We start from the raw sequence: 72,089 nt of genomic DNA on the forward strand, positions 1-72,089 counted from the left end.
GAACAACTTTTGACAGGGTTAATCTGTCACCTACTAAAAGCAACTGAACTTTCCAAGTAGCAATCCATTTCTTAAACTTCAAAATAAAATTACCCCAACTATCAATTCTACCCATATTCACCCCAATAGGAAGACCCATATACGAGAAAGGAATGGAAGCAGAAGAACATCCCATACACGATTTCTACAGATTAATGCATAACCCATAAGCTAAATAATAATAGTTAAGAACCAAAATTAGGTTAGCAATATTTGTTTCCTCCCATTCACCTAAAAATAGAGCATCATCAACATAAAAAATATGAGATACAACCACATGATCATTTCCAATAGAGACACCATGAAACAAACCCTGATTCACCGCATCTTCCAAAGCCATGTGCAGACCTTCCATAACAATAATAAAAAGAAAAGGAGACAAAGTATCTACCAGCTTAAGATCCCTCTATAAAGTGGATTATTGAGTAGCTGGCCCATTAACCATAACTGAAGCACAAGAGGACTCTAATATAGATTTAATCCAGCTAATCAACTTCTGGTTAAACTCATAAACTCCATTAACTTCAAAAGATACTCTCAGCTCACAAATTCGTAAGCTTTATCAAAACTTTAAATATGAAAGCCTTCTTCTTTTTTTGCTTGTACCACTCAAACACTTCATTTACCAATAAAGGGCCACCAAAAATGTGTTTGCCCTTGATAAAAGCAGACTGCTCAGAACCGACAATAATATCAATAACCATCGTCGATCGCTTAGCTAAAAGCTTCGCCATAATATTATAGGCACCCTAATTAGGCTAATAGGCCTATACACTGTAATGCACGTATAATTATATTTCTTTGGGATTAAAGTTAGAAAAGAATAATTACATCCGTATGGGATATAACTAATCTCTGCGAACTACTGAACATACTTGCAAGCATCATTTTTAATAAGATCCCAAAAATGTTTAATGAAAAGAAAAGAAAACCGATCAGGACCTGGGGCACGATCACTCCCAAAAGACTGTACATCAGTCCTAATCTGTTACCCTACTCAATCTGAAAGCATGATCCGAAGAAAGTTTTTTTAATCGAGAGTTAGGGAAAATAACTGAAGCATCATTAAACCGCTTAAATTTATCTTTGAAAAACTTAAGAAATTCATCTTTCACTTGAATGGGATCAGTATCCATGAACCACCACCATTAGTCTCAGCCTTTTGAGAAAGATCATTCATTTTTATCCAAATCAACAAGCTTTTTTTTACAATATCAACTCTAACCATCACCAAATTAGGGTTATTCATGCCGCCGTCAACTTCCTTGTCTATCTCATCTAATTGCTCCAATAAATTCTTCCTGAGACCACAATTTTGATCAAACACGGCCTAGTTCCAAACTGTCAACATTTTTCTATTAAGCCTTTAAGTTTATTTTTAAAGATAATAAACCTATTGGCATTTTGTTCAACATCAAAACCAACAACTGATACTGAGTTAAATTACTTCCACATCTCTTGCCTAAGGAAAAAATGACAACGATTGATATTCTAAAGTTTTTAAAACGTGTTGATTGTTTTCCTATTACATCTATTGCATATAGAATTATGTTGACTATTTATGTTAGTGCGCATCTGTAGAACAGAGTTTTTTAAAATCAAAGAATTTGAAGTGCTATTTATTATCTACAATGACTCAATAACGACTTAATGGATTGACTTTGACGACGATTGGGTGTAATATGTTGGATAAAATTACCTAGGAAGATGTTATTGAAAAGTTTGTTTCAACGAATACTATGAGAATGACTGTTTTCAAGTAGAAACCAATTTCTTTTTTGTGTATTATTTTTAATGAAATTTATTTTTATATATTTGCAATAGAAAATCAAAATTTATCATTTTTTAATTTGCTTAAATTTAATATCTTTCTATTTTAGGGCTTATATATATATATATATATATATATATATATATATATATATATATATATATATATATATATATATATATATATATATATATGTTCAAGTTCATTTGAGACCATTCTAATTTTGTAAGTCCATGAGACCAAATCTAAAAATAATTTTAAAATGCAAAATAAATGGAAAAATCCAAAAATTCTTTTTTTAAATATTATTTTCGGAACTTGAATTAACTAAGAGTTAAAAAAAATAATAAAAAAAATCCAATTTTTTTTTAAAAAATACGTGAAATATTCTAGTAAAATATTACACTGACATATTCTAAAAAATAATTTTAAAATGCAAAATAAATGGAAAAATCTAAAAATTCTTTTTTTAAATATTATTTTCGAAATTTGAATTTACTAAAAAAATAAAAATAAAAATAAATTAAAAAAAATCCCGGTTTTTTTTGAAAAATACATGAAATATTCTAATAGAATATTACACTGTACATATTCTAAAAAATAATTTTAAAATGCAAAATAAATAGAAAAATCCAAAAATTCTTTTTTTAAATATTATTTTGGGAACTTGAATTAACTAAAAAAATAAAAAATAAATAAAAAAATGCGTTTCACTGTCTCACAAAATTAGACCGTTTCACATGAACCTAACTATATATATATATATATATATATATATATATATATATATATATATATATATATATATATATATATATATATATATATATATATATATATATATATATATATGGTCTTCAAAATCTCAAGCTGATCCTGTTCTAATTTTAAGCATGCAATCGACTTGTTGAAAATTAAATTTTATTGTTTTTTTTTTCCTATAAGCTAATTGTTTTTTATCATGAAATTAATGTAGCATACAAAGGTTTTTCTTTACATTTACATTTTAATAGTTAATCTGCCCAGCACCATTGTTCATTTCTTACAAACTCAAATGTTTTTCTATCAGATTCATAAAAACCAATTTTTTTAAAAACCTAATCACTCGATAAACCAATGATAATAAACTTTTCGCCTTTATTTTACAATCTTTAAAGAGATTTAGTATGTTAAAAAGGTAGGAAATAGTTTGACATTATGTTAAAATGAAGATAGCTAACATGTATACCTTGTGCATTGATTGCTTGTCGAATCAACACTCTTTCCATTTTAAACACATGGGAACATATGGTGCAAAATTTGGTACACTTAAAGAGCGAGTGGTTGGTATTACACTAAATGAACCCACAATACCCTAAAATAAAGAAACCAACAAAAAATGAATTGAAAAGGGAAAGAATGTGTGTACTAATTGTTAGGGTAGGTTATGCCTAATTCTATTAAATGAGAAAACCACTCTTGATTATATAACTTCGGATTAGATTTCAGTTAATTAGGGTCGATCAAAACAAATATTAAGTCGGTTTTGGAAAGGAAATATGCCTTACAAAAATATATAAATTATAATAATAATAATAATAAAAAAACCCTAAGAGTATACAGTCTATAAATAATTCTCTATTGCAAAAGGTTAGATTTGAAGTTTTGACACCGACCATTGGTGCGACTAACGATTGTGGCATTGGTAGGCAAGTTAGTAGTTGGATAATTTTATAGTCAGATTAACTTTGATTATACGTAACAATGCATTTTTGGTTTGTAAAAGAAAATTAAAAAAAACTAATTTATATATATTTTTATAATTTTTTTAGAATGACTAAATATAGAATAAAGAAACCCACTAGCAACAAGTTAGAACAAAACACAAACAATTACAATGAGAAATTTGTTGGATTAAGGTGTCTAAAGTCCTAATTAAATCGGTAAAATATTAAAGAATAAATGTAAAGTTCTTTTGTGGTTGTTCTTATAAATAGAAAATGAGAGGGAGATAAATGATTTGTTACTTTATTATTTAATTAATATATTATTTAGAAATAGTAATAATCAATGAAAAGCAAGTAAGAAGTTTAAGAAATCAAGCAATGTGTAATCCACTCTCAGCTGCAATATAAAATATTTAGTAAAGTAAGCCAAATGAAGAAAATATGTATTTCAGCCGATGAAAACCAAGAATTGTTCAAGTGGTTGTTGTAAATTAGTATGTATATATAATTAATTAAAAACAATTAATTTGAAATTAATATTAGGTTAACTATAACTAATTAAAAATGCAAGGGTTGAGTTGTAACTATTCAATAGTCGGACAAAAGAGAGGATCTAGAACCTTTTTATATGGTGGATGGTTTTGAGATCCCAATATATAGTTTTTGAAAGACTCTAACTGATAAAAGGAAACTAGATAATTGCTAGATTATACTATTATTATTTTAAATTCAAATAAAAGGTTTTTGGGACTATCAAACATTGGATTTTCGTCTATGTCATCATCACAAAGAGTTTTTAAAAAGTTTCAAAATTTACCCTTAAGTTTTGGAATTTAAATTATTGATTAAAAAGATTTTATTTGAAATAATTAAATTCTAAATACTAGAGTTTTAAAAGTTTAAAATTCAAACCTTATATTGTTATAATATTAAAATATTAATACTTATATTTATGTACAAGACAAGTCAGTTTTACCGTTAGTAGGCTTGATTCACGAAGCTAATCTATAAGAGGGTATAAGGAAACTGCCTATAAATAAGCAGTTGAATGGGTGTCCACTCTCACCCACGGCTTCCTTGAGTGGTGGAGGGTCGTTATCCGAACGGGTAAGATAGGATAACTAATTCCTCATTAATAAGTATAATGGCCTTATAAAGTAACTAAGTGTTTTCATAAATTCCCAATCTTAATTAGTTTAGGAGAAATGTGAAAATGATGTTATTCCATGAAATTGCACTTTGCAACTTGCCAACTTGTTAGTGAAGCGTGTGTGGCTAACCGTCACACTAATTTGGGACTAACAAGGGAGGAAAAGGGTAGCTTGATGTTTATCAAAGACAAATGGAGCGTGTGTGGCTAACCGGTACATTGATTAGGTGATAAATAACATTCAGAGTAGCAAGCATATCTGCATGGTTTTTCACATTGTAACGACCCAATTTTCAAAAGGAATTTTTCATTTTTGGACTAACCAAAATACTGTCCATAAACCATGAAATCCAAAATACAATTGTTTTCAAAACTCAAATTAAGTACAATTTTATTTCAAATCATCAGAGTGTCCTATAGAAAACACTTGAGAGAGTGCACGTTGCACCATCAAGCCTTACCCTTTCCCTTTGACCAAAAATACCTTGCGGTTAAGAAGTTTTATGCGGATGGATTCGGAGGGATGCATAAAATGAGCATTGTTCAAAAGAAGTGGGCGAGTGTTTATGAGGATTGCTAGTATTTAGAATTAGGGGGTCCTTAGGAAAAAATTTAGACACAAATGCATGTGTTGCGGTCTTGACATAATGGTTGGGTTTGATTGAGATTGTCTTATGTAATATTAGTGTGCTAAAATTCAGTTTTGCTTGGGGGCAAGCAAAAGTGAAGTGTGAGGTATTTTGATATGTGCCTATTTAGCAATATATTTAGTATAGATTTTATTATTTATTGGCTAATTATTTGCAATTTATGGACAAAAGGTACTTAACTGTGTTTAAATTATATTTTTCAGTCCAAAAGATGTGCTTGAGAGCAAAAGGAAGCAGGATATGAAATTGGAAGTTCGGGAGTTGAAATAAAGAAGAAAAATGTTGAAAACAAGAAGAACTCGGCGAGTCGGATCGAAGGTTCGCGAAGCTATAGAAGTCCTTGCCGTACACGGATTTTTAATGAGGGACTCGGCGAGTCGGTACCTTGACTCTACGAGTCAACTCTGTTTCCAGAAAACTATAAATAAAGACTTTAAGACCGAGACCAAAGACTTTTGGAGAACCCTAAGAGGCTAGGCTGCGATTGAGAACACGGTGGAAGCTCTGGGAAGTGAAGAATCAACGCTACGTTCGATTTTAGGGAGGATTAAGGCAATTCTTAGTTTATTCTCACTTAAACCTTTGATTGAATCATGTTTAGACTTATGAATTTCGTTTCTGTGTTTATTGTTACTGCAATTATGAAATAAAACGTTTGTCTTCTATTTAGGGTAGATGATTTTGTGAATATGGATTGGTTTTATGGTTAGGATTAATTTAATTTGGTGATTTTGTTTTGTTAAGCTTGTTAAAGAACCTTATGTGTTAATTACAACTATTTTCAGCTAATTGTCCAGCATATTAAGTTGCATGAACATCTCTTAATTGCTAAGTCGTATGATTTATGTGAAAACATAGTTATATGCCTAGGAATAGTGAACGTGAAACTAGGGTTAACTAGAAAATAGATAAATTAATGTGTGAGCTTGTGTGAAGAACAATCAACAAGAGGTTAATTGAACGACCAACTTAATTAACCATTACAAGTGTTACTTAACCTGAATTAATTAACTAGGGAACTTATTAATTTAGACAACTGGTCACTACTTGAATTAATCTATTTTCTTAGGACTAGTAATAGCGAACGTGAACCTAATCACCTTAATCGGTAGCTAAAGAAAATTAATTCGATACATTTACCATAAAATCAATCATAGGATCAAATGATTCGAACCTAAACAGAAGTCCTCTTTATTATTTGAATTTAGTTGCACTTTAATTGTTTAGCTGTTAACTGTTTTCTTTAAGTGTTAGTTGAGTATTTAAGTTTCTAGTCTTGCAAAACTAGAGAAAACCCTTCTTTTAATTACTTGCTTTTATTTAGATAACCCTAGTAATTAGTTTAATTTCCATTCCATGAGTTCGATACCCTACTTATTTAACTATACCACAATTGATAAGTTCACTGTCTTTGTGTGTTTAAATTTCATCTTAAAAGTAGGACTAAAACACGGTTTATATACACATCATACATCCATTTTGGTGACAAAAATGGTAGTTAGAAAGGTGGTTATAAGACACAACCGAATCTTACATCATAATAATGTCCCCACTTGTTTTGACGGGAAAATAAGTATCCATACTCTTTCATATATACAAATCTATTTAGGTTTCGGGGTGCTTCCCCAAGCTTCACAATGGTCTCTGCCCCCTTAGACCCCCGTCAGAGCGTTGCATCCGGACCCCCGTATTCCCCGGTTCATATTTATCACTTCAAGTATGCACCCGCACCTGTGGTCTCGATGAGTAAATATAATTCAGTCTATCTCAATATTAATAATAATTAAACTAAATATTTTAATAAAACTAAAGTTATCATTACAAAATAAATAAATAAAAGTTTTTATGGTTCCTGATCATTCTTATGTGTCGAATAATATTAACATTTTAACCGTTAGTAATGATTTATATTTATTAATGTGTTTTAAGTTGAACCAATTAAGATACTTTGTGTTAAAATTTAGATTTAGATAGCTTAATATAAGACCATTGAAAATTAATAACGGTAAGATTAGTAGTTTTTTAAACAACAAACAAAATGTATAGTTCAAACTCTTTCTGTATTCATGGGCAACTAGAATCATTTATTTATGCATTCATGAATTTGGTGTCCACAATTACGAAAGTTAGTACCTAGTAGCCCCAGCGTATGACACTACCAACCTTATTTATTTTGTAGGTAGTTCTGTTTTATCTTTATTCTATCAAAAGTAGTGGTTCATCACGTCTTCAAAATACGTTTTGGGTTAAACAGTTGTACGAATTAAAGGTGAGTACACTATATAATTATGGTGAGAGCCACCTAAGTTAAGTAGGTTGTGGATATCATGTACTTTGGTATTTTGTAGTGTTGTCTTCTTCTTTAGTCTTTAGACTTTACCTACCTCTTTTGCTTCTTGTTTCTTTCAGGTTTCCATGTGCAAAACTTTATCTCAAGAATTCCACTCTTATGCTTACTGGATCGTGATTATTTGGTGTTTTTATATCTTTGAAAAGATAACATTACCATATATATATATATATATATATATATATATATATATATATATATATATATATAAGGCTTAAGGAATATGTGGCTGTTATGTACCTAATATTAGGTATAGAATCATCAAAAACTACATAATTTTAACAAAATTTAATCAAATATCTCTATCATATTTCTTGTATCCTCTATTAGAGTTTATAATTGGCTTTGTATATTTTTTTCATGGAGTTTTATAAGTTTAATTTTTGCACCACAAACCCTATATAAAAATATTTTATCAACTACATGTGGCTCAGTATATTGAAATTTATTACAGAAAACTATAATGAAAGATTGCAATTGTTCATTAGAAAGTCGATAAACCGCTTCACATAATCCGTCAAAAGAAAAAAAAAACAAACAAACAAACAATGCAAGTATATACAAGGTAGGTGTCGAAGGAAGTTATTAAGTTTCTACTAGAGATTTAATAAAAAAAATACATTCGAAATACATAGATGTTGGAAATAAATTACAAAATAAACAATCATATGAGTTCAAAAGCAATAGGAAGAAGTTAACTGTGAAAGAAAATAATGTGAGACGGCCTAATTTTATGAGACCGTGAGACGCGATACTAGTCATTCTTTTGATAGGTAAAACAAAAAACATTTTTGAAGTGAAAAATAATTGAAAATTTTAAAAAAATATATTTTCAAATATTATTTTCGGAATTTATACTTTTCAAAAAAAATTAAAAAAAGAAAATAAAATACATTTTTTTACATATTCTAGTAGAATAAATAGAATATTCTAAATATCTGAGAAATCTAGTATAATATTCTAACATTCTAAAAATCACATTACAATATTTACAGTGTAATATTGTATATTAGAATATTTCACGTATTAAAAAAAAAAAAAAAAAACTCAATTTTGAAATCTTTTTGAACAATTCTTTTACTATTGTTCCTCCATCGCCAGCAAGCAAGCAAGCGTCTTTTCAGGCTATCTTGTTGCTTTTACCATATGTATAGCAACTTATTTGTTTCCATTACGATGAAAAATCCCATATCAATCATGTAATGTAAGCAGACACTTTTGTTCATCGACCCAAATACTTTTAAGAATCATGTGGCGTGGTTTATAAAGGTATTACGTTAGTAGTGAATAATAAGAGAATCTGGTTCAATGTCCTTTCTATTACAAGTTCTTTGATGTTACATGTAACAAGAAATAACCCACTCGCATACCCTAAAATTGTGGTGAATTTGACATGTTAGTAAATAATTATTTATAAGGAATAAATAAACGTGTGATTACATAACATTAATATAGCTTGTATTTTATTTTTTATTTGTTTAAAAAAAATAAGTAACAATAATAAGAAGTTCAATTATCGAGTTAGATCTAATTACATTTGTTAATTGAATCTGATCTGATTGGGTAAAACTAGTCTCTTACTACACGATAAGAAACTATAAAAGTGAATCAAAAACTTCTAATTATGATATCATATATATATTCACCTTTTAACAAATCCGAAGTTTGGAAAGTAATTATTTTTGGTGGGGGAAAAATACGAATAAGTGTGAGAAAAAGTTAGAAAAGGGAGTTGAATGTACCAAACACACAGTACCAAAAAAGGAAACGCCAATTGCATGAGTTTAGGAGGGTTAGGTAGATAATGTATAGAAGTTGGCAGATTCAATTATTTGCACATGTCCCAACACCACCGCAAAAATACCTAATCAATCCTACCCAAATCCCATACAACCCTCCAAAATGCATCAATTTTTATTATTTTCGTAACTTTATTATTGTAAACAACCCTTGTACGTTACGCACCCACCCTTGTACATTGTTCTTGATAGCTTACACTTTTTGCCAAATTAAATCAATGAATATTAGGCTGGTTTTTCTTTAAGTAAATCTTACTTAACTTCAAATGAACTAAAGGAGAAAAAAAAAAAGAACAGGAAAAGGATAAAGAAAAGTCGAGGTGGAGAAATAGAAAAACTTATAAATAAAATAAATCAACAAGCATGTGATGAGATCCGAAACTTAATTATTTTTTATTGATCCAAGTCCAACACAATGGAATTTAAGTTCGTATGTTGTGGAGGGCTCCATTATTTATAGGGTATTTATTATTAATTAATCAAACCGAAAGTCAAATTGTCTCTGGGGTTTTTTAAACATAAATAATGGTAAACACAATATATATATATATATATATATATATATATATATATATATATATGTTGAGGTAAATAAATCCAGGGAAACAAATGTTATAACTTGTATCCCATGCAGTGAAAGTTGTACCACTGAGTCACCGACTTCACTTGGACTTTTTGCGGACTTCATAGACGTAACTGAGAATAACCACCGCAGCAGTAACGATAACACCGACAGCGCTTTGGGCCAATACGACGCCGTCCTTAACTTTTTTGGCGGAAGTTGGTGCGAAGCCTAATTCCGAGAGTTTCTTGTGTGAAATTGCATAATCATTAAAGAATGCATCTTCGTCCTGAACAAACAATTATTACTAACGTTCAATAATTTAGGATAACATGGGGGAACGTAAAATTATAGTAAGGTTCGGTTTTTAATTATATAATAACGGAAAGGACGCGTAAATGTACCAGATTAGAAATAATAGTGTAGTAGTGTACAGCTATTGGTTTGAGATAGAATCTAATCTAAGGCATGTTCCATTGTTAGTTTTATATGAGTAACATTGTACCACAATCTGTGATCTGTGTGAGGTTGTTGGCGCAGGTTGTTTATTTATTTGAATATGAATATGTTTTAAGAATGAGAAGAGACGAGAAGGGGTCCCAACTGTCAAAACCAATAATCTAAGGTAGTCCAGCTTAAAACCAATCACACAACTGTCTTTTTAGTGACTTTAATGTTTGTTTGTTTATATGTTCCCATTTTAGTTGTTATGGGTAGGTTCCTACCACGTGAGGAGGGGGGACTGCTTATATCATATGTACAAGTACAATATTGATGCCTTAAGTAATAATAGCCGTCCAAATTATAGTCAAACCATTAAAAAAAAATTGATATATATTTTCAAAAGTTACATATTTGACATTATTAATATACAGGGCGTAATGGAAAGTAGTGATCTTTTAGGTCCAATTAGTCGATTTGTAATATAAAAGAAAGAAACAGATGAATAGCAATTACATATCAACTTCCAACAGTTTCTCTCTAAGCAAATTTCGTATCTACCTTACTAGTACTTTTCAGTAAATGCATCAAGGACAAATAGTAATGGCTCACATAAAGGATAATAAATAAATAAAAAAGATGATATATAATTGAAATGTCTTAGTTACTTGTGTTATTCTCTACCCGGTGGATAAAAGATTAAAGTTTACTTGGGATGACATTTGGTTATTATATAATATAATAATAATTTCACAATTTACCTTTGCATAGAGCTCAACATAAGGGCGGAATGCGGGGTCATCCAGCAATGCGATGTCTGTAGGAAGTTTCAAAAGCCCCTCTGATTCGCCTTTCAGAAGCTCCCTGGTCCCGCAGAATCAGGGAAATTAAGGACATGTTAAAAAAAAGTAATTATATTATTACAGATACAGAAAGGGAATGAAGTATTACACAAAATATGAGTTATCAAATTTCAGTGGATCCCTGGTCCAAGGGCCATCAAAGCCTGATCTATCTGCATGTGCTTTCCCCTGTAGCAAGAAAGAAGCAAAATGATGAAGATGTTTATGTGTGTAACGAGTAATGAGTGGGCAGTTACCAGAGTGTGTCCTCCTGAGAGGGCCACAATATCCTTGTCGGATAAACCCATACGATAAAATATGTCCCTCAAGTGTGGTGCACCTACAAACAACTTCAGTTAATTAAACCAATATAACTGTTTCATTACTGTGAAACATGAGGGACCACCTTACAGATGATGAAAAACATGCGTGTTTGTAAATTTCAGTAATAAGGTATTTACTTCTACTATTATCATAGCATGTTTATGTATCTAATCCTTCCTTACTACGCTCCCTACTGAAATTGTACCAAAGACATTTCATCTAAGTTGTATTGATTTGTAACACTTCCCTTCCAACGTTGTCCTCACTCCTCCAAGTGTCCAACCTACCATTTAGCTCATTCCTAGTTTCTACCACCCATACAATGCCATGATGCCATTGGCAAAAAGCATACACCATGGCATCATAGTTGTCAAACTTGTACAAGTCATGAGTCGGGTCATTTCAAACACAAAAAATGCTGACTCGGTAGTATGACTCGATATGGAGTGTGACTTGGTACAAAAATCAAGAGTCGATGACTCGTAGAGAGTACGAGTCGAGCCAACTCATGGCTCGGTTGAGCCATAAGTCATGATTGAAAACCGACCGCTAATACGAAAAAACAAACAAACAGGTCGTGAGTTAACGTTCTCTCATCCAACTTTATTTTTGATGGACGGAATATCAATAATTTTTTAGACATCTCACCTGATAAAAGATCTTCAATTTTGAAAACCCAAAGAAATTTGTAAGAAATGTATATGAGAAAGAGAGAGCTAAGAGAGAGTTTTTGGAGAAAGAGAGACAGAGTCGACAGCTTCTAGAAAACGATGCCTAATTTTTGAAACCCTAAACACATTTTTCTTTATAGTTTATACATCAACTTTTGCAACAAACTTGTCATCTATCTTATTAGCCATTGCTCCATTTTCTTTAACACTCCGGCGTACAAAGTAATTTGAACACATTTTTATGGTCCTAACTAGCAAACTGTTGGAGAAAGCCATTGAAGACAAAAGGGATTACCATGGGAATATTGTGCAGAAATGTAAAACCTTTTTATTAATCACAAATCAATAAATTCTGGTGCATTGAATACATATTTATACACACTACAAAATATCCTTTGTACTCCTTTAAGACACCAATTCAAAAGCACCGATTCAAAACACCCAGTCAAGGCATCAATTCCAATTTAGTAACTGCCATAACTACTACTAAATAATGTACTTGATGTGCATCGACCAAATTGCCCCTGTCTAGCTTATATCCTTCAACACAAACTGGTAATATTTTAGTAAATGTGTTAATATTCAATAAATTGTAACATTCATTTTCCTGGACGAATCGAATTAGGGTTCCAAGGAGTCAAAAGGTTGGGTTTTGGAGAGAAAGAAGCCTCGCGACGTGAGATGGGTTGCATGAAGACTTTTATCCGGGACTGATCTCACAACATGAGACATGGAGCTCACGACGTGAGAGCTGATGCAGCCCAAGCCCATGATCATTTTAGCTTTTCCTTCGTATTTAAGCATCTCTAACCTTATTCTAGGGTTTCTCATCACCCTCAAACCCTCTTTCACCTCAGAAAAACCCTAGTCCCCATCCTTGCTTGATCTTTGGTGGTTTTAGAGCTTTTCTTGGTGTGGAAGAAGAAGAAAAGAAGAAGAGAGTGGTCTTATGTTGAAGCTTGCAAGGAATCATCATCACCTTACATTGTTTCTAGACCATTGTAAGTGATAAAGTTTCTATCTTTATGGTTATATGAGGCTAGATCTAAGTATTGTCCCACTTTTCTCCTTGTTTGAGCATGATGAATGAATGGAAACCATAAAGTTGGCAACTTTATGGTTTATGAGAGCCTTATGAGTGTTTTAGAGTTCAGATCTAGAGAAAGATTGAGTTTTGAAATCTTGCATGAAAATTAGATGCCTTTTTCTTCAACTTTTGACCTAAATAAAATCTAGACATGTATTGGACATATATATCTTAAAAGCATCGACTTTCTAGTGGATTAAGAAGTTATAAAGCCTTATGGAAAGTTGAAGTGCAAGGCTTAATGGATTAAGGACTTAAAAGATGGGCTTTTTGCTTCAAACTATTCTCACAATGTGAGACATGGAGCTCACGACATGAGGGTTGTGGACCCCGTTTCTAGTTAGCTTCTTGAAGTGCTTCAAACTATTCTCACGATGTGAGACATGGAGCTCACGACATGAGGGTTGTAGGACCCCGTTTCTAGTTAGCTTCTTGAAGCTCACAACATGAGAGGAGGTTCTCACAACGTGAGGTCAACTCAACTTCGTTAACCTTTCATGACTGAGTTGGCCACGGTGAGTCAGAATGAGTTGGAATCGGACCGAGTGAGCTCTAACGACGTGACCAAGGACTGGTCACGACGTGAGGATGGACAAGTTGACTTTGGGCTGTTGATTTTGACCTTAACTATTGACTTTTGACTTGGTTTGACTTTTGATCAAAATTCCACTTTTAAAAGGTAGACTTAGGGTTTACCTTGTGTGGATGGATAGGAGGCATCGAGCACCCGTTTTTTGGCAAGAGAGCAGTTAGCTGAGGTCGGTTTTTGTGATTCAGGTGAGTCTCCTTACTGTACTATGGATCGAAGGCACCAATACCGGCCCATTGGCTTCTGTTATATAGGAAGACCAGGGGATGGCCCTTGGCATTTGTATGAAAGACCCGGAGGTGGCTCCTGGTAAATTGTATGCAAGACCATGGATCGGACCCTGGCAGATAGGTAGATAGTTATATTTATGCTAGTTGTCTTTGTGATACTTACATGGAAGACCAAGAGGTGGCTCTTGGCATTTGTTTGTAAGACCTAGAGTTTTGGCCCCCGACCTGGCAAGGAAATACCTTGATACGGCCCGTGACATAATGGCAAGACAATGGTCGATACATAGCAAACTCTATTGTATGTATGATATGTGGTATTTTGAGGAACTCACTAACCTTTGTGCTTACGGCTCTTGGATGAGATTTAGAACCGGAAAATCGGACCGGAACCATTAGAACCGGAACTGGTTCCGGTTCCGGGTTTAAAAATTGGTTTTATCCGGGTTCCGGGTAATCCGGGTTTGGGTCCATCGAGTCCGGGTAAACCGAAACCGGTGTTAGGAACCGGAACCACTTTTAGGGTCGGAACAGGTTTTTGTGAAATGTTTAAAAGATGTATATCTCATTCGTTTCAACTACGATTGACATGCGGTTTTTTCCAACATGTAGTTTAGAGTTTGTACATGATTTTAGACTATAAATTTGACATTTTTAATTTTATATTCATTGACTTATAGCCCCCCAAAATCGAGATATTAAAACTGGAAGTTTTTAGTTTTTCAGTTTTTTTGTATTCGGTGAAAGTTTTAAAAGATGCATATCTAATTCGCTTGAAGCCGGATTGACATGTGGTTTTTTTCAACTTGTAACTTACAGTTTTTACATGAGTTTAGACTATAATTTTGTCATTTTTGGTTTAATATTCAATGATTTACGGTCCTCCGAAGTTGGAATATCAAAACTGAAAATTTTCAACTTTTTAGATATTTGTTTTTGTACTTTGTAGTCTGTGAAAATATTAATACATACATATCTCATTTGTTTAAAGTTGGATTGACATGCGGTTTTTTCCAGAGTGTATTTTAGAGTTTCTACATGATTTTAGACTATAATTTTGGTTTCATATTCAATGAGTTACAGTCCCCCAAAGTCGGAATATCAATATGAAAATTTTCAAAGTTCAACCCACTAAGTAGTAAGTAATTACCAAAAAATTCCGGTTTTTCCGGGTTTTTCGGTTCTAAACCCACTTTATCCGGTTCCAATATACCCACTTTGATGTTTCCGGATTTTCCAGTTCTAAACCCACTTCACTCGGTACCGTATCCGGAACCGATTCCTATATACCGGTCCGGTTTCCGGTTCTAAAAAATCCCGTTAACCGGTTCCGGGTTTTCCGGATCCGGGTCCATCCGGTCCGAGTTTGGACCCACTTTCATCCCTAGTTTCAAGTACTTCCAGTATAAAACGAAAGGGTTCGGCGTGATTGCACTGCATCCACCCATTTTTCGACACTATGATTTTGGGATCTTACTCTGATAACTATTTTTTTTACTTTGATGTACTTTTGAATGATTCAATAGTTAAATGGTGTTTATGGTTGAATTAAAAATGAAATTTTTACCTCATGATTTTTGGGATGTTACATAAATATTATGTCTTTATGTTGTATTATATGTTTATATATAATATTTTTTTTTTAATATCATGACTCTTGCCAGTCAAGTCAAGAGTAGAAAATATGGGATCTTGGTAATCTTTAAAATAGTTTTAAAGAGATTCATTACACACCGTACTCCCTCTTCCCAAAGAGACAACCATACACTAATAAGGATTTGGTATGGACTTAAGATTTTGTCCCTCTCCATCTTCCTTAATGCCCTCTACTTCCCCTTTTTTTTTGGGAAAGAGGCTAAAGCCCCGGCAAAATTACTACTTCCCCATTTTTTATCTTTGTGCAAGAACACTCATTGTAAGTCTATTGACTTCCACATTCCTATAATCCTATCCCTCACCAACAAAGTTGCCTCAGTAAATAAAGAATGAAAGTAGTTATTCCTCATTTTCTCTTAAGATGCTCATATAATACTCGACTGATATCATCGTTAATAAACCTTAGATTTCCAATCTACTTTTTGCCTTCTTACTGGATTGTGTTAGTTTGTAGATTCAATTCTCCCTTTCTTTCGTATCCAATCTTATATACATATTTTCATGTACAATAGACTTCACTTTAGTTACCACCTTCTTCGCCCTACCTCTAACACCGATCTCACTACTAATTATCCTTAAAGTGAGTTTGCTTAACCTTAACCCAGTTGGCATCCCAAGTTTTCCTTTTGGCAAATTTTCTAATGGTGCGAGCGCCACAATTCCATAAATGCTCCAGTAAGAGCAATTTTTGCTTCTAAAACAACCATATCCCTAAAAGCCTCAGCCTCGATTGTCACACCTTTATGTTTTTCAAAAGAATCCTTGATGTAGCTTCCTTGGCTTCCCTCTTGTATTCTCCTTCTCATATATAAATCTACGATCAACATTCGATGATGTGATGTTCATGGCTCTCCTATTAATACCTTGCAATCACTACGTCGTTTACATAACATGATGTAGTCAATTTGGATGTTATACCTGTAACTCTAAAAGGTAATCCAATACACATTCCTCTTTTTGAAGGAGCTTAAGACCACAAAATAATATGCAATAGCAAACTTAAATACGATAAGACTATTTGTTCCTAATACCAAAACACCCATATCCGTTATGGTACCAATCAATCTCTTTTCCTATATGACTACTGAAGTCATCAATTCTCCAAAGTGCTTCTAACCATATTATTGAAGTCCCCCTCTAAGACCATCCAGCGATTCCCAAAAAACTCCTTTTTTATTCTTCCATCTAGACATAAACGTGTCGCAATATGTCAGGTTCAAACATTAAACGGGTTGAAAGAGCTTGACCCTAACATAACCCTTTTAACTTTTGTGGTGTCGTGGCAACCTTTTACTTAAACGAGTTGAAATTTCTTAGCCAAACCTGTTTATTTCGTGTCGAGTTTACTTCGGGCTAATATGTTTAGGTCTTAGACCTTGTAAACGTGCCAAGTTGTGACAAGTTAAAACACCAGGCAGGAAGAGCTTGCCCTCACCTTCCCCATTTAGTTTTTATATTGTCTCGATGTTAATTTGTTTATATAAACGGGTTGAAATCTCTTACCCAAACTCGTTTATTTTATGTCGGTTTAGCAGGTCATGTCAGTTTTTACTAGCTCTACTTCTATGCCATTATAAGGAGCATAAACACACACAACGTTCACTACCTCCTCCTCTACTATTACCTTCATCACCATGATCCTATCACAACATCTTTTAACTTCTACTATGTTGTCTTTGAGCTTCGATGGCAAAAAAACACCCAAATCAGGAGACTGTTATTCTCGGATTTTGAGGCGTGTTATGGATGGCATAAGGATTAAGGAAATAAATGATTGATGAAGAACCATTTGGTGGTGCTGAAGATAAAGGGAAAAAAATCCAGCAGGTGAAGGGATTCATAACCAAATCAGGAGACTGTAAAAAGCAAGAAATAAGCCATATCTATGACAATGAGGAGATCAAAACAACTATGAATGTGTATAGATCACATCTATTGGGAAAAAAAAGTTAGATTTAAAGGGATTAACAATCTCAGAGGATTTCACTTCTTGAGAAATTATGAAAAATAAATTTGTGATTTGCTTGTTGAAAAGCATTACAACAAGATGTTATCTAAGTTTGTTGATTTTTAAAAACTTCAGAATTGTTAGGTTTGTAACAAGAATATCTAGTAATAAAACTGAATAATTTATAGGTTAGTCAGCAAACATCTTTTAACTGCCAAAAAGCTATTGAGAAGAAAATGCACTTCTTATGTAAAGATAATGATTAATGTAAAAAAGTATGATCAAAAACCTTTTGTAGCATTTGGGAGTCTTCCTTCCTTAGGAGAGATCTTAGAGTCCTAAAAGAAAAGAGAAAATATGTTATGAAAGGTAAGATTGCTGCAGGGAATAAATTCCCATTATATTCTTATACTTGCTTTTGTAAAGGAGTAAGATTTCAAACAGATTCTGAGAATGAACAGATGAAATATATGACTAGGTCCAAAGAAAAAAAAAAAAAAAAAAAAAAACTTGAAAAAGACCAACATGTGATAAAATTAACATACCTTTCTACCAGGAACAAAGTCAACAGTAGGGCCACCAGTAACCTCCACAGCAACAACACCTGCAAGCTACAAACAGAAAGCCTAAACATGTCAGTAATTGGTTATATTTTACATGCCACATATGACATAAAATGTGTGCTTATGTGTATGTTAGAACTAAAATCAAACTCATTGGGAAATCTACTGCAAATTATTTGAGCACATGTATGCACTGCAAGCATATGAATAATTTAGCAAATTGTTTGGTGGTATCAAATACATAACATGATTCATAAAAATGAACTTTAGTATCACTGAAATCACCTGATACAGATCTGCATATGTAATCCTTGGATGTTTGGACTTTATTTCTTCTGCAGTAAGAAAGAAGATACTCATTATAGTAACAAATAGAAGTACTTTAATTCAAGTTATCACTAATAAAAGTCTCTCTACTTCAGATTGGTCAAACACTGCAGGTTAGCAAAAATTTAAGCTAAAACAGCAATCAATTTGTCACCCTAGTTCACAACGAAACAAGATCACACCAGATGATGATTAACACGAAATTGAAAAGTATAACTTTGCATCAAAAGAAGATCATTTGGGGGTAATTAACATCAAAGTGAAATATTCCAACTCAAAAGTACAAATTTCAATATTGAGAAAGTGATTGCCTGGCAACAGCTTAGCATTTACACTCAACGTAAATATCAAACTTATTAACTCATGAAGTTATAGAACTAGTCTTCTTGAAACACAAAATCCTTATTAACAAATTTCTCCTACTTTCAATTGATAAAAGGAGTGTTTCAATTAGTAAAAATAGCATGGCTAAAATACTGTTCATATCAAATAAAAACCATTCGAGTAATCAATATATATAACTCATTCTAAAATACAACTTCAATATGTATCAATTTCAACTAGAAGATAGAAGATTTACCGCAAAAATCAATAGCTATCTTTAGTCCGTTATTAGAGCCATGACTAAATTCCTCCTCATTCCTGATCGAACCATTAGGACCTCCGGTCTTGGTGTTCACATCGTATGTCCCAGCATCATGCCACCTACATCATCATCATGAATCTCGATATAATCATCAATAACTAGCATCGATATTTAAAAGAAAGAAGAGTCGTATTCATACGCTAATCGAAGCATAATTGGTGCGCAATTCTTGTTGGAGATAAAAGCGCGAAGCTCTCGACGAGCTTTATCAATCTGTTTGAGGTATTCGGTGTCTACCACAGGCATCGCCATTGATGAATTGCACACAGTCAAGATGAAAGTGTGTGTGTTCGTGAACTAGGGAAGAGCAGGCCACTGGTGTAGAGATATAGAATTAGATAATAGATAGGCTAAAATTAGGAGCCAAAGAGAAACTGGGTTCCTGTGTGGTCGACCTCACGGCAATCGAAAATCAAGGTCTGGCAACGTCTTTTGACCAAGAGCTTATCGTTTGACTGAGAGAGGATAGTATCCATCATCGACGGTCTATGTTATTTCCCGTTGACTAGAAAACTTCGACCTCATCTACAAAATAATTATATTTTTTTAAATATTCCAAAATTTGTGTTTGTAACTGTATTTTGTATTTTAGGTTGGTTTCTTTTGGTTTTGAATTTATATTTTTTGTTTATGGTCTTCAAAAAGAAAGGTATTGTCATAGGAGTAATTCCACATCTATTTGATCAACAATAGTTGCTAACTCCGCGATGATCGATGGGATATATCCATCATTAATCATTATAGGGTGGGTGTCATCTCATCACCATATTCAACCACTAAATTTATGGGATACTCACCACTATATTCTTCTTATTTTTTTATTGGATGGGATATATCCATCATTAACCATTATAGAGAGACACGGAGAAAGTTTATTGGATGTTGTTCGTTCTCCCACCACATTTGACCACGAATTTTTCCACCACTAAGGATATGGGGTGGTGTTCACATTTTTTGTTTGTGGCCACATGGACCACGAACATATGCGTTATGAGTATACCACTTTGTCTTATTGATCAACTACTATGTATCCTATGACTATATGGTATGCCATCGACGAACCATTCCGTGGTTTAGCTGGCCACAGACAACGGCCATGCACACCAGCTCGACCGTTCGTGGTGCAACGTTGTCATGGTGGGGACTAGGGAGGATGAGATGCAACGACCAATAGGAGTTTGGTTCATATTTGACCGGTCATGTAGCCGTTGAACGGCTTATTTATAAAAACCACACTGTACAACTCCTACAACAATTCCAACCACAAGTGTTACCACCACAACAATCACAACCATCAATTTCACAGACCCCTTCGTTCGCCAGAATTTGTTTCGAAAGTGCAACATTCACCACCACCACCTTAACCAAAAAAGAATAAAGGAAAAAAAAACGGCGCGACACATTACTACCCAAGAAAGGGTGTCATAGACAAAAGACGAAGAAGAAAATCTAGTGGAGGCATGTGTTTCGGCTTCCCAAAACCTAATTGAATGAGATAATCAAACTTTCAATTGTTTTTGGAAAGAAGATCAAAGCGTGTTTTATACGTTAACGGGAAATGAAAGTCTAAATCTCGATCAAATTAGCTCAAAATGTCGTGATGTTCGACTAAAATACACCGAATTTTGAGGAATTTACAACAACTTCCAAAATAGACGCAAAAGCAGGTCAAACAATTTTGATGTCTTTAAGGCGGCTATGGATCAATTTAAAAAAACAACACTAACCCTTAAAGTTTTTCCATATGTAAAACTGTGGTTAAAATTGAAAGACGCTCCAAAATGGAAAGAGCAAACGAAAGGAACTTCACAAACCTCTTCCGGTTCAAAGCGTTCAGGAAACCCAAATGCAACTTCACAACAATCGGCATGGGACACACATCGACATCAACAGTCATCTACTCGATATTGAAGACGAGCAACCTTTTCGTCGGCTCATTAGAAGAAATTTATAACATAAAAAAAATAAAAAAATAAAAAATAAATAAAAAAATAAAAAAATAAAAAAACGAGTTCGCCGGCTTCGGGTTGTAGTGTTACCGTCATTTTGGAGAGAAATTTGATCGATGTGTCCACATTCAACAAACTATGGTGGTGATGTTGAGTCGGGTGGAATAAAAAATGATAGAAACGCAAAAGACGCTTCAAACAAAAACCGATTGGGGATTTTGAAGATGAAAGCAAACTATCTCAAAGGCAAAGATTTGAAGATTTTTCTCACGATGAAAGAATACGTTCAATCCCGATATAGGAATAGAGGATAGTTTTTTTTGGTTATATTTGGTATTTTTAGATGTTCTATTTTTATTATTATTGTTATTATTATTTTCTTTTAGTTAATGTAATATGGTATTTTAACTTAATGAAAAACTAGTATTAAAAAAATTATATGTTTTTAATGTATTTTTTAATTAAATCTAATTAAAAAAAAATGATGTGGAGTGATATCTTTCGTGGCAGGATAATTCTTATTTTCTAGAAACAAGGTTCGCTAGAAAGGATAATTCTTATTTTGTAGAAACAAAAATCAACAAACATAGAACATATATTCAATATTTAATGTACACAAAAGGTTTGTACAACAAACAGCAAACACAAGTATTTCGATTCCAGTTTTCAAGTACCAAAAGTGCGAAACCATTTTCTTCAATGAAACCTCTCTCTCTCTCTGTCTATATATTATATATGTCTCTGTCTCACTATCATCAAGAATTCAAGACACAGTCCTCCATTGAAGCTCAATTTGGATCTTCCCATTCCTTGAATCAATAAGATGATACTTTTCATTGATCCTTTTATTATTCACAACATCCGCAAGACTTATATCAATGTAACCCAACGATTCCTGTTTTCAAACAAGAAAAAACAATCAATCCAACTACTTATTAGAATAGTCAATTTGACCACAAAAAAGTCAAAATTACCTTAGGATGTAGTAACCCAATCCTTGATGAAGCACTAGCAACTTCCACATGCAACTTATCATTCAAAGGAGGCTCTTCTAGTGTGAATGTGAACTCCTCATTCCATCTTGGATCCCGATTCTTCTTCACATGCTGCATCAAAAACGAACAATTAATCAATCGATGAGAGAGACAAAAAGACCATTTTACCCTTGCAATGATACCTTGGTTTTCTTCTCCTCTCCTTTGAAAAGGATACGGACATAAGGATTAGTGTGGTGTTTTCCTTCAACATCTTGAGCTTCATGAACCCTAACAACAAGTACACCACCTCCAGGTGGTGTTCCTTCAGGTGCCTTTTGAACAGAACCTGCATCTTCAAATGCAGGCATGTCTTCATCCTTAAAAGGTTTATATAACAATTCTACAACAATTTGGCCTCTTGATTTTTCATTTTGGACATCATTTAGATCCATGTTTTTTAGGAGATCAAGTGTCACGACTTTTGGCTCATCAGGTACAATATCCTTCAAGGGCACCACATTCATCCCCATCTTGTCATGTTTTCCAACCTGAAAATAGGACAACCAAAGGAGAATTTTCAAAGTACAATCAATGTCTTAATAAGGAAAAAGTTTGAAGGAAAATAAACATGTAAGATTTTAATCGAAAGTAAATGCGAAAATGGATTAAAACAAATGAGCAAAAAACTAGTACCTGTTCCCAATCATAAACTTGGAACTCTACAGCTTGTGATTCTGGATCTTTAACAACCATGTTGAATTCCTCATTCCATTCGGGATTCAAATTCTTATGTTTCACAGTTGTTTTCTTTGATGGAAGCTTACTTTCTGTGAGCTTTATTTTCACATAAGGATCAGAAGCACCTAAAAGATCTTTCTTTTTCAACTTCATTGCCCTCAAAACCTTCACATGAAGTATTCCTACAGGCTTCTTTAAGGCCCTGTAAATTGTCAAGAATCGGTCAAACATTGACTTTCACAAAGATATGTTCAATTGTCATTAATTAATAATTGGAAACAAGAAATAGAGATTGATTTTACTTGGATGGATCCAATATTTGTACTTCTAGAGTTCTAGGCCAAAGATACATGTTGGCAACTTGATCTTTGATTTGTTCCTGCAAATGATAATATGTTATCAAAAATAAAGTCAATAAATTGAAATGAAAACAATATAATTAAACCATGATTGCTCATTAAATATCATATTCAGAAAAGAAAATGAAAACCATTATAATTTACCTGAACAAACCTATACAATCCAGGAATTGACATAAGGTCAGCTCCAAATAGCTTGAGCCCAAAATCAACATGTGGCTGCAAAAATGAAGGGAGGACAAAAATGTAAAAAACAATATTAAAAATAACCCATCTTTTTTTGTTAGAGAAAAAGTGAACTTAAAGGTCAAAAAGACTAATGTTAGCCTCAACATCAAATTCAATGTTTGTTTCTTTCTTTTTAGAGTTTGTCTCGGACTCTGGATATATGATATTGAAAAAATATTTGAGAAAATGACAGCATACTAAGCGAAATGGGAGTAAAAAACTAAACAAAGGCAAATTTGTAAGAAGTTGAGAAAATGAATTTAAGGGGTTGTATCTAGTTGACTTAAGCACTTAATATGCAAAGTTATACATGATTGTTTCTTTTTGGCTTAATCTGGACATAATGGCTTGATGGGTTAAACCAAAAAAAACCTGGCTTAATATAATACATAGACACTATTTGTTACATGTTTAACATTTTATCCCCAACCCTTCCTTATGGATTCAGACTTAAAATTGAACGAAATTAATGTAACAAGAATAATTATAAAACTAGAATAATGTGGCTAATAAATTATTTTATTGAACACCTGAAAATCAATGACCATTTTGACCATCATTTCATAAATAGATGTCATTAGTTTAGATCCATATTGTTATTTTTTTTACGTTTATTGAAATAAATGTCTAGACATTTACATCTTTGTTTTATTGAGAAAAAATATTTTTATATAAAAACTAAGTATAAATCCAATACTTTAACATTTAAATAATACTAAAAAGTTTACAGTTTTTATTAGGTTGAGATTTGTGGAATTCATTTAGATTTATTATTATGTATGTGTTTAGGTAGGTCTAAATTTTCAATTTTATTAGGTTCATATTTGTTAAATTAGTTTAGATGTTCATTTTAAATTTAATTCAGTTCAGATTTGTTTAGTAATTGGTATAAACTGTGAAATTGATTTGATTTGTTTGATAAATTTATCATTTCTAATAGAAGGGTAGAAACCGTCTTTACAAATTACAACACATTACTCATTCAGTCACTTTATCCATAGACTTAATGGGAAAAAAATGAAACACTTTTGAGTCCCAAAATTGGTCAACTTGACTCAAAATTAAGGTGTAATTTTTTCATGTTATAAAAAATTAAATATAACAAAAAGAACCCAATTTACCTTCTCCATGAGAGACACACATATTTTAGCAAAGCAAGGAAAGCTAGGAACAAGTGGTTTTAGAGTGATACGAGGTGAAGCAAAGACTTGTAAATCCACCACCTGAAATTATTACTTTATTTATTTTAAAAAAAAAAAACCCACAAATATAATTTTAAAGAAAAATTTTTCCTTAAAAATAGGAGATTTATATATATTATATTTAACCTGAACAGTTGCTTTCAAACCATATGCTTTAGCAGCCACAGTAACATTAGGGTTTCCAGCCCATTTTAGAACTGGTTCCATTATCAACTCCTTCTCATCAGTCACATACACCTTCATCCCTGAAAAAATATATTAAATGTTTTAGCCATTAGTCAAATGTCTAAAATGCCCCTTGTGACAGGTGACCATAATCACATTACCTTGAAATGTAGGAGGCAAAGAGCCTAATGAAAGAGTCTCAAATTCAACCGAATCAATTTTATACTTTGGAATTTGTTCTGCGATAATGGGTTTTGCAATTTCCTTTGCAGTCTTGCATATTGCCTGTGAATATAGAAAGATTAATAAGTTCTTCGAATTTGAAGAAATTTTGTAAAATTTAGTGAAATTAGGGTTCTTGAAAATCTGAAATACCTTGTCAAGATAAGGCCACATATATTCGATGAACTTGTTAAGCCAATCAACCTACATTGATTCAAAAAACACCATAACATAGTCAAATCTAAGTCATCGATTCAAATGTAGGTTGATCTTCGGAAGTCAAAATACATACCCGGTCAAAATCCGGGTTTTTTACCCACGCCGGTATTTCAGGAAGCATACTTTGTAGAGTTTCAGAGTCTCGTTCGACCAAAGGTCGAATAATTGGATCCTGCCCACATCAATATTTGATACCAAAATTTAATCAAAACCCCCAAATCATACTCGTTATGCTGAATCGGGAAAGGGGCTAAAAAGTCAACTTTTATCGTACAGAAATTGGTGCATACAATCTATTGATACTGATCTAAGCTATTACTTATCTACTAAGCATTGAAAGCTCATTGAAAATCATTAAAAGTTTTTTTAATCGGTGAACTGAAAATCGAGAACTAATCAAATCTATACGACACAAACAAGATCAATGCGAAATAAGATGCAAAATCTAGTCGATATATAAACACACACACACACACGCAGCAGACATAGGGAAAGAGATGGAAGGAGACCTTGACATCTGTGGGTTGAAAATAGATGAAGAGATAATAACCGATCACAAGCCCAGCAGAAACGCCGATTCCAAAGCCGGAAAACCCCAAAAAAGTACTAATGACACCCATCTCTCAACTCGTCAATTCTTCTGTTTTTCACTTGGAAACTTGGAAACAAATCAAACCCACATCAGAGTGAATAAAAGAAATTGCTTCCTCTTCAAGTTCTTCAAGAATCTACAAATCTTAAGAGCTTTACAGAAAAACCCCAACTCACGCAGCTCTTGTGAGTTCACCTCGCCGGCTAAAAGTAAGGGTGAATATTTCGGACATTAAAGAAGGAATTGAAGGATACGATTGTCATTAATATAAACAAAGGCCCATCTGTCCGCTATTTGTCAAAGAACGGACGAGTCGAGTATTGACGTGCCTACCAAAGTCCTCTTCAAAATGTTTGAGATTTGTACAAAGGAAAGATTTATTTCCAAAAATAAGAAGAAATAATTTACAAAAATGGTCCCTTGAGTATTCGTTGGTATGTAAGTTCAGTCCTTTGGCTGAAGATCTACATTAATGCTTCCGAACCACACGCATAATTATAGGATGTCTACGTTTGATTTAAACTTGGTGATGGCGATTGCATGACATTAACTTGCAACTTGAGAAAGTACTATAATTGGAAGAGACTAATCATTTGTTATTAATATACAGAGAAAGATGTCTTATTTTTTTTGGTATCACTTGTCTCTGAAAAGCTAATTATCTTGACTTCCTATAAAATAAAAATCAATCATAACCAATTTTTCTCAATGTGCTCAAAATGGATTTTTGTGGATTTGAGTCATTGTAAGCACTTTGTAAATATATCCTCACATCCTTTGTGTGTGATTTTCTCTAAGAATATCAAGGTTCCTTAACATGTTAAAAGAATAAAGTTTTACATAGACGTAGCGGATAAATGAGTAACAGGTTGTGTCGCGATCTATTTTTGGCAGTGGCAAGTTTAGAATAGAAAAGCACATGGTTCATTAATTTTTCTATATAAATTTTTCTATACAAATTTAAAGAATTTATGGCTAAATTAGGTCATAATTTTTTTAAGGTATGTTACTAAAAAATTTCTATAGAAACTTTAGGTACGTTAAAAAATTTAGGTAGGTCCCAGGACCCACCTTACTTATACCTAGCATCGCCACTGTTTTTTGGATGACAAAACTAAATTTTTTTTTTAAAAATATCTATAGATATTAGGATCATAACATTATTATGCATGACCTTGGTGGTTCTTCTTTAGATCTAGGATCTTTAGTTGGTTATCTTGTTGAATTTAAGAAACTTTTATTGAGCATTGTGTCAATTGCCAACCATTATAATTCATAATGATATCGACATTATGTGAAAAGGGTACTCTTTAGTGCTTGAGAAATGGAATAGACAAGGGCCTATAAGTTTTGAATTCACCCTTGGACTAAGTTGGATAAGCATTTGAAAAAATAACATTTGCTTAAAGATGTGTACCTTAATTTCCCAGGTTAGTGGAAAGCAAACATGTGAAGTGCCCAAAACTACAAAGAATAGTTAAAGATATTTTGCATTTCCTAATGCTATTGTGATCATAGAATTTGCATTCATCGTCGATGGAATGTTGGTATGCCCCATCATAGTTGACTTCACGCAAAGATGTTAGAGGCTTTGATATATGCTCAGATTTGGCTTACGAATGAAATATGATGTAACGAAACATTTAATTTAAGTTATTAAGAATCCCTTTTAGCTTATGGATTTAAGAATTTATTTATATTTTTTATTGTTTTATTCATGAAAAAAAAACTTGTTATGATGAGTCTGAATAATATTATCTCCCTGTTGAGTATAATTATTGTAACATTTGCATGTCCAGGTATTTTCTTTTTAGTCCTTAACCTTAAAAACTTGGCATTTTGGTCCCTGGCCGAGTATGTTGGGCGTACGCTACGAGTATGTCGAGAGTACTAGGTCAAATCTTCATCGCGGAGGAAACCCACATACGCAGGGCGTACGGTCAGCAGGGGCAATGTAACATCCCGGCAATGAGGTATTTCCAAAATTAACTCTTAAGTATGAAGGTTTATGATTTTTATCCTTGTGTATGAGAAAGCTTGCAAAATGGCCTATGTTGGCATTTTCATAAAATCAGGCCAAGGTTGCACACGTTGGGTGCATGTTGTGTATGTTGGGCGTACATGCATGGGCCTTGGTATGTTGGGCGTACACTGCGTATGCTAGACATATGTAAAGGATCCTCAAACCCTAATTTTTAAGGTTTGGTATATATAAACATCATTAACTCCCCATTTCATTCCCTCTTCAGCCTCCACTTGCCATTCCGTCCATCTAGAACCCTAATACACCTTGAGAATGATCTAGAGATATTGTGGGTACTTTTGGTGATTAAGAAGGAAGGAGTATAAGAGAGGGCCACCTTGGAAGAGTGAAGCACCTTAGATCCAGAATCTCATCACCATTTGGCATCATTTAAGGCAAAAATCTCTGAACTTGATGATGATTTTTTAAGATCTTGTTAGCCTTAAAGTTGTGAACGTTTTGGTCCCATTAGCTTGGAATTTTAAGTATGGGTTACTTTAAGTCATTTAAGTCATCCTTCTAGACATTTCAGAGTGTTGTCATGCACAAAAATATGATCTTGAGTGTTGTATGTAACCCATGCATGTGTTAGATGGTCTTATTGGGTTAAGAAGATAGGGTTTTGGACATTAAGCACTTTATAGCCATGCAAAGTCATAAATTTGGAAACTTTATGACTTAAGACATCATTTTAGGTTTGGATCTGAGTTTTGGATGGAATAAGCTCTTAATGAAGTTTTGGGACTGGGCAGAGTACGCTGCGTGTACCCAGTGTTGCAAAACTCGGCCTACTCAGTCAAGTACTCGGAATCATGGTTGTCAAAATCGCGATCCTGATCGTAGGATCGTACAATCCTACGATCCTAGGTATGAAAAACAATCTGGATCGTAAAATGATCATATATGGGGTAGGATCGCAGGTAGGATCGTAGGATCGAGATCCGATCCGATCCTACCTCCCTTGATTTTATTTTATTTTATTTTTGCAAATGAAATTTTTTTACCACTTTATATCTTTTATCCTTTACCAATCTACCATTTATCATTTTTTATTGTGACTTATGACTAATATTTTGAAGATTTTATAACTTTTGAACGAAAAATTAAATGTTTGAAATATTTTTCATGATTAAATATTATAAATTAAAATTATATTTTATTTTGTAGGATCTTAGGATCTCGATCCCGATCTTGCAAACCAAAAAACGATCCTATGTAGGATCCCGATCTTGACAACCTTGCTCGGAATCGGCCCTCCACCGAGGCGACTTATGTGAACTCGGAAAAAAACTCGGATTAATTCAAACTCGATCAACATCTCTTTAACTCGGGCCTACTCGGTATTACTTAGTCTTACTCGGGCCTACTCGGTCAACACAAACTCGGCCAACTCGGTCAAAATCGGTCAAAGGGTTAAATTTATCATAAAAAGAGAAAAAAGATCAAGGATTTCAAGATTAATATGTATAATACACTTAATGATTTATTATTTAACACACACATGTGCTTATTACTACATATATATATCTTAAATTTTCAGTAATTATTCATGAAGTGAGACAATCGTGTGTATTTCAGCTTTTATGTATTCACATATATCTAATTTTGTTATATATTTCAATCAAATTATGATTTTAAGTTATGATTTTGACATATATAATTTTTCTAAAAATATTTCTACATGAATTATCGGATCCGGGTACTCCTCGAGTAGTCCTGAGTACTCACTACTCGGCAGTCAGCCGAGCAAGTACCGAGTAGCGAGTTCTACAACCTTACGCGTACTTGGAGGTATGATGCACATACGCGGTCAGCACCCCACTTTTGTTCAACATCAGAGTACGATGGGCATACTATCTTGGTACACAGGATGTACTTCGCTGGGAAGGAATATTGACTTATGGGCCTTGATCGTTGACTTTGACTTTGACCAAGGTTGACCAAGTTTAACTTAAGGGTATTTTTGGGCATTTTGAGTTATAGTTAATCCTTTGTCTCTATTTGTTGACTAGGTGACCTGTGGAGCCGATATTCATAGCAGTGTATTGTTCAGCTATTCGTCAGACTGCGAGGTGAGTTTCTTCTTACTGTACTGTGGGTCGAAGGCACAAATGTCGACCCACTATATTATTTATCATGGTTAGTATAGTATTATGCTAGTTTGTGGTTGATTAGTAGAACTGCAAGATTATATGTATTTATTGGTTGTGTTTATGTTTATGTGTTACATATGTCGATATATTATGTTGGGTTGAGGTTGTACTGCTTTGTACGGTAGCCAACAAACCCGGGAGCAATCTAGACATGAGCTGAGGGCCCGATTGGCATGCCAGACTCATACTGTAGGCTCGGGAGCAATCCAGGGACCGATTGTCATGTCAAACTCATATTGTGGGCTCAAGGGTAATCTAGTCTTTCTAGTTGTGGAACCAGTATATATTGTTATATGTGTGTGTAACGCCCGTAGATTCGGGTTAGTCAATTTAGAGACAATAATCATCAAAAATGAGTTTTTGATGGAAGATTATTTAGAAGGATTAATATTAACCAAGTTGTAGTATATGTTACAAGGGTTCAGTACATATAAAGAATGCTGAAAATCCGAGTTATAACGAAGAAGTTATGACTCGTCGAAGTTTTTCGGCAAAACCGGCACGGCACCGAGAGATTTAAATAGTGAATTTATGATATATGACTTTTTAGCCTTAGTAATCTAAACAAAAGTCGTATAATATGTTAAACTGAGAGCATCCATAAAAAACGCCCAAATCTGACTTCGTGTGAGGAAGTTATGAATTTTCTAACATTTGGCATAGCAGTGCACGACCTGGAACTCGAATTTTAGTTCAAGTGGTTTTTGGCCTACATGACCTAAATTAGAGTTGAAGATCTCATTAATAGGAACTCAACGGTAAAAAGAAAGATGAAAACGGAGTCCGTATGAAGAAGTTAAGAATTTTATGCGGACATTTAAAAGTATAATCTCCTCCTAGTGTTAAATTTAAGATCAGTCGAGAATTAGCTGACGGAGTCTAAATGAAAGTTTTAGATCTTGTTTTTATCAGTCGAGAGTAGAGCTCGTATGTTAAAGATATGGACGAAACTTGGTCCCTACTCTTCGAGCGCGATAAATTCGATACAGTTTTGTAAATCTGAGATAGAATGAGAATTAGCTGATGGCATCTAAATGAAAGTTGTAGTACTCGTAAATACCAACGCATGCATATAAAGAACTTCAAAAATGGAGTTCCTATGAACGAGTTACAAATTATAATAGCATATTTATGTATTAAAATAAAGTATAAATCATATATACTTACACATATATATATATATACAAATGTATATATCATTAGAACGATATCGACGATACGGTTATTATAAGACTAGTGTTGAGTACTTTCGACATTATTTTAGTACAAATATTGTTAAATCTATTTAAAATATTATTATAAAGGGGTGTTTAGTCGTTTATATAACTATAAGGTCATTAAGTAATTATAGAGGGTAGTATTTGTAAATTCAATTACTATAAATAAGAGGCTTGGGCTCTCATATTTCTTGCACCATTCTCTTGATTCAAGAGTCTTTCTCTTCTTATCCCCCGAGCATTCGGTCCCTCGTGATTCGACTTCTCTTTCTGTAGTTTTAGTATAATAAGATGAGTGCTGAAGCGTTGCACGAATCTTTCTTAGAAAGATTTAGCGACGAATTTCTGCCCATGCAGAGCCCGACTCCTAGCTAAAACCCCCTTGTAAGTAAGTTATGCTTACCCTATTTTAACATAGCTTATATTTAAAATTAGTATTATTATTATGAACTTATAATAAATATTTGAGTTATTATTATATAAGTGTCATTATAATATCTTTTTAACTACTCGCGGTATGGGGAATCTGGTTTAAAGGGCCACATAGGGTTGTTGGATTTCAGAAGTGCTATATGCCAAAATGGTCCTACCCTCCGATGTTTTATGTCTCACCCCTGTCTGTATATAGTGGTTGGAAAATATTGTTATATAATAATAATAAGACTAATAATTAGTCACGGTAAATGATAGACTAAAATCTTGTGGTAATAATACTAGGTTTCGTCGAATGAAATTATTTTAAAGTAAACGAAGCGCTGTCCGAGTACCAAGTCACCACCTTATCAAGTGAGTGTATGATCTCTTTCATCTTATACATAGATATGAAATATTTTATATAAACTACGTGCTATGTGTGCATATTATCCGTATAACTTCTATCTATGTTGGATGAACGATTTTATACAAGTTTTATATGATTTAATATGTATATGTATTTATATCTACATAATATGTTGGGTAAAACATAGGTTGATGAAATATGAGTTGGATGACGAGTTGAGAGGTGATATAGACCATGAGGTAAGGGTGAGAGGTGGATGATCTGAGAATCCTTGTTCCCAAATGTTGCCCCCGTCATCTAGCAGAGTATGGATGACAACCACGGACTATTCTAGACAGTCTAGTGGAACACTAGCAGGCTCACAACCTGTAGGTGTTGTGAACGATGTGTTCACCCAATGTACTCTAAACCTTGGCGATCATGCAAACTTGATGCCTAAACCCTGGTGACTATGCAGACTTAGTGCCTAAACCTTGGTGATCATGCAGACTTGATGCCTAAACCCTGGTGACTATGCAGACTTAGTTCCTAAACCTTGGCGATCATGCAGAGTTGATGCCTAAACCCTGGTGACTATGCAGACTTAGTGCATAAACCTTGGCGATCATGCAGACTTGATGCCTAAAGCCTGGTGACCATGCAGACTTTGTGCCTAATCACTGGCAACTATGTAGACCTAGTGCCTATTGTGTAAACCGTGACAATGATGGACTTCGTGTCGATTCCTTAGGATGATCCTTTGGAATAAATGAACGAGGAATAGCTGATTCTTAGGGTAGATCCTTAAGAGTAAAGAAGATAATAAGGATGGGTAATTAGGTGGATTGTTTGATGTTTAAACATAATAATTATATTATTGTGGGTTGAAAACCCTATGTACTCACCAGGTTTCCCAACCTGACCCACTCAGTTTATTTATATCACAGGTGTTGATATGAAGTCACATTACACAGAGAGATTAAGGGATATAAATCACTAGTGATAATGAATGTAAGTTCTATTTATGCTTATGTTTCTGTATTGACGATGACATACCAAATGTTTTAAAATGAATAAAAATACTTTTCTTCGGAAATGCTTTGATAACGTATTTATCATGTTTTACTGGGAACAATGTCACACCCCAAAACCTCAACGGCGAAAACGTTCCGGGGCGGAGGACGTCATGTACAGTATCACAACAAAGCATAATAGTAAACAAGCAACAACATCACCCATTGCAAGAATAATATAATTTTGATACAAGTGTGTTTTGTATAGTTCTTAAGACAACAAAAATATGAATCAAAATAAGAGATGAGTTTTGAACATGCTCCATCTTCTCAAAACCTGGCATCGGTACATATCTACTGATAACCTGAGAATACAAGTTATTTTGAAAGAGTTTATCAGCTTTAAAGTTGGTGAGTTCATAAGCATTTTAGTGTCATTGTTTGTATGAAAATGTTTGTAAGTGTCTGATGTATAAGTTTGTAAAAGTTTGTAGTAAATGTTTGTATCTCCTAGAAAATCCTATATTTTCTACTAAAAAGTAGCCTTCTACCAAGGCATCAAATGTTCTATATGTTTGTGTCTTGTAAAAGTGTGTATTTTTCCCAAGTGTGACTATCATTACAAAATATAGTTTTTACATTACCATTTATGTGAGAAGATCACAATGTGAATGCAATGGGAAATAATAAAGTATTGTAGTGTTGTATATAGTAACTACTGTTGTACTAACTACCTTAAACTGGTTCTTAATTAAGGTATAATGTGATATAATTGTAACCATACATGATCGAATTAGTAAAACACGACGCTCGAAGACGTCGAAATGGTATGACATTCATCACCCATAGACTTGCAGGTCCCACTATAGCTAGCAGCAAGGTGTAGGATGGTCAGTCTCGTATAGATCTATACACAAATTCACGCTCTCCCTCCGGGATAATCTGGTTACAAAATGAGCCATAGCAGTGATGCCATGCCCCGAAGTAGTGACTAACATTTATGTTATAGTATTCTTGTATATGTATTGTATGTACCAGTGTAGTGTATGTTCTCTCTGTCTAGTATGTAGTATGTTCTCTTTGTTTCTCATCATAGTATGTGTTGGATTAGTGTCTAAGTCCATAACTATTTTGGTATGTACTTGACCCGATGGTGCATGGTCCTTTTGGGTTGCCTTCACCAAAGCAACTTGATTGGAGAAATGAATAAAGAGAGAAAGGATAATATGATTTATTAATATGTTATAAGAATAATATATTAAAGGAGAAATCATATTTGTTTAATTAATATTGGTCAATAATTAATTAAGAATTAGTTTTGTGATCAAATGTAATTAATTAAACTAGAGGGGTTGATTTGTAATTATGTGATAGTTACAAAATAAGGTAAGGATTATCTTATTTATATGGTGGACGAATTTAAGGTTGGAAAGCCTTAGAATTCGAGTATGATAAGGATTCAAGGATTATCTTATGGGTTGCTTAATGGATAATCAACTAGATAAGGATAATGACTGAAACCCTATCTCTACACCTATATAAACACCCCTAGGGTCATGAATTCGTGTATCCCTTCCCAAGAGGTCCTAGATACGAATTCTAACCTCTCACCTCTCTCTTTATACCTTCTCCATTTGCTTATGGTGTTTGTAAGCCATTAGAGGAGTGACACTTGTGACTCTAAGCATTCCAAAGTCAATCCAAGGTGGAGTTGTGATTGTTATTGCTATATAACAATCAAGGTATGTTCTTAAACCTAATTATATGTTAATGTCGATTTCCATATGCTAGAATTAGGTTTTATAGTCTTGGATTCAAAGCATGTACAATAGAGAAACCTAGATCCAAGCATTAGGGTTTGTATGAGCACATAGGATGTCTTATGACCAAAACCCGTCAGTGGTATCAGAGCCTAGCTTGGTTTCAATTGTATTGATGCATTGTATAACTGGAAAATCGTTTTTTGGGCTTTATGGCTGAGGAACTCGGCGAGTACCACAGTGTACTCGGCGAGTAGACCTCAACTCGGCGAGTACAGTGTGGTACTCGGCGAGTTCGAGCGTCAGATAATGCTTATCTCGGGATTTCTTGCTGTTTTTGCATTTGGATAGTTACCTTATCATGTTAGATCAATATAAATCCGATTTTATGATATATATGACTATATTCTTGATCTAATTAAAGATAATTATCAATTAACAAGATAATTGTTTCCTTATAAGATAATTGATTAATTATTTTGAGTAAATTGATAAATTGTTTTGCAAGAAATCATTAAACAAATCAAATATGGATAATTATGTAACTAAATGTTAGTTTAGATTATTTGTTATTTGATCCTTGTTGTTATGAAAAGTTTCATATTTTCCCCTTTAGGTTTTATAGTTTAAATTTGAACCCAAAAGTTTTGGAGTTTTGAAATTTAAATAGTTAAAACCCTAATGTTTTGAAAAAGGTTTCAAAACTTGCCCTCAAGTTTTGGAATTTAAAAGTTGATTAAAAGGTTTAATTAGAAATGTTAAATTCTAAAACTCTAGTAATGTTTTGAAAAGTTCAAATCACACCCTTATGGTTTTATTAATTAATTAAGGAGTATAATTAAAAGAGGTTTAATAAATCCATAAAAGTTTAGGTTAACCTTTTAATTGAATTAAAAGTGTAATTGTTAAAGTTAACCATATAGTATTTTAAAAGTATAAAATACACTCTCTACTATATATAACATTAAAAGTCTACCATTATATATATGTATGAGTAAAAGTCAGTCTTACCGTTAGTAGGCCTCATTCACGAAGCTGGTCTATAAGGGGTGTTTAAGGAAATTGCCCATAAAATGGCGATTGAATGGGTATCCACTCTTACCCACCGCACTCTTGACTAGTGGAGGGTCGTTAGTCGAACGGGTAGGATAGGACGAAACCTTCCATTATAAGTATAATGAAATACCAAGTAACTAAATGTTTTTCAAATTCCCAATCTTAGTTACTTAGGCAAAAAGTGAATTGATGCAATTCCATGAAATTACACTTTGTGCCCTTGCGAAGACGTTAGTGGAGCATGTTTGGTTTACCGACACACTAAATGGTTCTAAGCAAAGGTAGCAAAGGGTGACTCAATGTTTGTCGTAGTTCGGTGGAGCGTGTGTGGTTTACCGGCACATCGAATAGGTGATTGTAACATGTGAGGGCACCATGTAGTTTGCATGGTTATTCACACCCGCTTTGTGATCCTCGGCATCCCAGTCATAAACAAGAGGGGCATATCGAGATTTAAACATGCCATTGAAATGTTCAATGAATCTCAAAGGATCTAGGAGTTTTCATAGATTTAAAACTTAAATTTCTTTTTCGTTTTTCATGGTGGAAATTAGTGAATCGTCATTCACTTACCTTCAAATGTTCTGCAATTTGGGTTACGACATCCCTCTCCCGAGTTGTAGGATATTGTGTTGGGTCCTAGCCTTGGAATTTCATTTGGGTGATTTACCAAGGACTCAATCAATCAACTAACTTGAATTCGTTATTCTCCCGATGTCAAAGTTCGACAACTATGGTCTTCTCAATCCCGTGGAACAAGCATTCCACATGAAGATGATATTCCACGATTCGATCAAGGAACAAGAAATCATGCTTCACTTCCTCCTCCTCCTCCAATTATTCTCCCTAACCCACAAGATTGTAAAATTGAAAAGTTCAATATCACTCAAGCCCTTTTGGCAAGTAAACATAAAGAGGGCAAGTCGGTGTGTGCACACGTCTTAGGGATGAAGTCACACATTGATAGGTTAAGAATGATGGGATCCGTTGTCGGTGAAGCGATGGCTATTGATTGGCTTCTCCAGTCACTTCCTAACTCATATAGTGAGTTCGTAAGAGAGTACTATATGATGAACCGCGACGTGACCCTTATGGATCTCACCTATATGCTTATTGCTGCTGAATCAGAAATGGTTTGGCGCAATAGAAAAGCAAAGTTGATTGGTGAATCTGCCTTCAAGACCTCTATGGATATAGACAATGGCAATGAAAGACATGCAATGATCGAAAAGTTTGATCATAAGAGAAAGGCGATGTCTGAGGTAGTTCCATGTGTTGTTCCAAAGGAGTCAGTTTGCTTTTATTGCCAAGAGAAGGGGCATTGGAAACGAAGTTGCCCTATTTACCTAAGAGATCTAAGAGATGGGAGAGTCAAAAGTATGACTATGCTTTAGGTAAGAATCCACTATCTAACTCCATTAAGTTCCTATTCATTGATTCTTAATACATGATGTGATAAGATTGCATTTGAATGTTTTGAAGGATCGGTGAAAAGAAAGGAAGCTTGATAAGAGAGCAAGATGAATCTAATCACAAGAGATGGATCTCGATCTCATGGACTTGAAGATTGGATTTTGAGCTTAGATAGTTATGATAGAGTTGTTAGAAATTTTCTTTTTACATAGTTTTCAATAGATTTTGCATTGTAAGGACAAATGTTTTTCCGCTGCTTTTATAATTAAAATAATTTTTTGTTTGACTTATTTATTTGTTTACTTCCTTGCAATGAAATCGTTATGAAAATTGATGTTTGCACAACGAATGAATATGATTCTTAGTTATGTTATTTATGGAAATATCAAGAATTTACCAAATAGGGAGAGTTTCTCATCGCCCAAGTTTCAATTGGACAGAAACTTGGAATCACGCAACTTTGTTGCATGATGACTGAGAAATTTCATATTTGGAAATTAGACTAATTCATTGACAAAGTGTCAAGTGAAGGACTAGGAGATCGAGTACACAAAGTTGTGTGTTGATCGAGTTCACAATAAGAGTAACAAAGATATTCGTCATGATTTACTAAAGGCTTAGTAAATATGATTACACTTACAAGATTAAGTGTAATTTTGAATTGATTAAAGGGTTTAGATCAATAGCAAAACGAATAAGAAGAATCAAGTAGGCAGAAAGATAAGAGTTTCTCCATTCTAAGAAGAAGGGAGAGTAGCTTTTATGCTTCATGATAGGTCTTAATGATTAAGAACCATATCTCAATTGATCCTCTAAGTGAGTCTTGGTACAATTGTATGTCCAAGAAGAGGAATCAAAGATTGATGAAATGGTCAAAACAAGAAGACAATCATACTTCGTTCCAATAACAAGTCTTAAAGTTAAGATTGTGACAATGAGTGAAAAGTATTAAAGGTTTATAACATTCATCAAATGTGGAAAGTTGTGATGTCTTGGATAAGACAAAGACCAACTATGACCAATTTATGAAGTGTTTTGATACAAGCTACACTAACTCTTGAAAATTTGTTTGTCAAGAAATGTTTATTGACAAAAGAATCTTATATGTCAAGGAGTCAGTGGGAGTCTTAATGGTCTCGAAAAGTTTCAAGAACAAATCAAATAAACCTTATCGATCATCACTAGCACACGAGTTGAGGTTTACAACCTATCGTGAAGACATTATTTTGTTTCTGTGCCAATCCAATCGAGTTAATTATGCATGTGAGTCCTATGAGTTCTCATTTGAATGCGTAAAAGGCAAGGACCTTGATCAATGAAAGGTGCATTGATAGGAAAAAGGTAAGATGCCTAACTACTTGGAAGACGTGGTGGGCAGCTGTGCTACCATAAGGCAAGAAATCAAGATTAAAGGAAGTTCGATCCATATGAGTTTGAATTTGTCGTAAACTTTGGTTTTAACAAATTCACATGGATAGGAACACATACACCGTTTAAATCTAAGTGTCATAAGATTTCCTCCTTCATGAAAATGATTGTGAGAAAATGCTTTCACTAAGAAAGATTTTAAAAGATAGTGATTGTAAAATTGCATTCTCGAATTCGATCATGGTTACGACATCCCTTTCCATAATTTGAATTGTGAGGTTTGGCAATTAGTCTTAATTGTTAAGACACACATATGAACTATCTAAGGCAAAAGTGTATAAGTTCAAGAAGTCTTGATAAAAGATTATCAAAGCACTAAGTATTAAAAACATGGACTTAAGAAATTCAATAGGTATTGTCTTTCTGGAAGTTAAGATGTTTATGAATACATCTCGAAGCTAGTGGGAGCATAAGTGTTATGTTTTATAATAATCATCATGATAGTAGGAGCATAAATGTTATGATTGTATGATTATTAAGGAAAGTATTGCATAGTTGGCAATATTAATTATAGAAAACAAGAGTCATACTTTGCAAAGTTGTAAGAGTTGAAAGGTTGTTTTGCTATAATTAAGGGAGAGAATATTATGCTTCATTTCAAATCTAAAGGATTAGGTTGTGAAATGTTAATAAACTTAGTCAAGGGTACATAGTGTGTTCTTAAAATTTCGATTATGATTACGGCATTCCTCTTCACAATTCGAATTTTGAGAACATAGAAAATAAAACATTGTGCGTCGTGTCCCATACGCTTCGGGTATAGGATCGATTGCAAATGCTTTAATGTTTGACCATTCTAAAATTTTCCAAATGTGAAAAGGGACTAGAATCGGTTTTGACTAAAATAATTAAACAACTATCAAAGGACATTCCAAAGTTCGACGAGGATTGGTCACTTGTGAGTAGTTGGAAGTATAGTATTAGAAATTATGGAAATGTTTCCATATTGGATGGACCATATCGACCTAATTACGAATAGATAAGATTCTATTAAGAATGAGTTATCATATGGAAAATATGGAAGTGTGTCCATATTGGGAAGTAAATATTGAAAATCTATGTCTAGATTAGAAACTTTTATGCAAAAGGATGTTCAAAGGAATGTACTTTGAGAGAGAGACATCATATCTAAGGTCTTGTAACAATCTACGTTAGAGGAATTTGTAATATCATTGGCAATAGTCTTTGAGACTTTGGTGCAGTGACATTACAAAAGGATCATTGCATAAAGTGTTAGAATCTAGTATATTCTATAAGTAACAAGAATTTGATATTCTTACACTTAAGAAAATGGATTTGGAGTTGTAAAATGAGAATGATTGGAAATGTGTTCAATTTGTCTATTTCACAAAAGTAAGAACCATAGGTAAACATTGTGTGCATGCTAGGAGCATGGGACAAGTGTTGGAATTCAAGTAAGAAGTTGATTACCCGAAACGACAAATAATGAGTAATCGATATGGTGATAAATAAAACGTGTTTTGTTTATACTCAAAGGTTTGAGGCCATATGGGATTAGTATTATTCTTGTGTTTCACCTTGCATGTTTTGACTTCCAGAATAATTGAGTTTATTAAGAATAATCGAATTATTCAAACGGGCCACAGTCGTTCATATGTTGGAAGTAGATATGAATGAAGATTGTCGTGAATTGGTGTGTGGATTGTCTAAAAGAGTATTAGACATAAGCAAATGTTTGCTGCAACGTTCATGAGTGCTTATGAATATGATTTGAGCATTGGATTAAACCCACGCTCACTTGGATCACTATCTCGAGTGATTAGTGAGACGATAACATCTTATATTCTTGAAACCGAGATGTGTGAGTTGTATCTTGCTGATCGGTTGCACATTGATAATATGTAAACGCACCAGTAACTTGGTGTTATAAAACATATTGTTGTGTGTAATTCAGTGAGTGAGTGCAAGCGAGCATTGTATCAAAGTTTATCCGTTCCTTTTATCCAAAGTAGGATAAAAGCGATATATTTAGGCCCCTCGATGGTTTAGTGATGACATACGTAAATGCTCAGCCGGGCTAGGGCTAATTTGATTTGTTCAATTAGTCTGTCGTCATAAATCAGAAATCGAGATATAGTACAAAGAGAATGATTAGAAATCATATCTCATACGATATCTAGAATGGAGGAATATATGATCCCTTATCTAAGGACACGCGTATCTGATACGATCAGAGTTGACAGCGGCTTTGGAAAGCTACGATTGCAGATTAGGATCTGAAGTCATACGCAGAATAGTTGTTAGACTTATCCAAGTGGGAGACTGTTGGATTAGTGTCTAAGTCCATAACTATTTTGGTATGTACTTGACCCGATGGTGCATGGTCCTTTTGGGTTGCCTTCACCAAAGAAACTTGATTGGAGAAATGAATAAAGAAAGAAAGGATAATATAATTTATTAATATGTTATAAGAATAATATATTAAAGGAGAAATCATACTTGTTTAATTAATATTGGTCAATAATTAATTAAGAATTAGTTTTGTGATCAAATGTAATTAATTAAACTAGAGGGGCTGATTTGTAATTATGTGATAGTTACAAAATAAGGTAAGGATTATCTTATTTATATGGTGGACGAATTTAAGGTTGGAAAGCCTTAGAATTCGAGTATGATAAGGATTCAAGGATTATCTTATTGGTTGCTTAATGGATAATCAACTAGATAAGGATAATGACTGAAACCCTATCTCTACACCTATATAAACAACCCTAGGGTCATGAATTCGTGTATCCCTTCCCAAGAGGTCCTAGATACGAATTCTAACCTCTCACCTCTCTCTTTATACCTTCTCCATTTGCTTATGGTGTTTGTAAGCCATTAGAGGAGTGACACTTGTGACTCTAAGCATTCCAAAGTCAATCCAAGGTGGAGTTGTGATTGTTATTGCTATATAACAATCAAGGTATGTTCTTAAACCTAATTATATGTTAATGTCGATTTCCATATGCTAGAATTAGGGTTTATAGTCTTGGATTCAAAGCATGTACAATAGAGAAACCTAGATCCAAGCATTAGGGTTTGTATGAGCACATAGGATGTCTTATGACCAAAACCCATCAGTATGTTCTCTTGTATAGTGTAGTGTATTGTATGTTCTCTTAGTTTCTCTTTATAGTATATTCGTTATGTTTCTCATAATAGTATATTCTCTTAGTTTCTCATCATAGTATATTCGTATTGACTCATGAATGAACTGACTCTTATATGTTTCATTGTACTAGAAATAGTGAGTAGTGACTTCCTAAACTATACCTATTATAGTTTACTTGTAGAGTTGTTTGTATAAATGAACATGTTTGTACACCTTTGCTACCCAAAGGGATTGAACTGAGATAAAAGCTTTTATGTCTATACATATATACATAATATATAACTAAAGATCAAACAACACGCAGACAAACAATAGGGTACTCTAAGTCCACAACCAAACAAGGAACGGGAAATAAAGTGAGTTATTAGTCCTAAGTCCTTCCAACCTTACTTATATAAGTATATGTGCATTAGACATGGTTTTGACAATATATAAGTTTGAAAGAGTTCAAAGAAAAGGTTTGACATATAAGAACAAGTTTGATAAAGAGTTTAGTATGTAAAAGAGTTTGATAAACATTTTGAAGTAGTTTGTTTGATAAAACAGTTAAAAGTATAGTAAATCCATTTGTTTGACAGTTATTAATCACATGTGATTGATATAGTAACTATAATGTTTCAACTTGTATCCCCCCCCCCCCCCTAAAAGCATTTAAAATCATTTAAAAGGTAGATTAAGGGTTATGAACTCACATGTAGTGAGTGGTTTGGATGAATGAGTGGTATAGGATGCTAAGTGCCAAGTGAAGACTTGAGCACACACACAGATCCTATTTATCATATAATCATACATATATGTATACAATTAGAGTTTTAAACAACTAATTATGCAAGGAAAGACACCCTATGTCATAGAAAACACTTAGATTGAAGGGTATGAAACACATATGATTGCATACTAAGGTTGTATGGCCACACTAAGGAGTTTACGAACCAAATGGCAGGACCAAGGGAGTTCACGGGCATGAGTTTACGGCCCTATGAGATTTCAGCCAATGAGCATGGACGGATCTAATGTAGAGCTCGGGGTAGCCCGGGATACCCCTCAAAAAAATTTCGGTAGTGTAATTCTTTTTAGCAAAATTTTGTTTTATATAGTGTATGTATATGTTTCCCTTCACTTATAAACCCAAACAAACATGTGGTCTGTTGGATAAGGTGCTAGCATATTGAAGTAGAGGTCTAAGGATCAAATCTACCTCCTTACATGTTCTTATTTACCTTTTATTTTTATTTTCCCAGCTATTCTATCCCATATCGCCAAACACATGTAAATTTAGCCAATTTCGTCTATTATATTAACCTGTTATCTTCATGCTTCATTTGATATCTACTTTCATTCTCACATCGATTCAAGTATCAAAAGACACTTCAACTTCATGTTTATATAACATGACTTTCGGTTATCTAAGGATTCGATTAAGGTTTAGGTTTAAAACCGAAACCGAAGTACCCCGAAAAAAAAAAAATTGGGTCATCCGAATTTTTTTTGGGATACCCTTTACTTTGAACCTGGCTTCGCCACTGCCAATGACTTTATGGCCACTAGAGTTTACGGTCGTAAACTCATGCTATTTTGTGCATATGGGTGTTTTAAAGGGCTTTCAAGCATTGAGGAAAGTTTCTAGATTCATGTCCAAGCCTTAGGAGGAGTTTAAGGTCCAAATGCACTTTAAACTAGGGTTTACGGCCAAGGGAGATGCTCTTGGCCGTAAACACCTCATGTTCTTGGGAAAAGGTTGTTTTCAAGGAGTAATTCAAGGGTCTTTACAAGGTAGTAAGTATAATAGAGGATACTTACAATGTAGAAGCTTGAAAGAGTAGTTTTCGGCCTAAAGAACTAACGTGTTCTTGATGTTATTGAGGATCTTGAAGATCTAGACCCAAAATATGGAATTCATGGATGAATTCAAAGGTGATTCAAGAATAAGGGATGTATTAACACATAGATGGAAGAATCACTTACATTTTTGAAGAAAAGTGAAGAATCCTTGATGATAGTTGAGAGCAAAACCGAGTTTTTGGCTTGGAAGTGGTAAAAGGGTTGATAAATGGCCAAGAAACATATATATAGCCAAGAGTTTACGGCCAACCATGAGTTTACGACCGTAAACTCATGTGCCTTGGCCATAAACTCCTTATTAAGGGTTTTATGGCTTGATTTTTGGTTTTGAACTTTAGTTGACACATCCCAACACTCATTCCTTGGATGTACTAGGCTTAGAATGTTCAAACAGACTCTAAACAATGTTAAAAGTTAGTTGAAACAAGTCTGACTTTAACTGAGTTGAATGGTTGTACAAGATAGAAATTTCGGGTTGTCACAAACAAATTCTGCAACATTTTTATTAAAAGAGGTACTCTGATTTTTATAAAGCATAAACAAAATCGGTCTTTTCTGGCCGTGAAAATGGGGATGTCATAGTGTGTATACTGGTACTTTGGGGAACTCACTAAGCTTTGAATTACAATTTTCAATTTGTTGTTTCAGGTACTTCAGAGGATCATAGGAAGGCAAAGGCATGATCGTGCACAACTTCCTGTTTTATATCACTAGGTTTTGGGAAAACTCTGATTTGAAATAATGCTTTTGAAATAATGGCTATTATTGTAAATAATATTGATTAATGGGTGATTTTAAAAATTTTAAATTTATTGTGATTTTTGAGTGTTATAAGTTGGTATCAGATGCTTGATTTGAGAGAATTTGATGAGCATTTGTGTGAATTCAGACTCAAACTATGGAACTGCAAAAGTTTTTAAACCGAGTTTCAAAATTATTTTCAAAAGTAAACAAGGAAGGATGCGATGTGTACAATCAACCAGAGCAAGAAAGTATACCCCTAATTACCCACACTGTTATTTGATATTATGTTTATTTTAGAACAATATATTAATGATAGGCTAAGGATCTTCAGGAATTGCATGATAGAATTGTCTGATAATTGATGACTGGTAGCCTAGGATTTCTTTCTTGTATGGAATTGACATCATTACTGTAGTTGCTTAGTATATGCATCGTATGCGTACGTAACTAAGATTCTACATCTTGAGAATGTTTGGTTTAGACTTATTGTCTGTTCTTGTTTAATGAAGGACTTAGGGTAGAATCAGGTATTCGACTGTCTATAGGATTCAATGTTATGTATGATTAACATACACGAGTGATGCAGGGTTGGTGGAAGTTTCATGGATGGGTTATGTGAGAGCAGCCGAATCAGTTGAGGAATGTCTAGCGTTTCTCTGGGGAGTGAGAATAAGATGTATGTGTATTTTATTATGTAATGTTAGGGTTGGTGTGATGATCTTTTGAGACAAATACGGGTAGGTGCGGAATGTAGTATGGGCCCGTGTTACTGGAAGCACAGGACCCGTACGCGTAGCGGGGAAGTTACAACCCATAGGCTTTTGTTGATTGGAATAACTCATATGGTATGAAATATGCCCCAACTGATATTTTCTGGTTTATTTTCAGTATGGTGTTTACGAGCAGATTCGAGTCAGGAGCTGGATCGAGTGGCTGGGATAGGCCATGGTTGAGTGATGAGGAGATTAGGACGCTGATTTCTTCTGAGGCTGTGACTGATGTTTAGGGACAGATACCAGAGTTGTTTGGGTCTATCAAGACCACCATGATAGAGTACTTTAATGATCATTACGCTTCACCTAATGAGGATGGTGTTACTACAGCGACCATGGTCGTTCTGGCCGCTAAGGTTCATGGAGAGCGAGCCTTCTAGTACCGGGACTTCGACAATAAGAAGCCCCTTGTATTTGATAGGGTTCAAAATCCGATCATTACTATGAGGTGGTTGTCTGATGTTGAGGCATGTTTCTTTGCTTGCTCCTACCCAGCTGACCAGAAGGCCAAGTGCGCCCCAAACCTCCTTAGATTGGGAGCGAAGGATTTATGGAGGTTGGTTACTAGCTCATATACTCCAGAGCAGAGGGCTGCTGTTTCATGGGAGTTGTTCTCTGAGATGTTACACATGAGATATGTCCTATTGGTTGAAAGGGAGCAATTGGCTCAATAGTATTTGGACATCAGGCAGGAGATGGAGTCGGTGACGTACATCACCAAGATGTTTACTGAGAGAGCATTGATTTGCCCTGAGTTTGTTTCTTCTGAGCAAGCTTAAATGACCCAGCACTTGAGCATTCTCAAGACAGACATCCGCCAGTTTGTGTCTAATCAGCGCTATAGTAAACTTGTGAGGTTACAAGAGGCCATTAGAAGGCAGGAGATTAATTTGGAGCTCCAGAAGAGGGAGCGCAGGCAGGCTCTAGTGCAGTCATAACCTGCAGCGAATCGGTTCAAGGCCATTGATGTGAGATCTGGTAGTCAGAGGGGCCGTACTTGTGGCAAGTGTGGCAAAGTTCATGAGGGTCCTTGTCGATCTACTTTTAGGTGCCAAAATGTGGCAAGGAGGGGCATTACACTAAGGACCGTCGTCAGTAGGTTCCAACATCGTCCACAAGGATCTATTTTCACTGTGAGCAGGTTGGCCATGCAAGGGTCAACTATCCTTTGCTCCCCATGGGACCAACGTAGGCTCTAGTGCTAGCTACTTTGAGGATCGTCGATGGGTTCTAGGGAAGGGCGAAACCCCCCTAGGGATCGAGGTTTCACTTTTCAGCTCATGATAGATGAGGTATGGGTGCCGCCAGACGTTGTTACTGGTATGTTTCTATTTATCTTTATGTAAATTATTTATGGTGTGCTTATTTTTATGTTTCTAATAGGTACATTCTTAGAGAACTCATTTCATGCTCTTGTGTTATTCGACTAGGGCGCGAGTCAGTCCTTTGAAGCTCAGTCTTTTAGTATGGATTTCAATTCGACCCTTAGCGAGTTGGAGTGTCCGTTGCGGGTTTCTATCGCCAACGAATATAGGATTTCTGCATCCAGAATGTATCAAAGGGTGTGTATTGGAGATCTTTGGGGTGCCTTATCCGATTGATTTGATTCCTATCTCCATGGGGGATGTATGCATGATAATAGGAATAGATTGGCTGAGCAGTGTTTGGTGCTATGATTGACTGCAAGGATCATGGTCTTATTTGGAGGCCCAGACTTGACAATACATTCATCATGGTTGTATGGGTTATCTTTCCTATGTGGTTGATACTCGGGTTGGGGAGTAGGTTTCAATTTCAGATGTTCAAGTTGTTAGGGAGTTTGTCGATGTGTTTCTGAAGGAGTTACCCGGTGTGCTTCCCGAGAGGCAGGTGGAGTTCAAGATTAACCTAATGCCAGGTGTAGCTCTGATTGCCAAGGTGTCGTACCATTTGGCACTGCCCGAGATGTAGGAGTTTTCCTCTCAGCTTCAGGAGCTGTTAGGTAAGCAGTCAATCAGACCGGTCAGTTCGTTGTGGGGAACACCAATATTATTCATCAAGAAGAAGGACGGTTCACACCATATGTGAATTAATTATCTTGTATTGAACAATTTGACGATAAAGAACCGTTATCCCCTTCCGCAGATTGTCGAATTATTTGATTAGTTGTAGGGTGCATCTTGGTTCTCCAAGATCGATCTGAGGTCGGGGTATCATTAAGTGAGGGTGAGAGAGGAGGATGTGGAGAAGACGGTGTTTCAAACTCATTATGGTCATTACGAGTTCGTGATGATGCCATTTGGGCTCACCAATGCGCTTATAGCGTTTATGGATTTGAAGAATCGGGTGTGTAGGTTGATGCTCGATCGATCGATTATTGTTTTTATTAATGATATCTTGGTGTATTCCTAGAGAACAGCATGAGGAGCACCTTCGAGAGCTTTTGGGAGTATTGAGGCGGGAACGGTTGTATGCTAAGTTCTAGGAGTGTGAGTATTGGTTACGAAAGGTCTAGTTTCTAGGGCATCTCGTTAACCAAAATGGGATTTTGGTCAATTTGGCCAAGATTAAGTCTGTGATGCAGTGGGAGGTCCCAAATTCCCCCATAGGGATCAGGATTTTCTTGGGTTTAACAGAATATTATCAAAGATTTATCTAGGATTTCTCCAAGATTGTTTTACCCCTCACTCTTCTGACGAGGAAGGGCGTAGATTTCCATTGGGTCCTGGAGCATTAGATGATGTTTTAGACACTAAGACAGATGTTATGTGAGGTCCCGGTGTTGACCCTTCCGGATGGTGTTGAGGATTTCGTGGTATTTTTTGATGCATCCATAACTGGTTTAGGGGTGATTCTTATGCAGAGGGGCATAAGTGATTGTGTATGCTTCTCAGCAGCTGAAGCCGCATGAGGCATGATATCTTACTCATGATCTAGAGTTGGAGGCAGTAGTGTTTGCCCTCAAGATTTGGATACATTATCTGTATGTGGTCCGATATACTATTTACATGGATCACAAGAGTTTGTGATATCTTATGGACCAACCGAACTTGAATATGAGGCAGCATAGGTGGGTTGACATGGTTAAGGATTATGAGTTTGAGATCCTTTACCATTTGGGTAAATCGAATGTATTTGTAGATGATTTGAGCCATAAGTTGGTTGGATCTTCAGCTGGGGATATGTATATGAGGATATCCATTGATTCACCACTTTTGGACTTGATCAGAGGGGCACAAGCAGTTATGAAGGAGAAATGGAAACAGAAGAGGATCAAGGGCGAGATCGACAGATTTGTCACCGATAGTCGAGGACTGTTGACCCGGTGTGGTCGAGTTTGGGTTCTGGTTTCTTGAGGGGTAAGGTAGATAGTTCTGGAGGAGGCACATAAGTCTCTCTTTTCGATACACCATAGAGCCACCAAGATGTTTCAGGATTTGAGATTAAGTTACTGGTGGCCGTGTATGAAGAGCGAGATAGCTTGGTTCATGGAGAGGTGCTTGACCTGTAGGATGGTCAATGTCGAGCATCAGAGGCCTCATGGCAAGTTACAGCCTTTGGAAGTTCCCATGTAGAAGTGGGAACAAATCACCATGGATTTTATCACCAAGCTACCGCAAACTGCCAAGGGTTTTGATACTATCTGGGTCATCGTGGATCGATTTATCAAGAGTGCCCACTTTTTGGCCATTCGGGAGAGCTCCTCGGCTAAGAAGTTGACCGATGTGTATGTTTGTGAGATTGTTGCTCATCATGTGATTTCAGTCTCCATTATATCAGATCGAGATGTTTGATTTACTTCCCTATTCTAGCAGAAGTTCCACGAGGAACTGGGTATGAGGCTACATTTAAGAACTTCTTATCATTTGCAGACCGACAACCAGAGTGAGCGGACCATCCAAACACTTGAGGATATGTTGTGAGCTTGTGTCATAGATTTTGGTGGGAGTTGGGACTCCTACCTACCTCTTGCGGAGTTTGGCTTTAACAATAATTATCACTCCAGCATTGGTGCACCGCCCTTTGAGCTTTTGTATGGTCGGAGATGTCGTACCATAGCTTGTTGGGGGGAGGTTGGCCACAATGTCATGGGGAGTATTAAGGTGGTCCTCCAAACTATAAATCTCACCTAGCATATCAGGCAGAGATTGTAGATAGCTCAGAGTCGGCAAAAGAGCTATGTCGACCGACATCGATCAGAGTTGGACTATTAGGTCGACAATATGATGCTACTGAAGGTCTCACCCTGGAAGGGTGTGATACGCTTCAGGAAGAAGGGAAAGTTAGGTCCCCAGTAAATTGGACCATTTTGTGTGATTGCCAGGGTAGGCAGGGTGGCCTACTGGTTGGATTTCTCGAGTGAGCTCAACCAGATCCACAACACTTTCCATATTTCACAGTTTATAGAAATGCGTGCTGGACGATGAGACAGTTGTCCCTTTGGATTATATTCAGTTCGATGACCATCTGAATTATATTGAGAGGCCGGTAGTGGTGGTGGAGAGAAAGATGAAGGTCTTACGCAATAAGGAGATACCTTTGTTAAAGGCTTACTGGCAACATCGGAGAGGCTCCAAGTGGACCTAGGAGCCAGAAGTGAAGATACGAAAGCATTATCCTGATTTATTCGTAGCATCTGACTTCGAGGATGAAGTCTACTTCAAGTGGGGGAGAAGTGTAACATCTCGACAATGAGGTATTTCTAAAATTAACTCTTAAGTATCAAGGTTTATGATTTTTAGCCCTAGTGTATGAGAAATCTTGCAAAATGGCCTATAGTGGCATTTTCATAAAATCATGCCAAGGTTGCATACACTGGCCATATGTTGTGTACACTGGTGTACATGTGCGGGCCTTGGTACGCTAGGCGTATGTGAAGGATCCTTAAACCCTAAGTTTTATGGTTTGGTCTATATATAAACAACATCGACTCCTCATTTCTCATTCCCTCTTCAGCCTTCACTTGCTATTTTGTCCATCTAGAACCCTAATCCACCTTGAGAGTGTTCTTGAGATTTTGTGGGTAATTTTGGTGATTAAGAAAGAAGAAGTAGAAGAGAGGGACACCTTGGAAGAGTGAAACACCTTAGATCCATAATCTCATCACCATTTGGCATCATTTTAAGGTAAAAAGCTCTGAAATTGATGATGATTTGTTTAAGATCTTGTTAGCCTTGAAGTTGTGAACATTTTGGTCCCGTTAGCTTGGAATTTTGAGTATGGGTTACTCTAAGTCACTTGAGCTGTCCTTTTAGACATTTCATAGTGTTTTGTGCATAAAAATATGATATTGAGTGTTGTATGCAACCCATGCATGTGTTAAATGGTCTTATTGGGTTAAGAACATAGTGTTTTGGACATTAAGCACTTTATAGGCATGCAAAGTCATAAATTTGGAAACTTTATGACTTAGTACATCATTATGGGATTGGATCTGTGTTTTGGACATAAGGGCTTGATGAAATAAGCTCTTAATGAAGTTTTGGGACTGAGCAATGTATGATGGGTGTACCTGGAGGTATGTTACACGTATTCGGTCAGCGCTCCACTTTTGGTCAACATCAGAGTACACTAGGTGTACTCTCTTGGTACCCATGGCGTACTACGCTAGGAAGGAATATAGACTTTTGGACCTTGATCGTTGAATTTGACTTTGACCAGGGTTGACCAAGTTTGACTTAAGGGTATTTTGAGTATTTTGAGCTATAGTTAAGCCTTGGTCTTTATCTTTTGAATATGTAACCTGTAGAGCCGGTGTTTTTAGTTGTGTATTATTCAGCTATACGTCAGACTGCAAGGAGAGTTTCTTCTCACTGTATTGTGTAGGGATGTTATTCGGGTCGGAACTGAACCGACCCGACCCGATCAAACCGAAAACCGAATAAGGTTAATTATATGAACCGAAAACCGAACCAAATAAGCAATACATGTTCAGTTTGGTTCGGGTATTATTCGATTCGGTTCGGTTTCGGCGCGAATAACCCAAATAACATGTACAAGATGATTAAGGAGCCGAATAACCCGAATAACCCAAATAACATTTACAATGTAATTATAAATATTGTGTTTTGTATGACATTTGTAGCTTATGATAAACACAAATAACACGGATTAACTATTCTTGATATATAAAATGTAAAATCCAACCACCACGTTCTTAAGATACAGTTATTAAGCAACATATTAAACACTAAACATTAAACATCTAAAATACCCAAAAATCTATCTATAAGTATATAAGTCAAACATTAAACATTACGTGGGTATTCTGGGTAACGATCAATAGAACACAAGACCAAATAAGCAATCGTGTAAATGGAAAAAAATGTGACTCTGCATATTCGGTTCGGTCCTTTTGGACCGAATAAGCACTTATTCGGGTAACCCAGACCGAATAACCCGGAAACCGAATAAGCCTTATATAGATACCCGAAAACCGAATCGAATTGCTTATTCAGGTCTAATTCGGTTCGGTTTTCGTTTCAGTTCGGGTTTTCGGGCCAAATTCTCATCCCTAATATTGTGGGTCGAATGCACCAATATCGGACCATTAAATTATTTATCCTGGTTAGGATAGTAATATGCTAGTATGTGGCTGATTAGTAGAATTTCATGATTATATGTATTTGCTCGTTCAATGTTTATGTTTATCTATTACATATGTCAACATATTGTCTTAGGTTGAGGTTGTACTGCTTTTGCGGTAGCCAAGAAACCCGGGAGAAATCCAGACATGAGCTGAGGGCACGAATGGCATGCCAAACTCATTGGGCTCGGGAGAAATCTAGATATGAGCTAAGGGCCCGATTGGCATGTCAAACTCATATTGTGGGCTCAGGGGTAATCCAGTCTTTCTAGTTATGGACCCGATATATGCTGTTATATGTGTGTGTGTGTGTGTTGGTACTTTGGGGGAACTCACTAAGCTTTTACTTACAGTTTTTAGTTTATCGTCTCAAGTACTTTAGAGGATCGTGGGAAGGAAAAGGCGTGATCGTACACAACTTCCTGTTTTATGTCACTGGGTCTTGGAAAAACTCTGATTTGAAATAATGCTTTTGAAGCAATGACTATTTTTGTAAACAATGTTGATTAATGGGTATTTTGAATTTTTTTTTAAATTTATTGTGATTTTTGAGTGTTGCAGGCAAACCATAATTTTTAGGTTTGTGCCCAATTTAAACACCTTAAGATGCCTTTGGAGCTTCTTATGATCAGCCTGTTGGATTAGGTGTCTAAGCTCATAACTATAATTGGTATGTACTTGAATTTATAGTAGCATAGTCCTTTCAGGTTGCCCTCAAACCTAGTAAAAGACTAAAACACTATTTAAAGAGAGAGAGAGAGAGAGAGAGAGAGAGAAAGAGAAAGAGAAAGAGAGAGAGAGAGAGAGAGAGATTGATTTATTAATTCATTATTGCTAAATTAATTAGAAATCAAAATAGATAATTGATTAATATATTATGAGAATAATATATTGATTATAATTAGTATTATTTAATTAAGAATTAATCATAAATTAATTAGAATTAATTTGGGATCAATTTGATTAATTAAAAGTGGAAGGACTAAAGGTGATAATTTTCAAAAGTTGAATGTTGACCAATTCTAGAACCTCGAATGAGGGGGGGGGGGGGGGGGGAATTCTAGATGGTTAAGGAGAATTTCTTGGGCATTAAGGAAGTCTAGGAATCCTTAGGGAGCATGAAAAGGGATACAAGTTTATCTAAGGAAACTGCCTTATTCTAGCATCCCTTAGTTATCTATATAAACCCTCTTAGGGTTATAATTTTCTTTCGGCTCTTTTCTAAGAGAGAGAACCAAAAATTTCTTTCTCCTCCTCTCTCCTCTTTAGCCTCCAATTTGTTAGGGTTTGAGTGTGAGCCATTGCTTGTTTCCAAGAGTATTGAAGAAAGGATTTGACTAGTTTATTTAGAGATGAGCAAAAGGACCGAACCGGCCGGAACCGGCCGGAACCGGACCGGAACCGGGAACCGGCTTCAGCCAAAATCAAGAACCGAACCGGCCCGGCGGCTCTATCGGTCCGGTTCTACCGGTTTCCGGTTCCTACCGGTTCTTGTCGTGTCTTCAAATGTTGGAACCGGTCCTTGAAAAATAGCATCATACGGTTCCGGTTTTTGCCGGTTCTACCGGTTCCGGTTATATCGGTTCCGGTTCCAAAAATCTACAAAAATAACGTCCCGGTCCGAACGGTTCCATCGGGTTCCGGCCGGTTCCCCGGTCCATTTGTTCATCCCTAACTTTATTTACAAGAATAAACTAAGGTATGTATTTTCTTATAACCCTTTATGAGTTTCAAAAATAGCTATGTAGTTCTATCACAATGAGAACATAGATCCTTAAGGTTGTAACATCCCCCTCTGGCACGTATCACAATATTGTCCACTTTGGGCCACTCGGCACGAGGACTTCCCAGGGGGTCACCCATCCTGGTACTACTCCCGCCCGAGCACGCTTAACTGCAGAGTTCTTATGGGATCTGCTGCCCTCACGGCTTTAAAACACGTTGTGACAAGGAAGGTATCCACACCCCTTTATAAGGAAATGTTTTGTTCTCCTTCCAAGCCGAAGTGGGATCAGATCTAACCCATTTTCACCCCCCATTATAGGGTTCGACGTCCCCGTCGAACACATCGACCCGTGCCCTGGCTTTGATACCATTTGTAACATCCCCCTCTGGCACGTATCACAATATTGTCCGCTTTGGGCCACTCGGCACGAGTACTTCCCAGGGGGTCACCCATCCTGGTACTACTCCCACCCGAGCATGCTTAACTGCAGAGTTCTTATGGGATCTACTGCCCTCACGACTTTAAAACGCGTTGTGACAAGGAAGGTATCCACACCCCTTTATAAGGAAATGTTTTGTTCTCCTTCCAAGCTGATGTGGGATCAGATCTAACCCACTTTTTGTAGAATATGTCACAAGCTTTCCGTACATATAAAGAACGCCGAAATCCGAGTTATAACGAAGAAGTTATGGCCCGTCGAAGTTTTACGGCAAAACCGGCACGGCACCGGGAAGCGTAAATAGTGAATTTACGATGGAGGACTTTTTAGCCTTAGTGATCTAAATGAAATTCGTAGAATATGTTAAACTAAGAGCGTCAATAAAAAAAACGCCCAAATCTGACTTCGTATGAGGAAGTTATGATTTTTCTAAGATTCGGCTTAGCAGTGCACGACCCGAAACTCGAATTTTAGTTTGAGCGGTTTTTGGCTTATGCGACCTAAATGAGAGTTGAAGATATCATTAATAGGAACTCAAAAGTAAAAAGACAGACGAAAACGGAGTCCGTATGAAGGAGTTATGAATTCTTCGCGGTCATTTAATAGTCTAAACGCCTCCTACTATTAAATTTGAGATTGGTCGAGAATTAGCCGACGGAGTCTAAACGAAAGTTGTAGATCTTGATTTTAGCTACGCGTGGATATAAAGAACGTTGAAAACGGAGCTCGTATGCGAAAGTTATGATTTTTATAAGTTTGAAGGCTGATACACGATAGGGGGTGACGTGGTACCACCAGAATTGGACACGTGGCACCACCAGAAGGCCACCACATGGACCAACTCGACGAGTCATGACTCAGAATCGGCGAGTCCACCAGTCAGGCCTCCTATAAATAGAGGTGTCGGGCATTCACTTCTCTTCACACCTCTGCAACATTCTTTCTCTCTCTAGTTTCTCTCTCTAGCCTCCCAAACCCTCCCTAAAGCCTAGGTAAACCCCCTAGCACCCGAAGGAAGCCCCGAGGCTCCCGGAGTCCCGAGAAAAAGGGTCTTTCGGCTTGGAAACGCTGCTCCAGCGAAGCTCGGTTTTGCGAAAAACCCGCTGTAAGTGAGCTATGCCTACGCTATCTTTAGTATAGCTTATGTTTTAATATAGTAACATTATTAGGAACTTATAATGAGTATTTGGGCTATTATTATGAGTTATATTGAGTGTTATTTAACTCTTATATAATAATAATAATAATAGTCAGACTATTAATTAGTCACGGTTATCGTTAGACTAAACCCTAGTGGTACTGGTACTAGGTTTTATCGAAGGAATATCGTTTTGAGAGTATCGAAGCGCTGTCCGAGTGCTGAGTCACCACCTATTCAGGTGAGTGCATAGTCCCTTTCATCTTACATATACATATGAAGTATTTTAATATAAATTACGTGCTATGTGTGCATATTGTCTGAATACTTGCTGTCTATGCTAAGTGAAAGATTTTATACATGTTTTAAATGATTTAAACTATATATGTATTTTATATCTACGAAAATGTTGGGGTAAAACATGGGTAGATATAATAGATGAAATATGAGTTGGATGATGAGTTGAGAGGTGATATAGACTATAAGGTGTGGGTGAGAGGTGTACGATGTGAGAAGCCTTCTTCCCAAACGATGTCCCCGTCATTCAGCAGAGTATGGATGACAACCACGGACTATCCTAGATAGTCCAGTGGAACACTAGCAGGCTCGCAACCTGTAGGTGTTGTGAACGATGTGTTCACCCGGTGTACTCTAAACCTTGGTGATCATGCAGACTTGATACCTAGACCCTGGCGATCATGTAGACTTGGTGCCAAAACCCTGGCGACTATGCAGACTTAGTGCCTATTGTATAAATTCTGGCAACTATGCAGACTTAGTGCCTAAACCCCGGTGACGATGGACTTCGTGCCGATTCCTTAGGAACGTATGAACGAGGAATAGTTGATTCTTAGGGTAGATCCTTAAGAATAAAACAGATAACGGGGATGGGTAATTGGGTTGATTGTTTGAAAATAATAATTATATTATTGTGGGTTGAAAACCCTATGTACTCACCAGGTTTCCCAACCTGACCCACTCAGTTTATTTATATCACAGGTGTTGATACGAAGTCACTTTACACTGAGAGATTTAAAGAGATGTAGATCACTAGTGTAAATAAATGTAAGTTCTGTTTATGCTTATGTTTCTGTATTAACAATGACATCCCAAACGTTTTGAAATGAATAAAATACGTTTCTCCGAAAATGTTTTAATAACGTATTTATCATGTTTTTCTTGGAACAAATTCCGCAACATTTTTATTAAAAGAAGAACTCTGATTTTTATAAAGCATAAACAAAATCGGTCTTTTCTGGCCGTGATTTTGGGGATGTCACAGTTGGTATCAGAGCATTAGTTTAAGCGAACTAGGAATATGGAGTTATTTCTAGACTTAAACTTAGAATGCTAAGCAATTATCGTGAGGAGTGTGTTTAATAAAATTTAGGTAATACACCTGAATAGACACAAGCACTAGCTTATTTAGGGAAAATTCCTAACATGCTTTTATGTGCTAAATGATTTATGATATGCATTATATGATCGAATCTATGGTCTATTGCCGACCGGATCTGGAAATTTTATGTGCTCAGGTTTCTAAACGTTTAATTACGATATTAGAACTGGCATGTAACTTTTTGGAGTAATAAGGAGGAATAGGTGTCTAATTCTTCCTCTATCTATATTTTTGTCTCGATACAACAAACGCTTTCTTTGGAGAATAGAATGTCATGATAAGGACTCATAGAGAATTGAGTAAGTGGAGGAAATGAAAAGGCTTACGATAGTGAATGACACCTATCGGAAGATATCATGAGAGTGGTATCTTGCCTTTAGAATATGTCATGATGTACGTTTAGAGGAGTACAGTACGTCCGAAGTACACCTTCGATTGGCAGGATGATGGAATGATTGGCGTAATTCATGAAGTTGACCCATCGTATGGTATTTCCACCGAGCTGAAGCAGAATTAATGATTGAAGATACGCATAGAAGAAGTCCTAGTAGAGTCTAGGGAAAATTTTGTGATTGTTTGGACACATTTTTATGTGTTAAAAATTGTTTTGTGATAATAACTTGGGAAAACTACGAGACAATACTTGGGACGAGTATGAGTAGGTGTGAAAGGTAGTAGATGCATATACTACCGGAAGCACAGGACTCACGCTTGGATTAGGGAAAGTCACAAGGTTACCAAGAAACTAGTAATTTATTTTGATTTATTCAAGTATGTTGTTACCATTGTTTTGGTAATGACTAAGACGATTGTTGATATTCCGACCCTAGTGGTCATATCGAATTGAGTCCGACTACGATGAGTAGGTTACGTGGTTCAGAGAACCAAGTTTGATGTAGTGTCCGATTTAAACCAAACAATTGAAATCAAAGCGATCAATAGAAGTATCACGCTCGTTGCTAAAGAAGTTGGTAGCTAGAAATGCTACATGTTAAAGTGTGATTATATCACATTAAAACGTGAAGGAAGGCATAGTTTATTTCAGAATTTAACTCTAAAAGACCTAAGTCTAAACGAGCGTCACATGATGATACGTCGTAATCTGGAGTCTAACCCGAAGAAGATAGCAGGTGAACAATTAAGTACTGCTTACAGACAATAAGTCTAAAAGATAGACTCGAAGGAATAAAGAAGTTATAATTATTACCTAGGATGAAGAGATGACGTATGGAGTCATTATACGAGCCCTGTTTCGTTGATGATTCCGGGACGTAATCATCCTAAGGGGGAGATAATTGTAACGCCCGCAGATCCGGGCTAGTCAATTTAGAGGCAATAGGGGTCGAAAATGACTTTTCGACAAAAGATTATTTAGAATAAATAATCTTAACCAAGTTTTAGAATATGTCACAAGATTTCTGTACATATAAAGAACGCCGAAATCCGAGTTATAACGAAGAAGTTATGGTCCGTCGAAGTTTTACGGCAAAACCGGCACGACACCGGGAAGCGTAAATAGTGAATTTACGATGGAGGACTTTTTAGCCTTAGTGATCTAAATGAAATTCGTAGAATATGTTAAACTAAGAGCGTCAATAAAAAGAACGCCCAAATCTGACTTCGTATGAGGAAGTTATGATTTTTCTAAGATTCGGCTTAGCAGTGCACGGCCCGAAACTCGAATTTTAGTTCGAGCGGTTTTTGGCTTATGCGACCTAAATGAGAGTTGAAGATATCATTAATAGGAACTCAACAGTAAAAAGACAGACGAAAACGGAGTCCGTATGAAGGAGTTATGAATTCTTCGCGGTCATTTAACAGTCTAAACGCCTCCTACTATTAAATTTGAGATTGGTCGAGAATTAGCTGACGGAGTCTAAATGAAAGTTGTAGATCTTGATTTTAGCTACGCGTGGATATAAAGAACGTTGAAAACGGAGCTCGTATGCGAAAGTTATGATTTTTATAAGTTTAAAGGTTGATACGTGATAGGGGGTGACGTGGTACCACCAGAATTGGACACGTGGCACCACTAAAAGGCCACCACATGGACCAACTCGACGAGTCATGACTCAGACTCGGCGAGTCCACCAGTCAGGCCTCCTATAAATAGAGGTGTCGGGCATTCACTTCTCTTCACACCCCTCCAACATTCTTTCTCTCTCTAGTTTCTCTCTCTAGCCTCCCAAACCCTCCCTAAAGCCTAGGTAAACCCCCTAGCACCCGAAGGAAGCCCTGAGGCTCCCGGAGTCCCGAGAAAAAGGGTCTTTCGGCTTGGAAACGCTGCTCCACCGAAGCCCGGTTTTGCGAAAAATCCGCTGTAAGTGAGCTATGCCTACGCTATCTTTAGTATAGCTTATGTTTTAATATAGTAACAATATTAGGAACTTATAATAAGTATTTGGGCTATTATTATGAGTTATATTGAGTGTTATTTAACGCTTATATAATAATAATAATAATAGTCAGACTATTAATTAGTCACGGTTATCGTTAGACTAAACCCTAGTGGTACTGGTACTAGGTTTTATCGAAGGAATATCGTTTTGAGAGTATCGAAGCGCTGTCCGAGTGCCGAGTCACCACCTATTCAGGTGAGTGCATATTCCCTTTCATATTACACATAGATATGAAGTATTTTAATATAAATTACGTGCTATGTGTGCATATTGTCTGAATACTTGCTGTCTATGCTAAGTGAAAGATTTTATACATGTTTTAAATGATTTAAACTATATATGTATTTTATATCTACGAAAATGTTGGGGTAAAACATGGGTAGATATAATAGATGAAATATGAGTTGGATGATGAGTTGAGAGGTGATATAGAATATAAGGTGTGGGTGAGAGGTGTACGATGTGAGAAGCCTTCTTCCCAAACGATGTCCTCGTCATTCAGCAGAGTATGGATGACAACCACGGACTATCCTAGATAGTCCAGTGGAACACTAGTAGGCTCGCAACCTGTAGGTGTCGTGAACGATGTGTTCACCTGGTGTACTCTAAACCTTGGTGATCATGCAGACTTGATACCTAGACCCTGGCGATCATGCAGACTTGGTGCCAAAACCCTGGCGACTATGCAGACTTAGTGCTTATTGTATAAATTCTGGCGACTATGCAGACTTAGTGCCTAAACCCCGGTGACGATGGACTTCGTGTCGATTCCTTAGGATGATCCTTAGGAACGTATGAACGAGGAATAGTTGATTCTTAGGGTAGATCCTTAAGAATAAAACAGATAACGGGGATGGGTAATTGGGTTGATTGTTTGAAAATAATAATTATATTATTGTGGGTTGAAAACCCTATGTACTCACCAGGTTTCCCAACCTGACCCACTCAGTTTATTTATATCACAGGTGTTGATACGAAGTCACTTTACACTGAGAGATTTAAAGAGATGTAGATCACTAGTGTAAATAAATGTAAGTTCTGTTTATGCTTATGTTTCTGTATTAACAATGACATCCCAAACGTTTTGAAATGAATAAAATACGTTTCTCCGAAAATGTTTTAATAACGTATTTATCATGTTTTTCTTGGAACAAATTCCGCAACATTTTTATTAAAAGAAGAACTCTGATTTTTATAAAGCATAAACAAAATCGGTCTTTTCTGGCCGTGATTTTGGGGATGTCATAATATAAATAATATATATGTGGGAGGTTCGGTTTTTATGGGCGGTTTTATACGTCAAAACCGAACCAAACCGTTATTTTTCGGTTTTTGTAAAATTCAAACCTAAACCGTCGCTTATTGCTTTGGTTTCGGTTTTTCGGTTTCGGTTATGTCGGTTTTTTTCGGTTTTTTGGTTTTCGGTTCGGTTTTTGCTCATCTAGGAAAAATTATGGTATTGTTTAGGTTTTATCTTGTTTCCTTATTTATTATTTTCAAAGCCTTAAATTTTGAACAATTAAAGCCTAGTAAAACCTAGCCTATTTTTGAAAATTAAAAGGCTTAGGATAAGGATTAAATTGAATTATTTTATTAATTCTTTAATTGTAAATAATTGATTAATCCATATAGATTTAAATTAATTTAATTAATAGTTAATTAAAGAGTAAATTACTGAAATCGTCCCCATGGTTTGGTCAAAATTGCATGTTTGATCCCTAATTTTTTTTTTTTTGCACTCGGATCGTCTCTATAGTTTGATTTTGTTGCATTTTTCATCCTTATGGGTTGGTTAAAATTGCACGTTTGGTCTCTAATTTTATGTATGTAAGGGACGAAAAACGCAACAAAATCAAACCACAAGGACGAGCCGAGTGAAAAAAAAGTTAGGGACCAAACATGCAATTTTGACCAAACCATTGGGACGATTTCAGTAATTTACTCTTAATTAAAAGATACAGATTAAAGTTTATATGGTTTGAATTAATTAACAGTTAATTAAAAGATAAAGATTAAATCATAATTGGTTTGAATTTAATTAAATTAAAAAGTTTAATTTAGATAATTAAAGTTTAAAATACACCTTATATATTGTTAAAGGTTAATTACTATATGTATAAGACTAAGTCAGTCAGATCGCTCATATGTCTCATTCACGAAGTCAGACTCTAAGGGGGGTATTGGACCATGAATGAGTTAGGGCTCTTATCATGGGTCTTTATGGTAAAAAATGAGTATTGAGTCCCATGAAGTCATGCAAAGCTTCAAAGTTGCCAACTTTACATGTTAAGACCTTACTTAGTTATAGATCTGAAGTTTGGACGAAAAGGTATTAAGGGATTAAGACCCTAAGTTGGATTTTGGGACTCTGGCCAGTACGTCGGGCGTACTTCGTAGTACGTTGCGCATACCGGGTGGGTAGGTTGTTTTGGTTCAATGTATGTATGAGGTACATACGAAGAGTACGCAGTGAATGAGCTTCTTTTGTTTTGGGCCTTCTTTTGGACTTGGACTTCCTTTGGACTTTGGGCCTTAGCTGGATTTTTAGGCTTTATATCTGTTGGGTGATAGTTGGACCTTAGGTTTATGGGTTGGGCCATTATTGGGCCTTGGACCACTATAGGGTTATTAGGCCCAGCTAGTTGGGACCAATAGAGAAAAGGCAAAATAGTCTTTTACCTTAGAGGCTGAGGGTGTTGGTTCGGGGACACGGGTTATGAAATTTTGACCTAATTATTAATTAGGGTATTGTTTGATGATATATAATAAGGAGATTTTCCGGATCAACAGTCCGAGCATTTACCTGATTTTTCGGTAGTTTGAGGTGAGTCTCCTCCCAGTGTTTGGCGGGTCGAAGGCACCAATGCCGTGTATTATGGTTATATGTATGTTGGTTGTCTGTGTGACCGTGCACATGTGTATGTATTATATGTATGCTGCGTGGGGCCTGATAGGTGTGCTAGGCGGGGCCTATCACAAGATATATACAAATATGTTTCGATTGGGGCTTGATACTGGACGAGATCCGATGGATTGTCGGTCATGGCTCATTGTATGTTTGATATGTGTGGCGTTGGGTATTTTGAGGAACTCACTAAACTTCGTGCTTATGGCTTTTAGTTTACGTTTCATACACTTTTGGTTTGAAGGTGAAAAGCTCGGGGTGAGCGCATCGCATGCACCATGTTGTTCTACATTTTTAGTTGACTTGATGTATTTGGATGATTATTAACATACTTTGATTTCACTATGGTTTTACATTAAATACTTGGTTGATAGTCTTTTAATTAAATTAAAAATGAAATTTTTAGCTTTAATTTTTGGGACGTTACAATTATGATTTGAAAGATTTAAATAAACTTTTTAACCTTACCAACTTATTATGGTTTCTTTAGGACTATGGTTTTAGTTTGTTGATGATGTTGAGATATTTGGTATTAATCATGTAAGTATATTTGTTGCTTTGATGGTGTTTGAGACATTCAATATTTATCATGTAAGTTTAATCACTGGTCTGATGTCTTGAGGACTTTCGAGACTTTTAATATTTGTTGTGTAAGTACAACCATTTTAGTAATTAGTTAGATGTTGTTTGAGATTTGTTTCATCTTTCTATAGTTTTTATCTTTTTATAAGATATTACTTTACAATTTTTTTTTTTAATAATTTGAGTCGTTTTGGGAAATACCATCGGGGATACGTGAATGCATACTAGAAATAATGATTCTTACCTTTATCGAGTTTTCGGATGGGGATTAGGGAAATCTCAATCCCTGATAGAGATCCTCATTGAGGATGATGGTTCGTGGGTAAAATGCTTATTGATTTGGAGAACGAGATACTCAAAGTCGACATGGATCCAACCATTGTCATTCATATTACTTTCCAAAATTTGAGATCAACAAAAACTATACATGAAAAAAATTCTTATCTAATTTTTCCAAGAAACTTTTTTTTTTGTCGTAGGTTAATTTTTTTTTTAAAAATTATAAACCATTTGCACGAGACATTCCGTTTTCGGAAATGAAGTTATATTGGAAACATGTATCGTCGTCGTAGGTTTCACCTTGATATGCATCATTTATTGTAGTGAGGTTACATTGACGATACGTCGTCGTCATAGGCCTACATAAAAAAGATTCCTTTATTTATAACTATGATTATAAATATGTAACGATAAATTCAAAAGTAAATTTTAGCATCATCGACTTAATATCATCGCAGAGCCTTTGTTGCCCGAGGTTCATATTCTTATATTGCCATATGATACATGTGATTGTTAATCGTATTGCTAAAATTGAGTTTAGGTCAATGCATATCATATTATTTTTAAAGAACTTTGCAAAAGATGATGTACGAGATATGTTAATACGACAATATTGGGTACAAAGTTGCTTTGATAGTCTAAAGCTTTGATGTATATTTTCAAAGCAAAGGTTTTGCTTTTTGTATCTAAAGTAGTTGGTAGAGAATATTTTGCCCCTTCAGATTTATTCATCATGTGTGCTTATTTTTGTGCTCCTAACTTATAGTGTAGGTTAGTGTAAGCATCTAGTTTCACTCATCATGTATGCCCACATGTTTATGTATAATTGGTTAAGTACCACACATGAGTGTATATGTGTTGATATGTTTTATAGATTATAATTAAAACATGTGGTAGAAAAACTTAATCATTAAGTTTACATGTAACCTATTTGGATCTAAGTTTTCTCTATTGATAGCAACAATCTATGAACATCAAGAACCTAAAGGAACCCTACTATAATTGAAAATTACAAGGGATTAAGGTTTACATATATGTTGATTATTATTGTAAGTAATCAATCAAATTTGTCTTCAAAAAGCTATTAGAAAGCAAGCATCATAAATCTAATGCCTATGATGGTTTGTACCCAAACCTTAGCAATAAGAATACTTGAGAAAAGAGGAGATATGATGAGATTTTTGGCTATTCCTTTCGTATGAATGGTGGCCGAAAATAAAGAGCCAAATGATTCTATTTATAGCTGACACAAGGAGCCTTGAAAACCCTAATTTGAATATAATATTAATATTTTAAGTTAGATAATTATCTAACTCCATAATTATCCTTAAGAAATATTCTAGAAGCCCTAAATATGCTACCTAAAAAAGTCCAAGGTATAAGAAGGTTCTAGAATACCTTCATGTTCAACTATTAAATAATTATAGTTCAAGTCTTTGTACTTTTAATTAATCAAGTTAATCTTAAAATTAATTCCAATTTATTTCTAATTAATTATCAATCAAATAATACTATTTCTAATTAATATATTAATATCACAATATATTAACAAATTATTTATTGCTATTTATTAATCATATAATAAATGAATAAATCAATCACTCTCTCAAAAAATCATTCTAATCAATTAGTAGTTTTAAGGGCAATCAACTTTGTTTTTAATTCAAAGTATACATCAATTTAGTTCTTGGTTTAGACACCTAATCCAACATATGTATATTAGACAATCGTCACAAAGAATAAACAAATGTAAAAAGTGCCGGAAATATTGTAACGTTAAATAAAAAATGTTTATATGTGGTGATTTTTCTACTAGTTGGACTTCCACTTATAAGATGTTGAAAATTGTTGTCGAGTTATGGGAGTTTTATTTTCAACTATGATTTTGAAGATGCTAGTTTTATTTGTGATATCGATAGAGTGCTCGAATATTATGATTTTGGTATGTGCGCAAAATTGCGCCACATTTCTTGAAAAATTCAAGACTAAATCCGAAATTGTATCAAACACTTCAAATTTGTTAGTGCATTTTTAGACAATTTCTAGATGTAGTCCAACATCTATGCACGTGGGAAATGAAACCCGTTTTTTGTTGAATGTGTAAAAAAATATTAGAAAGAATGATATGTATTGTTTAATTAACTAAATGACTATATGTATTTTACAGTATTTTGGATCCTACAATGAAATCTTCTTTTATTAGGCATGTTTTTAGAAAGATAATTATATACAACATAGCAAAGGAACATCTTATGTCGAGAGAAGATTTTGATATGAAGATGGTGACCGTGGTGCGAAAAGTTGAAGATATATTGGATGATTTGTTTAAAAATTACAAAGAAAGGTTTAACTTGCACCCATCATCTCAAGCAACTTGCAATGAAGATATGATTTCCTGTGATGAGGGTAATACATTTTTTGGGGGAATTTTTACATATGAAAGAAAGTAACTCGATTCCAGTTGAAATCGAATTAAAGAGGTGCCTAAATGAGCCCAAAGTTTTGTTTATTATCACATTTATCATACTAAGACCTTGTGTGTTTACCTCTTATTGCCTCTTAAAGAGGCATCAGGTGGAAGAAACAAAATGTTATAGTGTTTCTTATGCCTCTTCAGGTGGTAGAAACAAAATGTTATATGTAAGATCATGTTTTACATTATTTTTGTTCACGACCTTTGATTGCATACAATATTGGATAAGAAAGTCAAAAAGAGCCCACTACATAGGCATAAGTAATATAATAAATTTAGTTTCTTGTTTTATTTGTGATGTATTATATGCTAAAGTTAAATTTGTTTGTTTCTTGGTTTATTTATAAAGATTGAAGAGGTAATAAAAACAAAAACATAAACAAAAACAAAAAAATGTCGGAGGATTCAGTTGCAATAGTTGATATTTTCTTACTTTGGGTTTGAATTGATTATTAATGATAAACATAAGTACAATATATAACTGGATCTTTGTTGTTTAATTATTATGAAATTATATTTTTCATTTCTTACTATTTTCCAATAATGATACAAGTTACATAAAAATATCTAAAGAGTATTTATCGAGCCAAATAGTCATGTGATAATAATTTGGATGATAACAATCTTTTATTTTTGTAAAAAAAAAATAATAATTTATTTTGTTGTATACATATTACTAATAATTTTTTTTTTTTATATTATACACGTATTACCAATACGTAATAAGTTTTATTGGTTGTACAAAAAATACTTTGGTAACCGGTTATATAAGATTTATATAGTACTATTGCAAATCAGAAATAATAAAAGGAAAGCTTATATGGATACCAGGGGTAAAGCCGTAAAGCGAGTGATCTTGCTTCATAAGCATCCGAATTCGATAACTAGCACCACTTTTCTCACTTTGATAATGAGTCACAATATTGTTAAAAAATCTCATCACATGTTACGTCAATCAGTAAGGCTATTCGGTGCACCTTATATCGCATATCATGGTAGGATATGGTATGCTGAGAGGTAAAAAATACGGTAAAGATGGTATGTGGTATGGATTTGCCACAGGAAAAAAAAATGTATTCATTCAAATGTTGTACTTCATTTATAAGAATATGTATTATGGTGGATATGACACCCATCATTTTATGGAGTGAGGTAAAAAATAAGATGATAGTACAAAAGTGTGGTAAGTCTATATTACACCTACATGCCTAACTAGATAAATATAAACAAGATAAAACCTGATATCTTTTAAACACAATCAAAAGATTCTTGGTTCATGTACAAATTTCAAAAAAAATATTAGATAATCGTGTAAAAAATGTAGATAGATAAAATGTAGTTTGTTACCCTCTTATTATCCCATATTTAAGGGATGACAATTAACGGTATTAAAGATCAAAAAGGGTTAATTACACCAATCGTCCCTCGTGCACATGCCAGAAAGCATGTTTAGTTTTTATTTTCAAAAATTAACTCGGATCGTCCCTGTTTGGTTATAGCTTACATGTTTCATCCCTCATTAATTTAATTTTGCACGTTTCATCCCTTACAGTACCTGAAATAACTATTATGCCATTTTAGTATTTATTTTCTGATTAATTTAATGTTCTTATTATTGTTAACTAAAAAAAGAATAAATATTATGACCCACTTAATCTCTTTATTTTCTTTCCAATTCATTTAATGTTCTTCAAGATCCCGATCACCATATTCGTTCACAAACCCGGTTCCCGGCACCACCTCCAGTCACCATCTCCGTCTATAGACTTAGTGCCTGACAGCAGCTCCGGTCACCATCTCCGTCCATAAACTCGAAGTTGCGACTCAAATTCAAAACAAAAATCCAATCTACAGCTTAAACCCAAAACAAAAATCAAACCTGACGAATTAAACCTTCACCTAGTATTCCGGCGACACTATCAAACTCTTACCCTCTAGTATTCCGGTGATGACATCTATGTGTGAGATCGAGTTGTCAAGAGCTCGAGGATTGGGTTTTCAAATCTAGTGTCCGACTACGATGGTGGTTGTCGGATCCATGGCCTCGTTCCTCACTTGAAATCTGCTCCACCATGGAAATCGACCCTCACCTCACCCACCCCAGTCGCCGGTTTAAAGCTCAAGACCACCACCATCCTTCCATCGAGCACCTGTTTCACCTCTTCCTTATACCACATGTTACTTGGAAAATAACCATAAACCACCACCTCCTTCACCAACAACATCTTTCTGTACAAACACCAGCTGATAACAACCCCAATTTGAAAACCACCTAACCAGTAACCTCATCACCCCAACAACTTCCACTAGAAACCCCACCTGCAAGAACTTCAAACACCAACTACAAAATCTCGAATAATCACCATTAACTACTACCCAAATACCACCAGTCGACCTCCTTTTTGTAGATCTGTAACCCTCTCGCTAGATGGAGAGGTGGTCCAATGACCTGGTTTCCAATGAAGGCAACAGGAAAAGGGGAAATGGAAGGAGGAGGGGTGGATTGGGGTGTGGTGTGGTGATGAGGGTTTTATTCTGTTGTCGGAGATGTCTTGGAGTGGACGGAGAAATCTTCGAGTCGCCGGAGTATTGGAGTCGACGGTGATGGTGGTGATCGGTGTTGGTGGTGATGGGGGAAGAGACGAGTTATGAAGGAGCTTAGATTTAGTGTCAATTTCTTTTTCTAAAGGGCAGCAAATAGTTATTTTTTATTATCAAAAATCAATAAATAAATAATAAATAACTAATCAATAGAAAATAAATCAAAAAATAAATAATTAAGGGCAAAATGGTCTTTTTATGTTCGGAGGGACTAAGCGTGCTAGATGAAACACACCCAGGGACGGTCCAAGTTAAATTTTGAAAATAAGAACTAAACACGTTAATAGATATATGCACGAGGAACTATTGGTGTAATTTACCCAAACAGAAATTAAATTCTGTGAAAAAGAACCATATTGTCCGTAAACAAAATGATTTTAAGCTCAATGAAATGACAGTCATATTTCTGAAATTTACTTCTATTTTATGATTAAAAAAATTAATGAAAAAACACATGCGTCGTATTTTGAGTGATGGCAATTTCCCACCTACTCCCACGAGATAATTCTTCATCACACAGTAGATTATTCTATTAATTTTCAAGCATATATTTATTAAATCCTAGGTCTTTTCGTTTTTACCATTGCCTGACACAATTACACAAAACTTAACTATTTACTTGTTTGCAAATCTTTAGTTATCGAGATCTACTATACTTAAATTTGTGTATATTTTCAATTAAGATTCTTGGTTCTACTTTGTGAGATAACATATATTAATTGTGTACATTTTCAATTAAGATTTTGTGAGATAACATATAGTACATATTAAAACTTAAAGAACATAAACTAATAACGATATTATAATATCTAAAAGGTATCCAAACATAGCTGATGATACTTTTTTTTAATATAAGATGCACCATTAGAGCAGTCCATATCAAACCGTCTTAAGATCACGTGTGAGGTCAATCGTATAACACAAACAATATTTAGCTTATGTTAGTGTTTAAGCCCTAAACATCTTATATGAAATTTCATTTCTCAACCATTACTCAACCATTAGATTCTCATCGTGAGTATCTACAGCCATGACTAAAGCCTCTCGAAGAAGTTTAGTAAAATTTTGCAACACTTTCTTGAGTGTTACATACCTTTGCATGTAATCCACGCTTTAAATGCCAAGTCACCCCCACATCTTGCACGTTCTTGCAATCTCTTACATTCTATTTAGTTATTGTTTTTATATATTTTTCCATAAAAAAAAAAAGTAATAGCGCATGTTTACCATTTCTTAGTTTTTAGGTTTTACATTGTTATTTGAATAAATTATTGAAATCGTCTCTTTGGTTTTGCAAAAATTATATGTTTGCACATTAATTTTTTTTTTTTGCATTCGGATCGTCCTTATGGTTTAATTTTTTTTGCATTGGGGACGCAAAAGACAACGAAATCAAACCACATGGAAGATCCGAGTGAAAAAAAAGTTACCAAAACATATAATTTTGACCAAACCATAAGGACAATTTTAGTAATCATTACAAGAAGACTGGGCAATAGCGGCAACGGGTGTCATCGCTAAAGGTTAGGGATGTCGCTACTAATACCTTTAGCGGCAACTTGTCGCTGCAAATGCGTCGCCAGTGATGTTTCGTTGCTAATACGCATCTAATCGCCGCTAAAGGGTCCTCGTCGCTGCTATTGACATGTCGCCGCTAATACTGCACCGTCGCCACTAATACATAGATGTCACCACAAAAGATGTCGCCGCAAAAACAGTTTTGTTTTATTTTTATTTTTTAACATTAAATTTATAAAAACAATATAATATTTATAAAGTCTGATAACTTTTTATAGAAATATTATCCATACACAACCAATCCAAAATATTAATTCATACACAACCAATCCAAAATATTAATCCATACCACAACCTAAAGTATTCTTCCAAATTACAAAACATTTCATAAAATTCTAAAGTAACTACTCTTCCTCATCATTTTCTTCATTATTTGGTGGCAACAATGAGCGAAACCACTCTTCCAATGCTGCAGAACAGGCAGGGTCTTTTAGTATTGTTTGCAGTATTTCTAACTATAAAGAAAATAAAATATATTACCAACATATCAAAATATCATTATAATTTCCAAAAATTATATCATTCTACAAAATATCAACATATCAAATACACTTAAACATACATCTACTTTCCATTATAGCATTTACTTTCCAAAATATTACCAAACTACAAAATATCAACGTATCAAATCATAACCAACATATCATTATACTATTCTACTTTTCATTATAACATTGTACTTTCCAAAAATTACCAAACTACAAAATATCAACATATCAAACCATAACCAACATATCATTATAGCATTCTACTTTCCATTATAGCATTTACTTTCCAAAAATTACTAAACTACAAAATATCAACATTTCAAATCATAACCAACATACCATTATAACATTCTACTTTCCATTATAGCATTGTATTTTTCATTATATCGTTATACTTTTCAACTTAAACTAACAATTACCTGTGATTGTGGTTGTTCTTGTGTCACTGGTTGTTCCTGATCGTACATGGACACAACAATAGGGGGTTTACGCCCAATGCCTCTGATATGTCCGTGTCGAACACCCAATATTCTTTCAAAACAGTTTTCAGTGGGTGTTAGATTGCTTGCTTCAGAAGTAGCTTGGGTCCGTTGGTTGATCTCCTCGAGTAAAGCATTCTGTATTTTCAATAAATAATAAAAATCAGATTACTAAATACCCTTGACGATATAAACACTTATATAAAAATACAAATTAACCACTTACGTATTGTTGCTCGACTGCAAGACTATAAAATACCCCTTGGCGATTAAAATTAGCCTTACGAATAACTTCGATTCGACTGATATTCTATTTAGCATTAAAATTTAGATTACTTATACTTTAAATAAATATTTAAATATATCATAACTTACTTCTTTGAAACATGCATTGTTGTACGAGCTCGACCCCCTATGTTTATAACTACTTGTTTTGCACGACATTCTGTGTTTGACACCGAACGCCTTAAAAATCCTAACGTTTGAAAATGTTCGACCGCCTTCACCCAATTTTCATGTGACATACCCTTGTGGGGTTGTTTAATGCGGCTGGGATATCTGCAGGCCCCCCGATTTTTCGGCCTCTGTAAACTTTTGCAAGACTCGAATCAATGCTCCACAACAATTGAGCACGCTTCGGATCCATGTTAACCTTATCCAAATCAAATTTATTATGCAAAATACAAAAAATTTAGTTAATTAAATAACAATTACAACTAAACTTAAAATTGTATCCAAGTTACCTTTAGATGCACAACTATTGCGTTCCTTAAGGCGGGGGAAACATTGTACCAACCAGATACGTTGAAAGGGACATTGTTCCACAAATACCTTCCAATTTCATGTGTGAACCAATTACCACACTTCCCGACAGGGGAATATGTGATCTGCCTGTCGAAATCCAAATCCATGGGCTTTCCCTTGTATGCCTGTATCAACTTTCCCAGCTCGATATATTTTTGACATGCCCCTTCTTCTTTTTGGAAACTCGGCTGAAAAAATACAATTAAAAACATTAGTCACGATAACTTATAATAAAGTAATAAAAATAGTTAATAAATATATCATAATAAAACTTACCATCCTGTTCGTGCTGACCACAACCAAAGCCTACTGGAGGTGGTGGATCCCCGACTCCATCACCTCCATGTCCAAGCCCCATAACATCGACCATCATGACAAAGAGTATCACTCAAGTAAACCTCATCTGTAGCCTGTAAATTACAAGATGTACAATATAGAAATACAATATGAATAAAAGTTAGTTACCTTGCGAAATTGTAAGATTTACAATATAGACAAACAACATAAATAAAAGTTAGACAAACAATATGAATTAAAGGTACATTTCAAATAAAGTTTCTATTACAAGTTTTTTTTTGATTTTTTTAATCAAAATCTTCATCATATACTTCAATGTCTTCTTCATCAGTATCATAATCAGAATCATCATCATCATAATCAGTCTCTTCCTCGGAAACATTATCAATTCTACCCGTTGGCGGAGATACTTCAGTCTCGTCTTCATCGTCATAATCAACATTGTTTTGAGCTACATCAACATTGTTTTGAAAGTATTGTGAGAAGTTGATAAAAAGTCTAGCTCTAGATGAAGAGTTGTTTTGAACTATGTCAACATTTTCGGCCTCCACATTGTCGACATCTTGGACAGAGTCACTGTAAGAATTTTGGACACGAGCATTGTCGGATGATAGATCCCAAATACTTCGATGATTATCATG

General features: G+C 34.9%; 3 protein-coding genes across 3 annotated transcripts in view; all 3 read right to left on the bottom strand.

Moving 5' to 3' along the window:
* LOC145035423 (uncharacterized) overlaps positions 1-379 on the bottom strand; it is a 915-nt gene extending 536 nt beyond the window's left edge. Inside the window, exons 1-2 of the mRNA XM_078983967.1 lie at positions 233-379; positions 1-184 (exon numbers count right to left, since the gene is read on the bottom strand). The exon at positions 1-184 is cut by the window's left edge and continues 12 nt beyond it. Of these exons, the coding sequence (XP_078840093.1) occupies positions 1-184; positions 233-379 (331 nt within the window). The remainder of the gene's footprint in view (positions 185-232) is intronic.
* A 9,536-nt stretch (positions 380-9,915) lies between these two features.
* APX3 (ascorbate peroxidase 3) lies at positions 9,916-19,729 on the bottom strand. The gene is made up of 9 exons (XM_078984492.1): positions 19,488-19,729; positions 19,283-19,407; positions 18,661-18,710; positions 18,358-18,423; positions 18,102-18,150; positions 11,568-11,650; positions 11,420-11,499; positions 11,230-11,332; positions 9,916-10,316 (listed from the first exon to the last, which is right to left on the bottom strand). Exons 1-9 carry the CDS (start codon positions 19,598-19,600, stop codon positions 10,128-10,130), a joined length of 858 nt encoding a protein of 285 aa, XP_078840618.1. The 5' UTR covers positions 19,601-19,729; the 3' UTR covers positions 9,916-10,127.
* A 2,145-nt stretch (positions 19,730-21,874) lies between these two features.
* On the bottom strand, positions 21,875-26,343 carry LOC145036003 (synaptotagmin-1-like). The gene is made up of 12 exons (XM_078984493.1): positions 25,917-26,343; positions 25,481-25,579; positions 25,342-25,392; positions 25,128-25,251; positions 24,928-25,046; positions 24,721-24,822; positions 23,516-23,590; positions 23,315-23,391; positions 22,968-23,214; positions 22,475-22,822; positions 22,272-22,403; positions 21,875-22,192 (listed from the first exon to the last, which is right to left on the bottom strand). Exons 1-12 carry the CDS (start codon positions 26,025-26,027, stop codon positions 22,061-22,063), a joined length of 1,617 nt encoding a protein of 538 aa, XP_078840619.1. The 5' UTR covers positions 26,028-26,343; the 3' UTR covers positions 21,875-22,060.
* Positions 26,344-72,089: the final 45,746 nt, after the last annotated feature.

Source organism: Lactuca saligna, chromosome 3 (assembly GCF_052625555.1).
Source record: "Lactuca saligna cultivar CGN05327 chromosome 3, ASM5262555v1, whole genome shotgun sequence".
Taxonomy (NCBI): Eukaryota; Viridiplantae; Streptophyta; class Magnoliopsida; order Asterales; family Asteraceae; genus Lactuca; species Lactuca saligna.

Bases quoted from the DNA above. Each gene is read 5' to 3' on its own strand.
- APX3 (XM_078984492.1), bottom strand. From the start codon at position 19,600: ATGGCGATGCCTGTGGTAGACACCGAATACCTCAAACAGATTGATAAA. The intron at 18,424-18,660 runs GTGATTTCAGTG...TTCTGTTTGTAG, and splicing joins CATATGCAGATCTGTATCAG to CTTGCAGGTGTTGTTGCTGT. The intron at 18,151-18,357 runs GTATGTTAATTT...CTTTTCTTTTAG, and splicing joins ACTTTGTTCCTGGTAGAAAG to GACTCTAAGATCTCTCCTAA.
- LOC145036003 (XM_078984493.1), bottom strand. From the start codon at position 26,027: ATGGGTGTCATTAGTACTTTTTTGGGGTTTTCCGGCTTTGGAATCGGC. The intron at 24,823-24,927 runs GTTAAATATAAT...TAATAATTTCAG, and splicing joins GTTTGAAAGCAACTGTTCAG to GTGGTGGATTTACAAGTCTT. The intron at 23,591-24,720 runs GTAAATTGGGTT...TCATTTTTGCAG, and splicing joins GTGTGTCTCTCATGGAGAAG to CCACATGTTGATTTTGGGCT.